We start from the raw sequence: 53378 nt of genomic DNA on the forward strand, positions 1-53378 counted from the left end.
GGCCTTGTCTCAGAATAAAAACAAATAAAAATAAATAAACAAAGGAGTGGGGGATGTGGCCCAGTTAGTGTCCCTGGGCGCAATCCTGAATAACAAAAAAAAATTTTTCCCTAACAGTTTTGTTTGCATCTTTTTCAAATCTGTCTGGACTTTCAAAGTTTTTCTTCCCTTTTTGATTCCGTCCTTTAAGCCCTTATTTTGTTGTGCCTCAGAAACTTTTTAAAAAAATCTTTTCTAGATGTTGATAGACCTTTATTTTATTCATTTATTTTTTAGTATGTGGTGCTGAGGATGGAACCCAGTGCCTCACTTGTGCTAGGCAAGCGCCCTGCCACTGAGCCACAACCCCAGCCCATCAGAAACTTTCGAAGATCTGAGGAGTCACAGGAGGTTTACATCACAAAATAGAGATGACATGCAAACATCTATGAGAACTGTTCTCTGATCTCCTGGGACTTCAAAGGCAACGCCAATCTGTTTGCAAAGTTCCTCCTGATGAAGGAGGCTGGGACAAGGCCAGTTGTCTTTCTGCCCTGCTCCCATTCTTGACTCCTTCCCAAGCGCAAATGGAGTCTCCGGGAGGCAAGAGAGCACAGCCAGGGAAAGGGGTCAGGCCCTGGAGGCCGCTTCCTTGATGCACACCCTGCTTCTGCCACTTCCCTGGTCGGGATTCAAGAGGAGCTACTTAACCCCTCTGTGTAGCGCTTCCCTCACATCTTCATGGGCAAAAGGGGGTAATGTTGGCACCAGCCTCCGGAGGTCACTGGGGAAGGAATGGCTGGGTCCTGGTGAAGTGCTTGGAACAGCCTGGCACGTAGCAAACGCTCACAAATGTCACCGACAATCGTGTTGTCGGTTGCTTTGAGGATCAAAACCTCCGCTGTGGACAGCTTGGGTCCTTGCTCTCTGGCCCAAGGGCTGACTCTTAGTGATGGTGTCTGGAGCTGTCAATGTGAGACTGTTGTTCCATCCTCAGCTTTACCCCTGAGGGTCCTGGGTGGGAATCCTGGGGTGGGGAGGGCACCTTTGCTCTGCCAGGGAACAGCTCTGCCCATGCAAGGGAGGTGATGTGCTCTCTCAGCCGGGGCTACCCGGGGACTTAACCCTTCTCCCCCTGCTCCTGAGAGCTCCCAGGGGCCTCCCCACCTGCTCACTTACACCCAAGCTGAGGGGGACCCACTTCTTGTGATCCCTGTGCCAAGAGGCAAGGCTGCCTGCTCCTCCCTTCCTTTGCAACCTTCCTGCCCTTTGACAGCCCAGGACAGAGGTGGGGATCTCAGTTCTGCTGAAGGTCCAAGGGTTCCTGTCCCAGAGGCCACCAGAACCCAAGTGATAGCCAAGCCCAGGATGCTGCTCCAGCCCCAGCTCCAACGTGCCCTTCCATTTTCACTTCTTGATTTCTTTCCTTCTTTCTTTTGTTGGGGGGGTTACTGGGGGTTGAACTCAGGGGCACCCGACCACTGAGCCACATCCCCAGCCGTACTTTGTATTTTATTTGGAGACGGGGTCTCACTGAGTTGCTCAGCGCCTCGCGGGTGCTGAGGCTGGCTTTGAACTCACAATCCTCCTGCCGAGGCTGGCTTTGAACTCGCTGTCCTCCTGCCTCAGCCTCCCGAGTCTCTTGGATTAGAGGTGAGCACCACCACGCCTGGCAACCCCTCTCTGCTTTCATGTGCCCTTGGTTCCACCCAGGAAAGCCCTCACCCGTGATCCAGGTGTGCAAGGAAATGATCCCACTCAAAGTCTCACTGTCTTCCTTACATTCTCCCACACCTGTTGCCCTCCCCCTATGCAGAAGGCAGGTGCCACCCTGGATCCTGACCTAGTCAGTGCTGGCTCACGTGACCAAGACCGTGGCCCTACTGACTGGGCTGGTGTGGCCACCTGCCAGCCTAGGTGAACCAGAAATTTGCAAAAGGCAGTCCAAAACTCAGTGTACAGGCCCCAGCACCACTGGCCCCTGGCCTCCTCATTAAGGCATCCTCCTGATGCCTTGCCTGGACCTGGACATCATCAGGGCCACCCTCGCCCACAGCAGTGTGTGTGTGTGGGGGGGGTGCTTGATGCTGCTGCTGCACCAAGAGAAAGACCCCGGAAATAAGCGGCTAGCTAATGGTGCTCTGTGCCCCCGGGCATGGCTCTAGGGAACAGCCTGCTGCCCCCGACAACCCCCCACCCCCGCTTGGCCAGCAGGAGAAAGTCCACTCTTCCAGCCCAGATGACATCCAAGTTCTTCCGGAGCAAGGAAACACCCAGGACTGGCATCTTCTCACCTCACTGCCTGAGTTCAGAGAAGCCAGGGATGCGGGCGTCTCCTGGCCCTACACAAGCCAATGGGAAAGGTCTCACGGAGAAGAAAATCCCCAAGAGTGACGGAAACCATCTGGGAGGTCATAATAAAGGAGCGGGCAGGTTCCACGGGTGTGAGGGATGCAGGGTGATTATCCCTGCAAATGTCCTGAGGTCAGGGCTCATCCACGGGTGGCTGGGCATTTGCTTTGAATGTGGCACCGATGCTCATTGGGGAAGGCCACTCGCACTGTGCCATAAACGGGACAGAGAAAGACTGGTGTCCTATGGGAGATAGGAAGTCAGATCCTGTATTGGCCAGTTGTCCTCAAAGCCAGCCGCTGGAAACCATGGACCTGCCATCTCATTGCTCTGGCCACAGTCAGAAGCCACCCGTGGCTTTCCTCCAAGCCCCTGCTCCAGGAGGTGACTCAGGATTCAGGCTACTTTGCAACTTGGCCACCTGGAACCCAAGGCACTGCCAAGGCCAGGGAAGAAAGAGCAGGGTGCCCCACGATGTGTCTGCAAAACCCCGAGGGTCTTCTCAAGACCTTCCTTCACGCCACAGAAAGATAGGTGAAGTCAAAATGGTGAAAGAGCAGAACGCAGAATCAGTCACGACTCTGAAAACAACGGAAGAGATTATCGAATACTGTTACAGTGTGGGGGACGCCGTGGACAGATGTGCCACTCAGAAGTCATCCAGTTTCATAAGTTTGTTCGCATAAAAACCTGAGACTTCTCAGCAGCCCCAAACGCAGAGCTGTTCTGGAGGGACAGAACGAGGGAAGAGAGCGCCAACGCCGAGTACCCGGATGAACAGCCACAGCGCACGACAAGCACCCTCAGGTCACAGGCAGTTCCCCGACTCAAGAAGCCCAGGTGAGCGATGAGTTTAGGAGGAGAGAGTCACGCTCAGCGTGGAGCAGAAGAAGGAAAGATCCAACACAGCAGGCTAGCACCTTCACCCGGCAGGATGGCAAGCATTACAGAGGTGTGCTTTGGAGAGAAGAGAATTCTCTGGTAGTGCTGGTGGGGATTGAGACCACCAGCCGGTCTTGAATGATGGGGGGGTGGCATCCTTTGAAAGAAAGGCATCCTTGCCCTTTGAACCACAGCTCGGACTATTACACAGCAGTAAAAAAGGAGAACGACTGGCACAAGCAATAACTCGGGAGGCTCTCCCGAGAATCAGGCCACGCGAACACAAGCCCACCCAGAAGCCGCTGCAGGCTGTGTGGCTAGGTTGACGAAACACTCTTGCAGTGACGAAACTGCGGACGTGGGGGACGAGATTACTGGTTGCCACGGACTGGGCGGGAAGAGGGAGGCTGAGTCTTTAACAGCCAGGGGCAGAGGCCCGTGTGGCTCAGGGGGGCTGTATCCTGGCTGGGGTGGTGGCGAGAGGAACTTAAGCGAGGGACGACTGGCCCGGCGCCGCGCACCCGCACACCAGCGACCCCTGGCGCGGCTCCCTCAGGCCTCGGAGGCTGCATCGCTGTCGGGCAAGATGCCAAGCCCGGGGAACCGCGGGGAGGAGTCACGGCCTCCTGGGTGTTCTCGGCAACTTCCGGTGGATCAAAGAATTCGGAAGCCCCGGTGCACACCCCAAAGACGACCCTGCAGCGTAAGGGGGGCCCGGGAGGGCAGCACAGTGCAGCGCTCGTCCGGCCCCAGGTGCGAAAGAGCCCCGAGCCAGGACAGCCGTGGCTGCGCGAGCGCGAACACGGCGGGGTGGACTCGATTGAGCAGAAGCAGCGTCCGTCATAGCTGGGGGCGGGACGTCCCTTTCAGACAAGCTTCCTCATTGGTGGAGCTAGCCGGAAAGGATGCGCAGGAGGGCGGGACGGGCCTTCCGGTGGGGGAGCCAAGGCGGCAGGAGGCGGCCTGAGACGGCTGGGGCGGGGGGGCCCGAGAGGGGCGGGGGGTGCGAGGGAGGAGCGGGGGAGCGGGGGGCGGGGGGCGGGGCGCGGCGACGCTCCCGCCCCGACTCGTGCGCCTGCGGCTGCCAGGCCCCGCCTTCCCCGACGACCCGGCGCCTAAGACCCTCCCAGCTCGGGGAGCCGCTGGGAAGTCTTGCCCGCTCGCGGGTCCGGGGCCCTGGAGACGCGTGGGCAGCGATGGGCCCACCCCCGCCCCCGCCCGGCCACCGGCCCCCGTTCCGAGGGTCAGTGCGGCCTTCGAGAAGGTCCGGGACGGGCTCGAAGCGCTCCCAGGGCGATTTGGAGACGGGGAAGGAGGGCGGCGACCCCACGGGGCTGACTGGCGGCGTAGCGCGTCCGCCGGGCCTCGGGCCGCGCCCACTCGGGCTCGAGCTCTCTGGCGCCGCCTGCGGTGAGCTTCGCGGTCCCGGAGCCCCGACGTGTGGCGCCGCCTCCTTGCCAGCGCCGCGGTCGCCAAAGCTCCGCAGAGGTCTCTGGGCGGGTTCGCTGCCGGCACCGACGCCCCCTCCTCGCGCACGCAGGGTGCTGTGCAGAGCAGGGCCGAGCGGGCGGCCGGCCGGGTGGCGGGAGGCCGCGGTGCCTGTCAGAGTTGTCAGCCCACGCTTCTGGAGACGGGGACGCAGGAAGGTGACAGTCTGCCCGTGTCACTTGACGGGGCGGCCCGCCACGGGGGATTCCTGTTGTGCTGCAGGACGGTCAGTGGTTGGGCACCGACTGGCGCCCGCTCACTTCCTGACTCAGCTGTCAGCTGGGGAGGTAGGTCAAGAGGAGCCCCGCAGAGAAAGCCCTGCCAACAGCAGCGAGCTGCCCTCCGTCCCTCCCTCCCGGTGCTTCTCACCCTGCAGCGTGAACACCTGCCCAACCGGTTCCAAGGAGGAGCCTGGGACCTCTGGTTGCCGCCTCCCTTCCCTGGCAGGTGGAGGAGTCTCCCAGCTGTCCGTGGCGTGGGGCACGGACACCCACCCCGAAGACGGCTGCGCTCGGCCACTCCGTGCCCTGGTTGGTCTTCCTGTAGGTCCAGGGGCGGCCCGTCGTCCAGTCCTCTAGCCGGGCGAGCGGCAGCCCTGGGAGCCCGTGGTCTGTCTCCAAAACACTCGCCTACCCGGTGGGGAAGTCCTTTGCTTTTTCCTTCCTCTCCTCTGTCCCCACTGCTGCTTGGTCATCGGGCTTTTGCTTGTTGGTTGGCTCCAGGTCTGCACCTGGCCACACGGGAGCCCTCGATCACATCTTGAAGCTCGATCACATCTTGAAGCTCGTTTTTCCCCAGTCTGTCTCTTGTCTTTCAAACGCTGTGCTTTGGGAAGGTGATGAGAATTTTTCGTTTTCATATCACCGCAATTTCCAGGCTCCTTGGCAATTTCCAGGCTCTTCCGATGGCTTCTGGAGTTTCTTTACCTTGGGCCAACTGGGCAGCCCCCCCCCCATTTAAACCCTGTGCTCTCCACATAATATGTCCCAGGTCAGGGGGCTCCCTGCGGTTCCAGCTCTGGCTCAGGTTGCTTGGGTGTGGGTCCTGGTAGTGGTGGAGGCAGGGAGGTGGTGTCAGCCGGGCTTAGCAGGAGGCCTCAGTGCCTCCCTGCAGGGCCTCTCCCTGGGACTGCCCAGGCCAGGGCTTCCCCAGAGCCAGGGATCAGAGAGAGGGGGAGGGAGCGGGCAGGAGGAAGCCCCCCAAGGCCAAGCCACAGTCTTCTTAAGACCTCATCCCCTGATGCCACTCACCCCTGCTGTAATTTTTTTTTTTTATTGGTCTCACAGGTCAAACCTGGAGAAGAGCCGGCCAGGAGATGCACACGAGGAAGTAGGCTGTCCCCACCCGGCACTGTAAGGCACAAGGCGGCTTCTGGGGCACCTTGGCTCGGGGACCTGTGTGTGCCACTCCAGGTCCTAAGCAGGTCCAACTCTGGAACATGTCCCAGGTGTGGGCCCAGGTTGGGCAGAGCCTGTGTCTGTATGGCTTTTCCCATCTTTGAGTGATTGCAAATCAGAGTACAGAAAACCCCAACGAGAAAAGAGAGTGTGCCCTGGACAGCCTATGTGACTCCCGGGCCTTCTGTGTGTGCTCTCTGGCCCATGCTCATGGAGCTTGTGCCGGCCAAGGCGGGTAGATCCCGGTCGTGCAGTCTGCCCTGGCAACGGCAACAGGGTCAGGAGGTCCGTCCTTGTCATGGCAGCCTGTTCAGCATCCCATGAATCCCCCGCAAGCCCCGAGCCCAGGGTTGGCGGGCGCCCCCCACCCGCAGCATCCCCACCCAGGGGCTGGCGATGCTGTGCGTGAGGTAGGGGTGACTGTCGCCGCTGCACACCCGGCCTTTCCTCTACCTCCACCCCAAATGGAGCCATGAAGGGCAGGTGCCCGTGAGTGGAGAGGTGTGTGCCTCGTTATCATGGCGGGGGCACAAGAGCCCCTTTCCTCAGGTGGCTGCCTCACACTTCCCAGGTCCTGGGCACCGGCATCTCACATGGGGCAGTTGGCAGCCTGGGAGGTGGGGAGGCCGAGGGTGAGGTGGGACGCATGGAAGAAGCTTCCCTCTGTCGGGAAGGAGGCCGTTGGTATCTCGTTTCCCTGGAGATGTGCCTCACCCTTCCTGGCCCGTACTTGGTGGAGACTTCCCCATGGTGCTCCTGGTGGCTGTGGGCTTTGTCAGAGAGCTCCTGTGGCAGTGAGTGCTTTGGCTGTTGGCTGTCACCGCGGGTCTGCACCTGGGTCCTGGCAACAGCTCCTGGCACTTTCCCCAGCCGCCTTGCACATCTGGACCTCATGGAGGGCCTTCCCTGCATGGATGTGTCCTTGGCACGTGGGGACTGCCCCTCAACCAGGTGTCAGGCTGAGGGTCCCAAGGCTCCTCAGGACGTGCTCGGCTCAGCGCACACTCACACTCTGGAGCCATCTGTCCGCTTGCTGTCGTCCTGTCTGCCCCTCTGGCCTCTGACAGAATGGAGCCAGCTTTCCGTCCCTTGAGGCTCTGGGGGGAGAAATGGGGAGGAGCCTTGCTTCCTCTGCCTGGGATGGTCTCAGGGGACTTGGTTGTAGCCACATCTGCCCACCCTCCAGCTGCCCCACGCCCTGGCAGGCCCGTCAGTGGCCTGCTCTGCAGAGGGGCAGAGCCAGACCCCGTCCTGACCCCCCCCACCCCCCAGCCTGACTTAGCAGCTGCCTCCTCCTCGCCCCACTGCCTCCCTTAAGGATCCCGGAGGAGCTGCCCCGCAGTATCATAGCCTGTGCTCCAGACCTGTGGGGTCATCCGCAGCTGCCCCCATGTGCCCCCATCTCCTGGTTGAACCCAGGCACCTCTTGGGAGCAGCATGCCTGCCCCTTGGCACCTGTTTCCAGGGCCTCTGGAGCCATCTCTCCCCAGGGAGACCTAGTACCCTGGTCACCACTGGAGAATGGGCCCTGGGACTTTCTCTGCTGGGCTGGCTTCTCCTGTGCTCCTGGCATCTGTTAGCCAGCAGGGCCCAGACGTGGGTTCTGGTGGGGCTGGGCCACCACCACCCCTCGGGCTCTGGGCCCACAGAGGCTCGGCCATCTGCCTCCTCCTAGACTGCAGGCCGGTCCTCCTGGATTTCCTCAGCGTGGCTGGCTCACAGTCGGGATGTGGGGCCTGCACATGGGTCCCCATCTACCTGCCCTGCCCTGCCCTGCCCTTTGAGGCCCCTGGCCAGGACGGGGCTCCAGTCTCTCTCCCTCCTGCCTCCCTGCCTGACTGGCCTGTAGCCTCTCACCAGGGGCGTGTCCGTCCCCCCTCCCCCGCCGCCACTGCCACCTAGTTTGGCATTTCCCCCTCTTCCTCGCCCTGTGTCTTTGCCCTCTGGACGTGATGTGGAGGGGAGATTGGGGACTTCTGGTTTAGCCCTGCTCTGCCTGGGTGGTTTCTTGGCCCAGCCCAGCAGGCTGGGGCTTGAGAGGAGGCAAGGCAGGGCTGTCTCCCCATCTTGGTGGGGCCAGTGCTGGTGCTGGGAGGAGGTAGTAGGTTTGGTGTGACCGGATGCAGGAGCTGGGTGCCCCGGGGTGGAGGGGGAAGACCATTCCTCAGGAGAACCTCCCATCCCCTGGGTGTCACTGGATCTGTCTGGACCTGGCTCTGCTGACCCTGGCCTCTCCATCTGGACAGCTTCTGGAGCCTTCTGGAGCGTAGGGGATTCCCTGCCCCCACCGTTGATCACAGTAAGAGTAGTAGTGGGGCAGGGCCTGGGGGTCTGGCTTTTATCCAGTAGTTGCTTGCCAGCCTCTTGGGTGGTGTCTTCTTGGGATTACTAATCAGGAGCCTAGTGAGCAGCCCACCCCAGTTGGTTATGTTAGGATCCCAGAGTTCTGCTGCCTTTTCCAGTGTTGTGCCTCTACCCATATCCTATGTAGGAAGGAGTTAGAGGTTCAGATCTCTCATGAGGGAGGACTGGGCTTAAGGGGTTTGGCATATGTATCAGCTGTCCAGTTTTTTTCCTGCCCTGTGTTCTTCCTAATTGGCATTAGTCCAGAGGCTCCAGGGTTGTGCCTGACAGTGGTTCTAATAGAGCTCATGGCCAGTATGCCAGTTGTTCAGGACTGAGGGAAAAGCTTTCAGGCATGGTGTGCCTTGACCCAGGAACTCTTGCTTCAAGGCTCTTGCTTGTGAGTGGAGTGGTGGTGCTGGCTTTGGCGGGAATTTGGGTGATGGCTAAAGCTACTTGATACCCTTGGCTTGGATATGCAGATGGGGTATTAAGGGGCCGAGACAGTTCTGTTGCACTGTAGCAAGAGGAAACCACAGCCAGGCCAGCTCAGGGAGGGATGGTAGATCATCAAAGGCACCATGCTTCCCTTAAGAATGGGCCTTGAATGCATCCTCCTATTACTGAGGGGCCGTGGGACTCAGCCTGCTAGAGCAGGGGATCTTAGAATAGTCTCCTGTTCAGGGTCCTGGATGATGGCTAGGACCTGCTGCAATTTCAACTTATCTGGTAATGTCCACCAGGATCTTCTTGATCCCACCCTAGCCAGCAGCAGACCTTCCTTGCTGGTATTTTGTCTCTCGCAGTATGGCCCTTTTTCCTAGACTCCATCCTAAGCTCCACAGGTCTCTCACCCTGCGTTGGTTAATATCCAGGGAGGCAGAGAGGAAGTGGGTACAGATGGAGCCTCTTAAAGAGTTAGGAGGTGGGTAAAGCAGGTGCCCCTAGGCACCAGGAGGACTACCTGGAGATCCAGCAGCCTGGACTGGACCCACATTTCTGCCCTGCTGGTGCCCTTGTCAATGTGGTTTGACATCAACCCCCATGAAAGCTAGAGTCACTCAGAATGGAAGCAAAACTTTATTCCTCCTGGCTGGGAAAGAGAACTAGCAGGTGGTTGTGCATGGGACCCCCACCTCATACCCCTCCCCAAACCAAAGAAGACAGGCAGTGCCACCAAGTGGCTCCCTCTGCCCAAGTGAAAGCCAAGAGGCTGAAGGCTGGCTGGGGAGGTAGGTGAGCACAGCATAGGGCAGGGGCGACTGCAGTGATGGGGTGGCCCAGGTAGGCCAGGGCCCAGGGCTCATGGCTCAAGGGAGGAGGGTAGGGCTGCTTGGGGAGTGGGGAAGGCATGGGAACACTTCTTGTCATGGGAGCTGCTGGCTGGCATGGGTACCAGGCTCAGGGCACCATGACACGGTAGGGGCTGCCTGGGATATGCTCATCGCCCCACTTGACCACCAGCGTGTACTCCCCTTTGTCCTTGAGCAGGTAGGAGACACTGTAGAGCCGGCTTCCCACATGCTTCACCAGGATCTCCTCACAGGGTGTTCTTGGGCCATGGACTCCCACCAGCAGCATGTTGTTGCCTGAGGTAGAAAGAGGTGCAGTCACAGGTCCCAGCCTCCTTCCTTCAGCTGTGACTGACCCCCTTAACCCCCATCCCACCTTTTGTCCACCCGTTTTGGGGCAGTAGCCCTTCCAAGAGAGCTGCCAGCACCCTCCCCTACCCAGGGAAGCAGAGAGGCCCACATGGGAAGTGGCTTTACAAACAGCCACAACCCTGAAAGTGGTTCCTATTCCATTATTATTTTTTTTTTATTGGCACCAGGGATTGAACCCAGGAGGTTTAACCACTGAGCCACATCTCCAGACCTTTTTATTTTGAGACGGGGGTCTCACTAAGTTGCTGAGGCTGGCTTTGAACTTGTGATTCTGCTGCCTCAGCCTCCCAAACTACTGGGATTATAGGCCTGTGTTACTACACCTGGCTTCATCCCATTATTTCTGGCCTTGTCTTTCTGGAAGACAGGGGCAGAGCTGCCTACCTGCTTTGCTGCAGTCCACTGTGAAGCTGCTCTTCTGGCCTGAGTAGGCCTTGCTCAGCCCCAGACCCTTGGCCACAACCTTGCTGGCATCGGCAGGACCTGGGCCTGGTGTTCCGTGCTGTGGGGCACCAGTAGCCTTGGTCAGGGAGTCCACAAACACTGATGATGTCTCATGGAGGCTGTGGTTGCTGACGAGACGGGGGCCTGCAGGGCAAGATAGGTGAGGCTAAGAGGTGGCTGGAGTGCCAATCACTGGGCAGGTGCCAACAGCCTGACCCTAGGCTCACCTGTGACCTTGGCCTTGAAGGGGCTGCCCCCAATGTGGTAGGGACCACCATACTTGATGGAGATGAGGTAGCTACCAGGTGCCATGGGGGTATAGGTGACGCGGTAGCCCTCAGGGCACTCCTGACAATCCATCTTCACCTTGGAGGGGCCATCGATGGTCACTGAAAGGGCGCCAGCTCCCGCATTGCTCGTGTTCACGATGAACTCAGCTGGGTTCCCTGGGAGAATGGGAGGTCAGGCAGAACCCACCTAGCACACTTTCCTGTCCTCAGCCACCCACCCAGCACAGGCTTGTCACCTCCACATGCTCCCTTTTATCACCAGTCTCAGAAGTAGGGCCCTAGCAGCTGCATCTGCAGTGAAAGTTGCACACAGACCTACCTGTGACACCACCTTCCAGGCCTGCTCCATAGGCGGACACTAAGCCTGGGTCCCCTCCATGCCCAGGTTCCCCAACTCGGATCTTGAAGGGGCTTCCAGGGATGTGGGTCCCATTGAACTTGACATCTATCAGGTAGATGCCATTCTCCCGTGGGATGAAGCGCACAGCATACTTATCTGAGGAGCAGAAGGGCATGCTATGGGCCTGGGGTCCCTTTCTATGAGCACCAAATATCATCTGAGAGGAAAAGCCTCAGTCCTGGCTCTATCCATTTTCTTTGATCACCACTGAGAACCCAGAAGCTCTGTGGGGCCCACTCTGCTGCTTACAGGGCTATTTTGGGCACCTGTACTCACACCCAGCAACACAGACCACCTGGAGGCTGAAGCTTTAGAGATTCCAAGTAGGCCATTGTCAAGGCTCATCCGGACCCTTTACAAGCAAAATGCCTGCCTTGCTGCCTCCTTAGGAATGCCACATCACTTGCACATTAAATGGGGCTCAGAGTCGGACGGAACTCACTTCAGGTTATGCAGCTGGAAAGGAACAGGACTAGGCTGTGAAACTAATGGAACTAAGTCTATTTTAAGGCCATGCAGTCCAGTCCTACAGCTTTTGCATCTTTCCATCTGGAGACTGGTACTGCCTTACAGAAGGCTTTCCTAGTGGCTGTGGCTAGTAACCCAGATCCCGAAGGATTTGGGTTATCACAGAAAGGTTTCTTGGCTGAGAGGGCTCAAGTATTGAAGCCCAGTTTTGGCAGTTTACAGAAGCTGTACCTTCCTTTTAACTCTCAGCCTGCTTCCAGCCAGCTGGTCAGATCTTAGGGAGGCCTGCTGACCCTGGTGGGGCCAGGGCAGATGGCTGGGCAGGGACAGGGCCTCACCTTGGTCAATCTCTGTGACATAGCATTCCTCCAGGGCTCCCGAGGGGCTGTGCACCTTGGCATCAATCGCCCCCTTGGCCCCATTCAGGCTGACTGCAAAAGAGGCTGGTTGGTTGACCTTTAGACCTGACTCCTGGAAGCACAGCACATGTGGTTAGATGGAGTAGTTGGGACCAGGGCAGGGGAGGAAAACAGCCCCAGAAGTAGAAGGCCCTCAGTGTTGCACTTACCCACGTGGCGTCCAACTTGGTTTAAAGAGGGAGAGCCACTGATTTGTTAGTCAACAAGCCACAAGCACACTTCACAGTCCCCTGCCCCCGCCCCAAGACTCATACTCTGCAATCACACACACAGGTGGCAGGAAGAGAGGGCAGCCCCACCCTGTGGGAAGCACCCAGCCCTGACAGGCTGTCCCTCTTTAAACCGCAGCCCTGGTGCTCAAGGGGCACAGGCTTCTGTTCAAAGCCTTTAGACCTGAGACACGAGAAAAACTCCACGCGGTGGGCAGGGCGCTGCCTGCCAACCCCAAGCGTGGGCTGCACCCGGCCAGAGCAGAGGCCTGGCACCCAGAGCTGTTCTGGGTAGGTCACTAGACATAGGGCCAAGGCCTGCTCTCTGCAGTTGCTCTGGTCTGGCCGGGCCCAGGAGCCCCAGGTGGGCAGTTTCTCTCAGTGCCTCACCTGAAGACTAGAAACAGTAAGGCGGCGGGCATCGCCAGACGGAGAAGCCACAGGCACCACGAAGGGACTGTCAGGGATGTGCTCCTCGTTGAACTTGACGGAGACCTCATAGTCACCTAAGGAGAAAGCATAAGGCTGAGGTACCACATGATGCTAAGGCCCAGCCCACACAAGGCACACTGAGATGCCCTGACTTATCAGCCTGCAGACCTTCTGCCTCCCACAGAGAGCTTGGGTGACCCTGGGACTTCAAGGTGGAGGGCGGGAGCCAGGCAGGGCTATCTGGGCAGCCCCCAGGGCCAACACTTGTACTTAGGCCCCACTTCCTCCAAATCCAACTAGTACTGTCCCCAGTACCTGGCTCCTGAACCACATAGGCCACGCCACAGGAACCATCCTTGCGGTCCTCGAAGGAGATCTCAGCCTTGCTTGGGCCCTCAACAGCAATGGCCAGGCCCCCAGCGCCAGCTTCTCTGGTCCAAATGCTGAATTCAGCTATGGAAGAGCAGTGTGTCCTCACAGAGGGCTGGTTCCCTGGCCTCAGCCCCTTCCAATCATGGCCAAAATCAACATGGCTGCTGATTACTTTCTCTAACCCCACCCTATCTTCCCACCCAGGAAAGCAAGCACTCTGTGGAAAGCATACCTACCTGGCACTCCAGCTTCAGCCCTCTCAAGGCCAGGGCCCCCAGCACGGACCTTGTGGGCTCCCCCTTCACCCAGGGGCCCCACAGTGAACTGGAAGGGGCTCCCAGGCACGTGTTGGCCCTTGTACTTGACGCTGACAGTATGCATGCCCATCTCAGCAGGCACAAATCGAATACAGTAGGTATGGTTTTCTCCTTCCACAATCTCTGCCTCGTGGGTCTTGCCAGATGGGCTGGTCACCTGAGCTGTCATGTCCTGGATGCTAATTTCTGAAAGTTGGATATGGGTTGGTGAGTAGGAACCCTGGGACACAACCCTTCTGCTTAGGGTTGCCCCAGGACCCTCTTGGGCTCCCTGAATCCCTACCAGGAATCTTCAGACTAAGGTCACAATGACTGCCAACATTGGCCACTGAAGGGGCCCGTCGCCTGCGTGTGATGCTTTCTTTTACCCGGCCTTCACCTGTCACCTTCACAGAAAAGGGGCTGCCTGCAGGAAGAAAGTACAACCTGTGTCTCATACAGGTTACATGCTGAAGGTAGGCTCTGGGGTGTGGTAAGAAGGGCCACCAAGTGGTGGGGGAGGCATGTGGCTGTTGCACTCACCAGGCACATGCTGGTCAGCAAACTTGATGTTTATGATGTAGTTGCCAGGCTCTGTGGGGCAGTAGGTGACCCTGCATGTGCCATCCTCCAGGTCCTCAGTGTTGATGTCCACTTTGCTGGGGCCCTCAATCGATAGGCTGAGCCCACCATATCCTGGTAGATGAACAACCATGAGCTAGGGTGCCAAGTACAACCACACCACCCTAACTGGCAGGCCATCACTGCCTACCTGCATCCCGCGTGTCTATGATAAACTCTGCAGGCTCAAAAGTATGGCCTTCATGGAGGCCCTGGCCTGAGACCCGCACACGGCTGGCATCCCCGATCTCTGACTGGCTGATCACCACTGGGATAGGGCTGCTTGCCACATGCTGGCCATTCTTCTTCACATGTACCAGGTGCTCCCCCGTCTCCTTGGGCACAAATGAAATCCCTGGACACAGGGCAGGGTGGTCAACCAGGGAAGGTATGGACCCTCCTTTCTAGAAACACTGGGCCCCTTCTCAGCTTCTTACCCACGTGGCCATTACGCAACCGCTTCAGCAGACAGGGCTCCTCTCTGCCGGAGGGTGGTACCACAGTGGCTGTCAACTGGCTGAGGTCTGTCTCTGAGATGTTGATGGGGATGTCGGCTGCAGAGCCCACCTTTAGGTGGGACATCCGCATGGAGTCATCGCCTGGTGGGAAGGCAGGACATTCATCACTGTGTGTCTAGCCACAGGACATGGTGCCAACCCCACTGTCTGCTTTTGTCACTGCTCCCAGTGTCACCTACCTGTGACCCTGGCAGTGAAGGGGCTGCCTGGGATGTGCTGCTCATTGTACTTGACTAGGATGCTGTAGTCGCCAGGCAGTACGGGTAGATAGGAAACACTACACGTCCCATCCTGGTTGTCAGTGCAGCTTATTTCTGCTTTGGATGGACCCTCGATCGCCAGTGACAAGCCCCCTAGAGAGAGTTAAAGGTTGAGGATGAGGACTGTCCCCGTGGACACACTGGTGGGCCTGGAGACCTAGCAGCCAAGCAGAGGCCAGGGATAATCTCACATCCCCCAACCAAGTGAGGACACCTCAGGCACAGAGCAGGTCAAGCCTAGAGCTGCTGCTCACCCTCTCCTGCATCCTTGGTGTTGACAGTGAAGGTGGCAGGCTTGTTGACTACTCCATGGGTGAGGCCAGGACCATAGGCAGTGACGTGGCCACAGTTGACATAATCCACATAGAACTGCAGGGGGCTTCCTGAGGCCAGAATTAGAGGCACCATGGAATATCAGCCTTGTGTCCCCTGCCACTCCCATCTCTGTGAGATGGTGGCAGCAGTGGCATGGGGTGAGGTGGGAGGGGTAGGGTGGACACACCTGGGATGTGCATGTTGTCATAGCGGATGTCCATCTCATGTAGGCCAGCTTCACTGGGTGCATAGCGCACAGTCACAGTGCCATCCTTATTGTCAGTGATGGAGGGCTGTGCCACCTTGCCTGAGGGCATCCGAACCTCCCCTGCAGGGCAGCGGGTCTGGGGTCAGAGCAGCCCGTTGGCACACCCTGGCCTCCTTGGCTTCCGAGCTCCTTCCCAGCCCCTGCTCACCAGTGATCTCGCCCTTCTTAATGGTGAAGGGGATGACAAGGTCAAAGGGCCTCAGGCTGGTCACATCTAGCCCATTGACACCCACCAGGGGCCTCTCCGGGGTCTGCAGTGGAGACAGGGCTTGGGTGAGGGGCCGTGGGCAGATCTAGGGTCCTTTCAGACCTGTGGTACAACAAGGCCTCATAGGAACACCCAGATAGCCAGTGCCAAGAAGAGGTAGGTTAGGCCTTACCCAGGTCTGCTGGCCACCTTGGGCATAGGTGTACTGTGGAGCCAGTTGCTGAGGCCGTAATGGGGGCTGTGTCGTGGGCTGGTCCCCAGCCAGAGCCTGCAGGGCAAAGCAAGAACTGAAGACTCATCACAAAGGGAGCCCCTGGATGGTCAGGATGTGCCCAGATCCCCCCGCCCACCCATCCTTGGCCTCTTCTCACTGTAACTTGGAAGGGGCTGTTGGGTACGTGCTCGCCGCCAAAGCGCACACAGATGACATATTTGCCCGGCTGCGGGGCTGTGTAGAAGATGTCGAAAGTGCCATCCTCGTTTTCTACCACATCCACGTCCACCTCCGAGCCATCAGGGGTGCACACGGTGCAGGTCACCTTGCCTTTGCCTGCTGCCTTCGTATCCACTGTGATCACTGTCTCCTCCCCAATCTGGATGGTGGGGCCGATGCCAGCACCTGGTAGGGCAGGGTAGGTCCCCAAAGGGGGGCCAGCGAGTGAGCCTGGTGCTCAAACTGCTCCCATCAGCCTGCTGCCTGTCCAGGCTTCTTACTGCCACCACCAAGCACAGCCAGGCCTCCTATCCCACCCTGTCTCCCAAGCTGGGATGGCGAGTGGTTTCTCAGAAGGCAGGAAGGAGTCTCCTAACCACCTCAAGCTCAAGTCCCATGTGGGAGAGGCCCAATGAGTGGCACCCAGGTGCCAGAAGAAAAAGAAAAGCCCATCCTGGCACAAGCACTTAATGCCACTCGCTCCTGCTAACAGCCTCAGCCAGTACCGTGGCCCACGCTGCCTAACACCAGCACTCTGACTGAGCCCATGGCTGCCCGTGCCCCTGTGGTTGCCCTGGGCCCCAGTGCAGTGTGTGGACGCGGTGAGGCAGAGTCCTGCTGCAGTGTGGGGGACGTGACACTTGCCTCCCTACCCCCCCAGGCCTGAAGGTGAAACTGGAGTTTCCTGACAACTGAGAACGCTCGCTCAACCAGAGGCTCGTGGTAAGAGGCAGCCCGGCACAGCGCAGCCCGGCGCAGGCGGGAGCAGGGAGCAGGGAGGCAGCAGGGTTAGCATCTGAGCAGCGTAAAACAGCAGGCTTGGCAGAGCAGTGGCAGCACCCAGGGGACAGGGGACAGGAGGTCCAAGCCACAGATATCATTGCTGGGTTGCAAGAGCAGAGCGGCTGAGCAGCCTCTAGGGCCCCATAGTGCCCGAGGAAAGGGGAGGGACAGTGACGTTATGATCTGGAGCTCAGCTTGTGGAGGCTCAAGAGGCTGTGGGCTGTGTGGCCTGGCAGCAAGAGCACCCCTGCAGCCCGGCCTCCTGCCAGGAAAGCAGCTGGGAGCACCAAACCTGCTTTAGTTCAAGGGGCCCCCTGGTCAGCCTGCCACAAGGTCCCCCTTCAGCCAAGGGCTCCCACTGCACTAGGCTCTGTGCTAGCCTTCCACAGCTCTCCTGGTTCTACACCTGGCCAGCTGCCACCCATGCTGCCCTGTGAGGCCTCACTTGCACCTTCCCTACACCATCTACCTATTGGCTTGGGTCCCACCCTGATCACTACCCCTGACTTCCCATTCCCCCCACCAGCCCCAGGCCATCAGCAGGTCTCACTCAGTCATGCCATCCTCAAAGGACACCTCCTAAATGGGCTCCCACCTGAAACCCCACGGCCACCAGCCTGGCCCAAGTCAACCCTCTGGCTTGTCGGAAAGCAACTTAAACCCTTTAACGGGGCCCCCTGCCTCGTTGCCAACACCGTGGCCAAGGAACTGAGGCCACTTTGAGTTTTGCCCTTTACCCTGGGCCAAGGCCTTGGGATCAGGTTTCTCCCAATCCCCAGCCTCTACTGCCCCTCCACCCCCCACACGCCTTCACTTCAGGTCCTGTGGCCTGTGCTACAAAGTTATCTAGCCCCGCCACAAAACCCTATCCACCCTCTAACTCTCCTTGGCCACCTGCCCAAGTGGCAGGCCTGCAGCTTTCAGAAGCTCTTTTGAGTAGCTGTGACCTCATATCAATACCCCTGGGTTGTCCCTGGCTAGGGCAGGCAAACCCTATGTCTAGTTGGGGACTGTTTGAATAACGTCACTGCTTGAGGGATAGAGAGGGAGGGAAGGAGGAAGATGGGCCAGAGTGCACTTTGGGGCTCTGAGGCTGGGCTGGGCCCTGCCATGCTGGCCGCCCAAGCAGTCGACACTGGCGCTACTGCACTACCAGCCAGCCCCACCCGCTCATGCACCTCCCCCAGCCCGGGACACAGAGGCCCCTGGGAGGTGGGGATGGAGGTCTGTGGATCTGATCAGGGCTAGACTCCCAGTGAGTGGGGGAGACCCCTGTCCCCTCAGCCCATGCAGGAGCCCCTGTGAGAAGGAAGCACCCGCTGCCCATCACCGGGTGCTTCCCCAGGGTGCCAAGATCCCCAGACCCCAAAGTCCCCAGTGGGGTGCCTCTCAGGATACACCTCACCCCAAAGCTCTCAGCTGCAACCCGAGTTCTCAGATGGAGAATCGGAGGCTCAGAGAGGGGAAGAGCGGGAGTGTTCATGCTCAGCTCCAGAAACCTCCCTGGGCCCTAACCCTCCAGCCCGTGGCCTTATCTTGTGCAGCCTCCCCACTCTGTCCCTGCCGAGAGCTGCAGCTGGAACTGTCCTAGAAATTAGCAATGAAGAGGAAAGGAAGCTGCCCCTCTGGGCAGGAGGGGCATTGGCCCCAGCAAGCAGCTTACCTAGCCCGTGACCTCCGATTGACACTGAGGTGAGAGGGCAGAGAGCAAGGAGAAAGGTCAGGTGAGTCACTCAAGGGGGCGGCCCCCACTCCCACACGCCGCCCAAGCAGCGAGCCCTTGCACACAGGCACACCCAAGCCCCGTGGCGAGCGCCGCAGCGGCCACTGGTAGGTTGGCTTACCTGTGACCGTGCACTTGCTGGCATCCCCAGTGGGTACAGCCCGGACACGGTATGGGGAGAAAGGGATCTCATCACCACCGTACTTGATGAGGATTGTGTAGCGTCCTGTCACATCTGGAACATAGGCCACTGTGTATGTGCCATCGTGGTTGTCTTGGATGTGTGTCTTCTTGGGCTTGCCTTCGGGGTCCTGTGCAGCAGAGCACAGGGGAGGAGGTTGGCTGAAGCCTAGCCAAGCCCAGCCCTGCCTCAGGGCCTCCTCAAGGAGCACCAAGCATGCCGCTACAGGGACAGACTCTCGGCTCCTCCACCACCCAAGTCCCAAAGGTCTGCCTGCATCTGACACTGTCCCTTCTCCAATGGGCAGAGTCCAGAATGGAACCACCAACACATCCAGCACTCCCTGACAATAGGCAGGGCCAGGAAGCTTGGTGCCCAAGTTTGGCCACAGAGCCTGCCCTAGCACTAGGAGGAGCTTGCGTGGATGATTTCAGGGTCATATTCTTAGACCTGCCCATGAGAATATTCCAGGATGGGAGCTGGAGCACTAAAGGCTCTGGTACTGTGCTCAGTCAGCAGTGAGAGAGTGTGTTCAGGCAAGCTCATTCCTGTCACCACGATCCTGAGCTAGTCACAACCTCAGTAAACCAGAAGCAGGGGGCTTGTCCTTCCCTGTTCTCCTGCTGCAGTTCCCTAGGGAAACTAGAGACCTGTCCTGGCCTGCCTGCCCCGCCTACGGCCCTGCAGTCCAGCCACCAGGCCTGGCCCCCTCATTTCTCCTGCCTGTGGCTGGAGCCGCAATGCAGCTTGGGAAGCTGGTGAACTCACCGTGATCTGGACAGCCAGTAGACCTTCCCCAGCATCCTTTGCATCAATGGTGAACTCCACAGGCAGGCTGGCGGGCACACCAGTAGTATTGAGTCCGGGGCCGCTGGCCTTCACCTTGCTGGCATCATGAGTAGGCAGTACTTTAACCTTGAAGGGGCTGTGGAACCAGGGTGTTGTGCGTGGTCAGACAGCTCTCAGATGCCAGACTGCCCCCAGCATAGGCAATGGGCCTTGTTCTTACCTCCGGGGCACCTCTTCTTCCCCATATAGCACTGAGATACTGTAGGGCCCTTCTCGGCTGGGCACATAGTTGACAGTTTGTGTACCATCAGCGTTGTCTACCACATCCACTGGCTCCACCAGGCCTGGCCCCAGTCCCAGAGACAAAGCCTCAGATGACTCCCTGAGCCTTGACCCTCTTCCCTGCCCCGCTGCATGGCCAGGACTAGATGTTGCCATGTCCTTCCCTGCCCGTCCCTGGAAATGGTCCTAAGCCTGCCCTCCCTCCTGCCACATCTATTCAGTGGACAAGTCTGGTCTGTTCCTCCTCCAGGTTTCTATCTAGCTCTGCTGTCACCTGAGGCTCTTCTACCAACTGCACACTGGGCCTCCAAGCTTCTTCCTCAGCCCTAAAGGAGGACACTGCCTCCCTGACCTGACCCCTGCTCCCAGGTGCATAAGCACTCACCTTTAGGCCCCTGGACTTTGACTTGCAGCGGTGCAACGCCGGCCTTGCTTGTGTCCACCTGGAAGGACTGAGGGAGGTTGGCACGGACCATGCCTGGGCTCAGACCAGGCCCAGAGCACTTGACCTTGGATGCATCTGTCACATCATGCACAGGAACCTTGAAGGGACTACCTGGGGTTGGAGCAGAGGGATGGCAGCTTCGTAAGTCAGAATGGGCATTATCAGGCCGTCCTAGCCCTGCCCCACTGTCACCTCCTCACCTGGCACTTGGTGGCCACCATAGGTGACATTGAGGCTGTAGGTGCCGGCCTCATAGGGAATGTACTCTACGGAACAACTGCCATCCTTGTTATCCATGCAGGACATCTTGGCCTCTGAGGGGCCCTCTACAGCCAGGCCCAGGCCACCCGTGCCAGCTCCCCTGTTCCAAGCAAACAGCCTATCATTCCCTGGGATTCCCAGGCCCACTGGCTACCCCTGCCTCCCTGGTAGAGTATTCACCTGGTCTCCACTGTGAACTTGTTGGGTTTGTTGGTGGTACCACTTTGGATGCCTGGCCCATGGACACGCACCCTGGAAGGGTCACAGCCCTCAGTCACAGGCACCTGGAAGGGACTGCTGGGCACAGGACTGCCATCATAGGTCACGTCAACAGAGTGGAGTCCTGGGGGGCAGGCCAGGTCAGGAGGAGCCCAGGCTGCCCCACCTGCCCCTGGCTGCCCCAGGAGCCCCAGCACGTACCCTCCTCGTACGGCGTGTATTCTACTTTGTATGTGCCATCACCGCAGTCCTGTACATAGGTCTCAGTCAGGTTGCCAGAGGGGTTGGCTACTCGGGCCTTGACATGTGGCCCTCCAGTCTGTGTCAGAGCCCGGGCATCCACACTGAACTCAGTGGTAGCCTCTCGGAAGACTCCTGGAGAGGGACACAATGAGGCTGGAGCTGTAGGAACCCCAGCTCCCCCAAACTCCCCCATGTACCCCAGAGCGGGCCTCCTCACCTTGGGCCTCAATCCCAGGCCCATAGCACTGGACGCCTGAGGTGTCCACAGCAGGCTCCACCTGAAGCTTGCTGGGGAAGTTGGGCACAGGCTGGCCACCATACTTGATGGTGACAGTGTAGGCCCCAGGGCAGAGAGGAATGTAGGTGATGGTGTGTGTGCCATCACCATGGTCCTGGATGTACACTTCAGCTGGCAGCCCCGCCTCGGAGCAGATCTCAATGGTCAACTCTGCACTGCCTGCACTTGAGCAGTCCACTTGGAATTGGCCCACCTCACCAGCAGTGGCCCGCTCCAGCCCAGGGCCCGAGCACTTGACCTTGGATGCATCAAAGCAGGGAACTACATGGGCCTTGAATGGGGAGCCAGGGATGTGGGTGTCAGCAAAAAGGATGTTGATGTTGTAGTCCCCGGGCTCCGTGGGCACATAGGACACAGAACATGTGCCATCCCCATTGTCCAGGCACTCCAGCTGCGCCTCACAGGGGCCTTCCACTGTCAGGCCCAGGCCACCTGTCCCAGCACCCTTGGTGTCGATGGTGAAACGGGCAGGGGAGCCTGCACTGCCCCCCTGCAGCCCTGGTCCAAAAGCCTTCACCTGGGGGAAGAGAGGGTTGGAGCCTGAGACTGTGCCACCACCAGCAAGCTTCCTTTTGCCCTGGCTTTCCTCCCCTACCAAACGGACACACAGGCCTACAGCTATACCAGCATTCTGTCACAAGGGCAAGTCTGGAGAAGAGGAGTGCTCCCTGGGGACCCACAGAAAGCACAGTGGTCTCCACCCTTAGAGCCTCCCAAGTCCAATTACCTTGCTAGGCTTGGTGGGGGCCATGGCTTCGAGAGGAAAGGGGCTGCCAGGCACAGGCACACCATCATAGGTCACCTCTACCTCATAGGGCCCCTCCTCGCGGGGCACGAAGCGCACCACACTATTGTCGGCCCCGAGGCCTGGCTCCACCTTGCAGGGCACCACTGCACCTGAGGGGCCCACGATCTTGGAGGCCACTTTGCCTTGACCACCTGCACCCTTTGACTTGACTGTGAACTCCTGGTCTTTGCCAACGTCCACTTCTGTTGGGATAATGAAAGGAGGGTAAAAGAACCATGGCACCTAGCTCAGGTAGGCCCTGCGGGGTCCTCAGTGACCATGGAAAGTGCCTAACTACTTACTCTCTCCTAGGCCAGACACCTTGATCTTGCTGAGGTCCAGGCTTGGAGACACTCCCACTGAGAAGGGACTCTTGGGGATGGGATCCCCTCCATAAGTGACATTGACACCTACTGGGCCCTGAGAGGGGTACAGAAGGGCAACAATCATCAGTCAGAACCCTGGTCTCCCTGGCCTGCAGGTGCCCTGCTTGGGAAGAGGGCTTCAGAGACACTGGCTTTGCTCCCCCGCTCCCTTCCCAGGTGACAAATGACACTTGATGGGAAGCCCCTTGGAGCAGCCACCCCATACAAGGAAGCCCACACACTACATGACTGTAGTGGAGGGTATGGCTGCAGGGGTTCGAGACGGCTACCTGCTGCACAGGAGTGTACTTGACTGTGTAGGTGTTGTCGTGATGATCAATGATGTCCAGGTCTCGCACCACATCCCCCTTAGCCAGACCTGAGAACTGGACGTCCAGCTTGCCTTTGCCAGCGGCTTTGGTGTTGACCGTGAAATGGGTGGGTTTGCCAAGCTCGATGCCTGAGGAGACACAGCAACCATATAATATAGAGGCACCTCACTCTGAGCACCCCACCCTCAATGTCTCCCAACTTCCCAGAGTCTTTACCAGTGCGACTGAGGCCAGGGCCCTCCGCCTTCACTTTGCTGGCATCATGGGAGGGCTCCACCTTGACCCGGATAGGGCTGGTAGGTGTGGCCTGTAGGTGGTGGGAGAAGCGTTGAGAAGAGCAGCACCTCAACACCCAGCAGTCTAGGGGCCAGAAACAGTGGACCAACCTGGTCAGCAAAAAGGACCATGATGGTATAACTTCCAGCCCCACGGGGTGTGTACTTGACGGTGAAAGTATCATTGTCATTGCGGATGATGTCGAAGTCGATGTCGGCCTCGGCAGGGCCCACCACTCCAGGCGCACACTTGATGCCGATGCTGACATCACCTGTGGTAGTGGGAATCAGCAGAAGCTGGGATTTTGTGGGGATATCCCACCCACCCATCTTCCCGCCCAGGGCTAGGTCTTACCCTGGCCAGCCTCTGTGCAGTCCACAGTGAAATAGGTGGGCTCATGAGCCTTGAGCCCTGTCTTGGCCACTCCTGGGCCATACACCTTGACCTTGTTTGGGTGGCTGCCAGCTCCCACGTTCACCTGTAGGGCACAGGGGCAAGTGCAGGGCATGACCAGCCTGGGGAGGCAAAGGCTCCTTCAGCTACTGGTAGACGACAGGCAAAACGGTGTGGCTGCCTTGGGGAAAGTCTGACAGTTCCTCAACAAACTAAACAGAGACCATATGACACCGCAACTCTACTCCTGCATAAGTCCCCAAGAGAGACCAAAACCTAAGTCCACAGAACACTTTTTACCTGAATGCTCCTAGCAGTTCAACATACAACAGCCCCAAAGTAAAAACATCCCAAAGGTCCACCATGTGAATGGACAAAAACAACGTGGTCCATCCATGTGATGATATTCGTCCACAAAAAGGAATGAGGCACTGACACACGCTGCATGCGGATGAACCTTAATGGGACATGCAGTGCAGAAGCCAGACATGAAAGATCACGTGGTATCTGATTCCCTCTATGTGACAGGCCCAGGAACAGCAAATCCATACAAATGGAGAGCAGGTTAGTGGTTGCCAGGGGCAGGGGGAGGGGAGAGGCCGAAGGGTGAGCTTCTTTGGGTATGATGAAGACTGTCCTAAACTTCGACTGTGGTAATGGTTACACAAGTCAGTGAATGTAGTGTAAGTACTGAGCAGTTCATTTTGAATGGACTCACCCGGAAGGGACTGTTGGGGATGCTAACACCTCCCCAGGACACCATGGCTGTGTGCTTCACTGGCTTCCTGGGCACATAGGAGCAGCTGTAAGTTCCATTGCCGTTGTCCTTGACTGATGCCTCTACGGGACAGCCCTCATTATCCTGCAAGATTGGTAAAAGCAGGCAGCCTGCTGGTCAGTGCCCAGGCCTAGGTGCCTGCCTACCCTGCACCCAACATGATGGGCATCACACCTGGACTTGGACCCGGAGAGGGGCCTTCCCGCCATGTTTAGCATCTACTGTGAACTCTGCTGGTTTGTTGACAGCTACACCAGTCTTCTCCAAGCCAGGCCCACGTGCCTTCACCTGGTAAAAGACCACCGGATTTCAGGGGATCAAGTCAAGGCCACAAAGACCACAAGGCAGGCAGGGCAGCTAGGGACAGAGTGCCAGGAGCATGGTGCTAGGAGTAGCAGCTTAGGGCCTGGGCTCAGGACCTCAGCCTGGTTGACAAGACAGGGATGTGCCCACCCCTACCTGGCTTCCTAGACAAAGGCAGAGGAGACTCAAACCAGTGCTGCATGCCCTTTACCCTGTCTGGGTGAAAGTCCTGGGGTGCATCACGGATGTCAGCCATGAAAGGACTGAGGCGGATGTCCTCGCTGTTACACAGCACATGAACAGCATACTCGCCAGCCTCCTGGGGCCAGTAGCGCACATCACAGGAGCCGTCGCCTTTGTCATCACATTCAATCTTGGCCTGTGACGGACCTTCCACTGAGAAGCCTGAAAACAACCATCAGTCCCATTGGTGCTCTGAAGACTTAGGGCGGGCTGCCCTTGCCACCCTCTCCCGACACGTTCCCACACTGAAGCCTCCGACTTACCCAGGGTGCCCACATCATCCCCAATGGCCTCTACCACGAAGTCTGCTGACTTGCCAACGACGCCGCCCTCCAGCCCGGGACCCCAGGCCCGCACCTTCTGATTGCCACACTCAGTGCCCACCTTCACCTCGAAGGGACTGCAAATGGGAGAGCCACGTAGGGGAGTACTGAGAGGCACTGCCCCACAATGTGGGCTAGGCAAGAAGAGCAGGTTGGTCCCCCATTGTCAGACAGTGAGACAGAAGACTTGGAAAGTGTTGGGGTGGGGAGTGCCTGGGAGCCTCACCTGCGCCCAATGTTCTGGCCACCCCACGTAATGGTGACAGTGTACGTGCCAGGGACTGTGGGGTAATACTCAAAGCCATAAACGCCATCCCCTAGGTCCTTCTGCTTCACACGTTCCTCGCCCTCTGCCAAGATAAGGAGGGCCTCAGGCCTGCTTAGCAGTGACCCTAAGGGCTACTGCCACCCGTCCCAGCCCCAACCAACTTACTGGGGCCCTTCACAGTGACCTTCAGCTCCCCGCTGCCAGCACCCTTCGTGTATACCTTGAAGTCAGCAGTCTCCTTCACTCGCACACCCTTAGGCTGGATGCCCCGGCCAACAGCCCGGCAGGCAGCTGGATTACAGGCTGTGGGCAGAGGAACTGGCTGAGCTGCTGGGAGCGAGAGCCAGGTGTGCCCCCACCCCAGCTTCCCACAGGAACAGCCTGTTGGGATTGCAGGGTCCCTAAGAGCTTGGCCCAATGGGCTAACGAGGCACATGCAAGGAAGAACTGGAATGGGTTGTGACCCCAGGACCTGTGCACCAAGCCAAGACATAACAGGCCTCCTCCCAGCTGCTGACCCCAGTCCAGACATCCAACCAACCCTCCCCTCCAAGAGGAAGATGGATCCAAGTACCGTTGACCCTGTGGGCAGAGCAGAGAGCAGCAGGTTTCTAGACAGCTGGAGCGAGCTCTTCCGAAGGTAAAAGCATGGAGAGGAGAGACGGAGAAGGGCAAGAAGAAGAGGAGGAAGGAGGGCCCCAGCAAGGGAGAAAAGACAGCTCATACCCAGACAGTGGAAGCTCAGAGACCAGGGGTGCCCAGGCAGGGGCTGGAGGGACAGGCCCAACGGGCTCCCCCTCCCACAGGAGGCCCAGACAGCAGCACCACAGTGGGGGCGGAGCGGGGCCAGGGCTGGGCCTACCTTGGCCAACAGTGACAGTGTAGGGGCTGCGAGGGATGGGTATGCCACCGAAGGTGATGTGCACAGTGTGGACGCCTTCCATGGTGGGCTGGTAGCTGCAGCGATACGTGCTATCTCCTCGGGCCTCCAGCTGAGGCTCCACTGTGCCTTTCTGTCCTGAAGGGTCCTGGATCACAACCTCCACCTCCCCCGTGCCGGCTCCTGTCACAAGGCACAAGTTCAGCTCCTAGGCTCCAGCACAGCTCTCCCCCAGGCTGGCTAGGCTTTGGTAGCCTCCCCTCACCTGCTGTAAAGATCTCAAAGTAGGTGGTCTTGTTGGCGATGTTGCCACTGGGCTCCAGGCCAGGGCCCTGGGCAGTCACTTTGCTGGCGTCACCTTGTGACTTGTCCACATACACCTCAAAGGGGCTCTTGGCAATATGCTGGCCAGCAAAGAGCACAGTCACCTATTCCCAGGAGGAGTGGACCATGAGGGCAGGGACAGGGACAGGGACCTCTAGTCACTGTTCATGGCCACCACTCTTCCCATCAGCTGAAGGCTCACCTTATGAGTCCCCGTCACTTTGGGGACATACCAGACAGAGAAGGTACGGTTCTTGTCATTATTGGCAGTCACCTTTGCCTGTAGTAGGAAGGAGCCCATGAGTGTTTGTTAAGAGCAGCCCCTGCAGAAGGGGCACAGCAGGGCCCTCCCCTCCCCTCCCAGCATGACCCTACCTCTTCCTGGTGTCCGGCAGGATCTTCCACATACACAAGCACCTCTCCCTGGCCAGCACTTCGGGTCTCAACAGTGAACTCTGCCCGCTTCTTCACCATATTGCCTGTGGGCTCAATGCCTGTCAGAGGAGGGCGAGCCAGTCATGGGTCAGTTATGAGAGCCACAGCCTTATGTCTTTACCCCCTGCCCCCCACCAACACTGAGGCAGGCAAGCTGAACCCCTAACCCTCAGGAGTATCAGGAACACAGCATTCAAGGATATTGCTCTGCAGGCTCAGCGCCCCTCCCTGCCAGCCCCCAAGTCAGGTACGTTCCAAACTGGGCAAGTTTGTTCAGCATAAACCCAGAACAATGAGCCTGGCCTCAGGACCCAGCTGTGCTCTTGCTGCAGGGACAGGCCCATGCCTGTTTTCTGGAATGCTCAGGTTGCTGCACCAGTGTGATTGCCCAACCCTTTTCCTGGACCCTGGTTCATCTCCCAATCATAGAGAAGGGGCCCACTGGGTCCTCCCTCCCTGGGGAGGCTTCTTCCCCCACAGCCTTGTGACTTGAGGAACTTCCTAGTACTCTCTTGTCCATTGACTAGTTCTAACCAACCCTGATTCATTCTTATCAGATTTATTTTTTGTACTGGGGATTGAACCCAGGGGTGCTTAACCACTGAGTCACACTCCCAGCCCTTTTTTTAATTTAGAGACAAGATCTTGCTGAATTGCTGAGGGCCTCACTAAGCTGCTGAGGCTGGCTTTGAACTTGTGATCCTCCTGCCTCAGCCTCCCGAGCTGCTGGGATTACAGGTGTGTGCCACCTCACCAGGCTAAGACATTTTTTAAAAAGAATGGAACATGTCATGAATGTGCATGTCACCCTTGTGCTGATCTCCATGTCATCCCAACATTACTCTCTCTGCTGCCAAAGCAAGCACTCCCATCTGACTTGTTTGAGTCGTACTTCATCACCTAGCTGCCACTTAACCCTGACTCCTTGCGTCCTCCGGGTTCTGGTAATACACTATGGGGAGGGTGTCAATGCACCAGAACAGCCCCCAGGAGCTCCCCTGGCCAGGCTCCCTCACCTGGTCCATAGGCTCGGGCTTTCTTTGGGTTCAGTTTTGGCCGCAGGGGAGCCCCTGGCTTCAGCTTGGCCTTGGGGAACTGGGACAGGTAAGTCATGACGGAGTGCTCATCAACATTGGGGTCCACGATCTCCTCAGGAGTGATCACCTGTCACAAGCAAAAGACAGGAGCCATTGGGGCCCTCTTCACTGCAAACAGACCCCCATAGCCTCCAACAGGGCCAGGCAGGGAGCATACCTGAGGGATGCCCAGCCAGTCATCAGCCTGCTGCATGGCCTCTCGTGCATTGTTGACAGGCTTGCTGGCATCCCAGGAGTCCCAGTCAGGACACAGCCCTGTGAGACAAGGAAGGCGTACTTTGAGCTGGGGGCACTACAGAACTACCTTCCAGGTCTCCCTCAGACACCCTGCACCCCCTCACCTGGAGCGCAGCTATCAACAAGGGCACCCAGGGCCCGACCACTCTGCCAGTCCCTACTGAAGTTGGTGATGGGCAGCTGTGGCAGCTTGTTCTGGATCCAGCCCAGGAGCCTCTGCTTGGGTGTCTGCTTTTTGGCCTCCTCATCCTCCTCCTCATCCCACATGGGCATGGAGATGGAATAGTGCAGAATCAGGGTCCAGATGAGGCCCAAGATCAGCTTCAGGTTCCCATCCACAATGGCCTTGCTGTCTATGGGGTAAAGAAGTGGCAGCACTGGGCAGCCTCCCCGTGGCCTTGGGGAAGAGTGCCCTAGACAGGGAGGCAGGTCATTCCCTGGTGGGGAGGCCAGGGTCTCACAGCATGGGGAGGCACAGGGAGGAGGCCCTGTCCCAGCTGGGGGTGGGGTGTGTATGAGACACACTTTGCCCAGAGGCTCTCTGTGCTATCAGAGGGAAGACACCCATAAACACAAGGAAAATAAGGGGCATTTCCAGAAGTCTCAGGGCCCAGAGGAAGAGCAGAAGACTAATCCAGCCTGAAGACAGGTCTGGGGAAAGCCTCTCCCAAGATAACTGGAGGATAATGGAGACAAATACTTCGTAGCTGCCAAGATGGAGACCTGCCCCTATCTCCAGGGATCTCTGGGAACTGGGAGGAGTAGCCCAGCCCTAGCTGGTCTAGAAACCAGGGCCCCTGACCTCAAACTGGGCTGGGGCTGAGGAAGAGGAAGGCCAGGTTGGCAAAGGGTGGTTGAGAAATACGACTGCTACTCCAGGGAGGATGGGTGGTGGGCATGAGGCAGGGGAAGCAGAGGCATTGGGCAAGGACCCTTGGTGAAAGCTGTGAGCCCCATCTGCTTCACATCCTTGTCCCCTCAGCCACACTAGAAGTCAAGAGGTGGCAGAAGGATGTAACTGCCTTGGGGGAGGTACCAGGGCTCACAGAAACCAGGGGTTGAGCCACATAGTCCTGACTCACTAGGACCAGAGAGATCTGCTGGGGTGACACAGCAGGAAACATTGTGGGGGGCCCCTTACCCAGCTGCAGAAGGAAGAAAAGGATGGGGCTGGGTGAGCCTGCCTCTGCTGCCCAGGGCCCTGCTTGGGAGCTTGGGTGGCAGAGGCCTTGGGTGGGGTCCCTGTGTCCTGCTGCCTCAGCAGAACCCGCTCAGCTGCCACCCACCACCCGCCCTACTTGCCACCTAACGGGCTCTATGCCTCAAGCAGGCACCATGTTGACCACAGGGGAAGTGGTTAGGGCAGGCACCCTACACCCCCTCATCGCCATGGCAACCCCTCTGGGCCCCACCCAAAGCCACCTCTGGGTCTCAGCCTCCTCAAGGGTGGGTGGCTCTGGGTGGAGCAGGCTTTCTGAGAGTTCATCTTTGGAAACCCTGCTGACCTCCCCTATAATCACAGAATACTTATCGAATGAGTCAACTAGAGGGGGAGCAGTAGAAGGGAATGGACACCATCAATGGCAGGTGGCCTCTTGGTCTGAATGGAAGCACCTGGAACATCAGCTGAGCTGCTCAAAGCAGAGTGCACCCCACCCCCACTATTCCCAGATGAGTGGGTCCTGGCCCCTCAGAGCTGCTTTTCACTGCCCCCAAACTGTGAGAGGAGGGTTCAGAGAAGACCAAGGATGCAAGACCCACAGTGTGGTGGCAGGGGGGCTTCCCACCAGGATCCCACCCGTGTCCTGGGTCCAGCACAAGAGCCCTCAGGAGGCTGGAGACCTTCAGTGGCCTCCAAGAGGAAGGGCAAGGCCAGGCCCACCAGCCCTGGTAGATAGGGCTGGCCCCTCCCATGGTCCATATCGCGTGGGCCAATGCCAGTCCCATCCCCCTCCCAAGAGGGAGGGAAGGACCAGGGCCCAGGGCTGGGAGACTGCCGGGTTACACGGCCCCGCCCCATCCCACCCCCTTTCCCCAGCCCCGGGGCCAGCCGGCCCCCTCCCTCCCCTAATCACTGCTGCTTTCCAACATTTTTTTGCCTTATATGGCAAAGCTCTGGGAACTAGGCCTGCTCCAGCCAGCTCACAAGAAGGAGGGGAGAAGGGAGGAGGGAGGAGACCCCCCCCCAAAGAGCTGGGGTGTGGCTTGCCTCCCCACATCCGGTTGCCCCCCCCCCAGGACTCAGAAATGACTCAGCTTGGCTAGACTGATGCTGGAACTGGGGGGTGGGCCTCCAGCGTCGAATGGCATTCCAAAGAAAGAAGTTCAGCTTTTGGGACCTGCCCCTGAGTGGTCAGGGGAACCAAGTTGTGGTACCTCACTTGCTTGGGCTCGGCATTTACCATTCTTGGGCCATAAGGATAACTGGAAGCCCTCTTTCATTTATGAAGAAAAGAAGGTTCATCCACATTCTACTCTCCCTGTTCCACATTCCCCCAAGTCACCACTTCTGTTGCCTATCCCTGAACAGCCCTTACTATGAGAAAGGTCTGGGATGCCAATGCCAGTCTCTGCAGTCCAGTGACACAGACACCAGGCTGGCAGTGAGCCCAGTGCACACTGGAACACCTTTCAACCAACTCCGTATTGTAGATGCAGAAAACCAAGGCTGACACAGAAGCAAGTTTAACCAATGACGAACACAAAAGTTAGTGATCAAGCAGACTACAAGCCAAATCTCTCAACCACACCCAACTCACTTTGGGTGCAGTCTTGCTAGCCATGCTTTTCGGGGGTCCCCAAGTTCCCTGGGGGAGTTATAACTGGGAGATTGAAAACATTTTCAATGGGGAGGGGCCGTCTTTCAGGGATAGAAGCCAAGAGAGCCCTAGACAATGGGACCAACAAAGTTCCAACCCCTACTTTAGAACCACAGAGGCACCCGAAAGCCAGAGGGCCCTCTCTAAACTGTTGTAGGGGGCGAGCCTGGATCTCCCCCTCCTCGGGGACTGGGCATGGCACCCAGAGCCAGGAGCCGGGTCAGTGACCGCCGCACCAGGCCCTGTACCAGCGCGGGTGCAACAGTGGGGGCGCGGCCTGTGGAGGATGTGAGCTCAGCCTGGGCGCCGGCCAGCGGGGGCGCGTAGCGGTTCGCACGCTCAGCGGGCCAGCCCGCACGCCTTTGTTCTTGAGGCCCGCGCATAGAGGGGTGGCCCAGAGGCCCCGGGGACTGTGCTGCGGCCGGGGAGGGGAACTAGGAGGGGTTGGCCCAGGGGGGATGGGAGGACTCTCTGAGCCCCCGCCCTCGCCCACGCGGCGCCCGGGGGGCAGCCTGCGTGCTCACCAATGGACACTAGTTTGATGCTTTCGCGATCCAGGAACTCGAGCGCCACCGACACGTTTTCAAGCTGCATCTGGCGGAAGGTAGGTCGCTGGTTGTGCTTGCGGTGCATCTTCTTCTGGCTGAGTACTTCGAGCAGCGCGATGAGTCGCAGTCCGTCGCTTAGGTCTGTTTGCAGGTTGGCGATGCGCTTGCTCACGCACTTGAGGTGCTCATTGCACCAGCGAGTGAACGTGTTCTGTTGGATCTTCTTCCATGGTGCGTCCTCCGCTAGGTCTTTCTCGGTGGCCGGCATCTCAGCGTCCCGCGTATCAGCACCGCTGCCCGGAGCCGCGCCCGATGCGCTCTGGCCGGACCGGGAGTGGGAGCTACTCATTTTGAGGCGCGAGGAGCTGGGGGGCGGTGCTGCAGCCTCTGCGAGGGGACGGCCCTTTAATTAAAGTTGCAGGCACTTAGGCGCGTGAGAGGCGAGGCAGAGAACAGAGGTTGCGCTGCGGAGAGAGCGAGCCCTTTAAATGCGGGTAGAGGGCGGAGCCTGAGGCGGGGCTTCGGTGGGGCGGGGACTCTGGGTGGAGCTTCCGAACCGCGCCCGCCCCGCCCGTCGGAATGCCCCTGTGAAGCCCCCCACTGCAGCCGTTATGACCCTAATCCCCTGCTCTTAGGGCCCAGAAGGGGTCCCGGAGGCTCCCAGGCCCCGCAACTTCTGCACTAGCGCTTCAGGAAGCACCCTGAAGGACAAAAGGCTTAGGAGTATCTAGCGCTGGACCGCTTGGCTCCAGCGACACGCCCTTACAAGGGACTTTCCTTCCTCAAGGCCCTTGCAGGGTTGGGGTGGGGCTGATGGGGTCCCTGAGTCATTTGGGTTCCACCCCTTCTCTGCGCCCCACCACTAGCCTTTACCCCCCTCCCCCATCTGCAGGGCTTAGGGTCGCCCGGCCGCACCCTGGTCAGCAGCAGTGGAAAGTGCCCAACCCTAAGAGTGAGCCCTTCGTGAGTGCCCGGCACGCCTGCGGGCGCTTTGTGTGCGCAAGGCCAAGAAAGTGGCTGACCAGCAGGGCCGCGACCCTGGGCGGCGCACCCCCCCAGCCCCCGCAGATCCCCGGCCCCTGGCGGGCCTTCTCAGTCTGCCAGGCTCTCGCCTGCGCACCTGATCCCGCCGGTTCCCACCACCTCCCTGCCTGCTCTGTCACTCCACCGCTCCACCCGCTCCACCCGGGAGGAAATGGGGCACTGGGCCAGGCGGCCGCCAGCACTCTAGGAGCAAGCAGCCTTCGAAGGGGCCCAGGCGTGCCAATGGGCACGGGTAAAGGGTGCCATGTGATGCGTGCAGACAGCGTGTGCCTGCCTAACACCACCATGATGTCCACCTGGGCCCTGGGGGAAGATCTGCGGGGGGGGGGGTTCCCTCCTGGCCTCATGGCTCCTGAACTGATGTTACCAGGGGTGGACAGGTCAGTGAGAGGTGTAAAGGGGGCTTGAGGAAAGAGGGCCAGGGAATTAAGGGAAGTGAATAGGGGTGCCAGTTCTTTCTTAGGAGCCTGGGTTGTGTCCCCAGAGTAGTGTGAAGCTATTCATTGAAAGTTAATTTTTTGGTAATATTCCAGAGATGGTACAGAGGCTGCTGTGCTGACACAGATCAGCAGAAGCACAGGGTAGAAATAAAGGTGTAGAAGATACTCACTGCAACCCTCTTCAGTCATGAGATATCAGCCTACCTATGGCTTCTTCCCCAGGGTAGACTCTGTCCATCCCAGTCCTATGTACCTCCCCTCTCCAGAATGTTTCCTTCTCTATGTCTTTTTTTCCCCAGAAAGGTAGATCTTTGTCCCTACTGCTCAATTATAGTAATAATTAGTTTATATTCTGAAGATCAGTGGGAGAAGGAGTGAGCCATCATGTCATGCCCAAATATGGTTGACTCTCCTTGGCTTTGGGTGTCTGCATTGCCTGTGGTGAGGCTGTGATCTCTGTGGGTATCTCCCCTGCCTCCAAGTATGGAGGCTGCCTCTAATCCCAATGGTTTTCCCACTAGTGGTGGTGGTCAGGGGCCAAATGGCATTTTTTAGTAGTGAGGCTCACCCCTGCACTCTCCCTTCTCTTGAACCCCCCTATCTTTCATACACACCTTCACAAAATGCACCAAAATGTCTAAGAGCTGAGGGAAGGTGATAGGGAGCACTATGAAGGGGGAACCCTTAGAAATGTCCTGGTCTTCCTGCCCCACTGGAAAGGAAATACCCAGAGATAGAATTACATCAAGAACTGATTCTCCACTAAGTTCCACCCAGCTGGGTCATCTGGGTTCATTCCTTAATCTTCATAGAGCAAGGAAACTGAGTCACAGTAACTGACCAGTTGTCAGCTCCAGCAGAGAGGTCAGAACTTGGGTGTCCTGACTTCCAACCCTAGGTTCTGGCTATTTAGGGCAAAGAAGGAATGGGAGTGTGGAGGACATAGTACCACCGCCAGATGTCGCCCCATCCCAAAGCCCCCAGAGGGGGCAGCCCCAGGAAGCAAAAATCCAGCGCTTTCATATTTTCCCTTATTTGGAGTAGATTCTTGGATGTTAGACACGCCCCGCCCACCTCCCCACTCCTGGCCCACAGACCCCAGTCTAGACCCTCCCACAGGGAACTATATCCCCAGTGCCAGGGACTGTTCAGCTGCAATCTCCAAGAAGCCTTTTCTAGGCCTATGTAGCCAGGGGGCGCCAGGAGGGAAGGAATCAGCAGATTGGTTAGGTGAGGAGACCCAGCTGGCAAGGCAAATCCAGGTGTGACAGGTGAGGGCACCCATTTCTTAAGCTCCCACCCTGACTGTGCAGCCTAGAGCACACACAAATGAGCCTGCCAGAGGGTTTCACCTACTTTCCCTGGCCCTGGGCAACATGGGGATCTGGCGCTGTTGCTGCTTACATTCTTGCTGGCAGTGAATATCCCACTCAGAGCCAACCTGGGACAGGGCCCAGCGCCCAGACAGGAAATCTAGCTTGGCCAAACCCCACCACAGTCCCCATGGAGTTCAGCAGCCCCTGCATCAGCTCCCCTGTGCCCAAAGAGGTTGGTACCCTGTGGACTTGCACTAGCAAGGGACTCACCATTCTCCTTCACAGTACTTTAGAGTGTCTTTACAGGTGATCACTCACCACCCTCGCACCCAAGGTCCCGATCTGGGTGCCCATCTTTCCAGACAGGGATGTAGTGACAGGTTCATGGGCACGCACACCTTCACCCATCTCTTGCCAAATGCTCAGAGACCCTCCCTCTCTCTCTCTCTCTCTCTCTCAGGAACCCCCATGTCCTTGGGCTCCCAGACTATGGGCACAGACATGGGTTCCTGGGTAAATTATGGAAGGCAGCCTCTGGATACCCATCCCAGATGCCTGGGACCCGAGCTCACCTACGCGAGCTGCACCTGCCCCGGATCTCGGCGTGCGCGGGCGCCTGCATTTTTCAGCCTCTCCGCGCGCTTTCACCACCCGGCCCCAGCCCGCGAGCAGCGCTGCGACAGTCCGACGTGGAGCCTTCCACAGAGGACTCACCTGCTGTCCCTGCCGGCGGCTGGCAACCGCAGGGTGGCGCCCGGCTCGCCTTCGCGCCCGCGCCCGGCGCCTCAGGGCTCCACTGGCGTCCACCGAGCGCCGCGCGCCTCCACGCGAATGGGCTGCCGCCGCCCGCCTTCTTGTTGGTCCCATCCCCGCCCTGCGCCCGCCCCGCGCCCGGCCCGGCCCGGCCCGGCAAGAAAGCCTTAATTGGTAAAATCGCCCAGGAGCCGGGGGCGGTGCGGGGGGCGCGCCATGAGCTCCATCGCCCCGTCGCCTGGCGACGCCGCCCCCCGGGATGAGCTCACCGCCCTGCTAGGTCCGCCAGGCCCCGGGGAGGGGGGAGGGGGCTCACCTTCAGCGTCCTCGGGGCCTGCAGACCCTTGTCGAGGCCCAACTTCAACGATGCTGGATGGTGAGTTTAGGGGAATCCAAGCACTCCCCTGCTGGAAAGGCCCAACTCCAAGGCCACTTCCTCCAGGGAACCAACGAGAGTCACGTCCTCTGTCTCTGCTCCAAACCTGGGCTGGCCACACGAGTCAGATCCTGCCCCCTGGGGTGAGGGGCACCACCAGGTGTTCACTGACCCCCTACCATGCTCCAGGTCCCAGTGTGGTGGACTGCGAGACTCTGAACCCTTGGATGACCAAGCCTCCAGGTCACCACCGGTTTGGTGCCTGCCAAATACAGGCCTGACCTAGGAGCATGCAGCACAAATGTACTGAACTCCTAGTGCAATACTGTGCAGTCCCAAAGCCTGGGAGTGTGCAGCGGGTGAAGCCAATGAGCCAAGTGTCTGTGAACCTGGTGGGCACAGCCACACCCTGGCATAGCCAGGCTTCCTCTTCCTCTTCTACATGCCCATTTCCTGGTAGCTTCAGATTCAGCTTAAATGTCACTTCCTAGAGGGAGGTCACATAAAACAATGTCGTTTTGATATTTTGCCTGCAACTATCAATAGGAGCTACATTTTACATCCTGAGCTAGTACACATCCGTCTACATGCATGTACACACACATATGATTGAAACAAACATTTCACAAAATGAGACTTTCCCTTAGTATGTGCGATGTACTCTATTTTCTATTCTCTTTTATTAAAAAAAAAAAAGGAAAATAAGGGGAAAAAAGGGAAAAAATAGGAGAGAAGAAAGGAAGGGAAAGAGTTTGGTTACACCTGCTGAGTGAATCTGACAATCCTGCTTCACACAAATAGCAAGGTGCTGGTCCCTCTCCAGGCTTTCCCCATCCACTGCTACCTTTACTAACTGTGCCGTCAATGACATTTCACACCTTGACTCATTATGGGAGCCTCCCAACAGTGCCAGGGTCTCTAGCTGCTCTCTCTAGTGGAAGTCCCCACTGGGAAGGTCAGTGGATGAGCTTCCCTTGCTAAAGGAGGCTGAGCTCAGGCCCATGAGGTAGAGTGATGGAGTTCATAGCCAAGGCTGTCCTTCCAGGAGGAAAACCCACCTACCCAGAAGCATCACAGTCAGAGCCAGGGGTAGAATATGGGGTGGGGGGCCACAAAAGAAGGGGTGGCTGTGTGGCTGAGTCTCAGGACTCCCATTACACTATCCTCTTTATACTACCCTCCCCACCCCGTGCAGCACACTCTAAATGCAAGCAGTCCTTTGCCTCAACTTCTTCCAGGTGTCAGGGTCACAAAGGTTTGTATAGCACCAGCTGTTTCCTGGCAAAATTCATAATAAACTGAAGACATTTTCTCCTTGTGTTGAAGAAATGTTTTCATGTAGGCTTTTTTCCTTATAACTTTGAATCTTGTTGGGATTACAAGTTATACTACATACTGATTAAAAGTTATTCCCATGCTTAAAAGAAAAACTCAGTCTTCTTATTCTTGACTTAGAATGAGCTGCACCCAATGTCTACCCTCCTTGCCCTCCCCAGGAAGAACTCCCCACAGGCGCTTAGAATGCCTGTACATATCCTTCCAGCCCCTCTGATAACTCCTGAGAGAACTCTGAGGCTAGGCCAGATCATTGGTCAGATGACCGCGAACTGGCTGGGGAACATGTTTCCATGAATGAATTGCTGCATTCGGGGCCCTTGGGCAAATCTCCCCTCACCCCAGGATTCATTTTCCAAATGATGGGTGATACAGTCTATTAGCTGTATTGATCAAGGGCTCGCCTGGTTTCCAGTGGTCCGGAATGGAGCTGCACTACCATGGGGCAAGACTTAGGCTCCAGGTACCTACAGGGTGGGTGCAGGGGGACCATCACAGTTCAGCTTCCTGGTGCCATCTGTGGTGGGACCTCATGCTGGGGCAATGGGGGGCATACGAAGCAGAGTGCTGAGGCAGGTGTGGGGGGGGTTCCTTGGGGAGAACGCAAACCTAGAATTCCTTGACCTCATAAGGAAACAGCTTGAATCTGTATGGGGAGGGGTGGCAGGGGGAGGACTGAGCAAGCACTCTGTATGCACAGACCTCTGGGAGAGGGGCCAGAACTGCAGAAGAAGGCTTGGAGAGGTGCTGGGGAATCTGATTTTGCCAAAACTAAAAAATCCACGAGGCAGCTGCTGAATGGTGCAGAGCTCACTCTGCCATCCCCCCCACCTCTGCTCTGAAAGAAAAGACACAGACTTACTGGGCACCGTGTACACGCCTGTAGCTTGTAATTCCAGCAGCTCTGGAGACTGAGGCAGGAGGATGGCAAGTTCAAAAAAGCCAGCTTTGGAGGGCTGGGGTTGTACCTCAGTAGTAGAGCCTTTGCTTAGCATGTGTGAGGTACTGGGTTCAAACCTCAGCACCACATAAAAATAAATAAAATAAAGGTATTGTGTTCATCTACAACTAAAAAAAAAGGGGGGGGGGCAAAAGTCAGCTTCAGCAACTTAGCAAGACCCTGTCTCAAATCAAAAAAATGAAAAGGGCTGGGGATGTGGCTCAGTAGTTAAGTGCCCTCTGGGTTCAATCCCTAGTACCAAAAAAGAAAAAGAAAAAGAAAAAGAAAAGGAACAGGCTCCTGTTTAAGGCTTTCCTGTTTCTTAATGCCAGCACAGTGTCTTTGAGGACTTGCTTACCTCCTCCCACAAGGTGGGGGCAGAGTAGGGCCCTGCCTTTGCTCTAAAATCAAGAGAAGAGCAAATCTTCATTAGTGTCCTTGTGTGTGGTCAAAACAGAGCTCTCTCTCTTCAATAGTACCTGATTGTCCACCTTACAAACCTCCAAGGAAAACTGTCCTTTGACCCCTCACTGGCTGGATCAACCAGCCTGGACAAGTACAGAGCTCTTTTCTTCCCCTGTCATCAGCCATCATCTAAGACACTAGACATCCTAAGCACCTCATCTCTTCAAGCTCCCCCTAGCTCTGGGCTTGCCCAATGAGGGCACCCTAGTTGGCCCCACACTCCATCAACACGCTTTGTTTAGAATATGACTGTCACCATCTTTCCATCTCCACCAGACAGTTCTTTTCTGATCAAGGCCCTTACCGACTATTAGTTTAGGATCCCCAGCAAGTCTTGGCAACCTTCCATGGTTTGCCACAGCCCTGTGCCCTGCCTGTCCACCTGCCTGGTAACATCAGTTCAGGAGCCATGAGGCCAGGAGGGAACCCCCCTCCCCCCCCCGCAGATCTTCCCCCAGGGCCCAGGTGGACATCATGGTGGTGTTAGGCAGGCACACGCTGTCTGCACGCATCACATGGCACCCTTTACCCGTGCCCATTGGCACGCCTGGGCCCCTTCGAAGGCTGCTTGCTCCTAGAGTGCTGGCGGCCGCCTGGCCCAGTGCCCCATTTCCTCCCGGGTGGAGCGGGTGGAGCGGTGGAGTGACAGAGCAGGCAGGGAGGTGGTGGGAACCGGCGGGATCAGGTGCGCAGGCGAGAGCCTGGCAGACTGAGAAGGCCCGCCAGGGGCCGGGGATCTGCGGGGGCTGGGGGGGTGCGCCGCCCAGGGTCGCGGCCCTGCTGGTCAGCCACTTTCTTGGCCTTGCGCACACAAAGCGCCCGCAGGCGTGCCGGGCACTCACGAAGGGCTCACTCTTAGGGTTGGGCACTTTCCACTGCTGCTGACCAGGGTGCGGCCGGGCGACCCTAAGCCCAGCAGCCAGTGGGGCAGGGGGGACCGGGTGAAGCCCAAGTGACAAGGACGCGAGCCACCAGAAATGCTTGACTCCGCCCACTCCCACCTCCCAGCCGGTTTCTGCTGGTTTGGGTCGCGCACGCCTGTCCCTTTTGAGCGTCTAACCCAAACGCGCCAACGCGCGACGTCTTGACTCTCTGCCAGTCCCACGTCCCTCCCCCGCGAGCAGCCCCACCCGCCCTCACAGCTAGGTAGGTGTGGCTCCCTTCATGCCACGCCCCTGAGCCTCTTTGGCTCGCCTTCGGCCCCTGCCCCTCTTCTTGCTCTAGCCAATCCTGCACGATTGTGACGTATGGGCTTCTCAGCCCCGCCCCCAGCGCACGGCCCAGCCGCGCCAGCTCCCTCAGCCAGACCGGTCTGCACCGGTTGCTTCTGTGGTATGGCTCCGCCCCGCGCAACGCGCACAGCCTGTGGGGCCCGCGGTCGTGACGCGAGCGTGACGCAGGCGTGAAGCAAGCGCGGCCGCTCCCGAGGTGCTGGCGCTGCCCCTGCCCCGCTTCTAGGCAGCGGTTGTTTGGCTTGTGTAGCCAGGCCTGGGCAACCCCTAGGCCTTCACTACTCGTCTTCCGGTGCAGGTCGCGCCCGCCATGGACGACTACGCGGTTCTGTCGGACACCGAGCTGGCCGCAGTGCTGCGCCAGTACAACATCCCGCATGGGCCCGTCGTGGGTACGCGGCGGCGGGTGGCGCGCGGGACCTCTCCCGGGACCCCCTCCTTCCCCTCGGGTTCCCTCCCCGCCTTCCTCCACCCCCCGCGCTCTCCGCATGGCGTTCCCTGGGCTCACGCTCTGAGCTCCGCACTCCTGACCGCCCCATGTCTGGCCAGGCTCCACTCGAAAGCTCTACGAAAAGAAAATCTTCGAGTATGAGACCCAGAGGCGGAGACTCTCGCCTCCCAACTCGTCGTCCTCATTCTCCTATCGGTTCTCGGGTGAGATCCTCTGCCCCAGAGCCCCACTGGCTACTTCTGGGGACGCGACTTGGGCAACTGGGAGGATGGGGTCGGGAGAGTGTGGCAGGGGCACTAGACCACAAGGAGAAGGAAATGGGGAGAAGGAAGGGAAGCCTGGGGACAAATGGTTCTGTCCCCCTCTCAATTCAGACTTGGATTCAGGATCCATGGACTCGGATATGTATGATCTGCCCAAGAAAGAGGACGCCTTACTTTACCAGAGCAAGGGTAAGACGGGCAGGTTCACCCCACCCTGTCAGGGACGCAGGCACAGGGAGAACCTGAGACCTCAGTCCCCTCGGACTTCTGAGTAACCCTAGAGGGAAGGAACTGGTGGAAGCCCCCAAATGGGATTCATATTAGGGCCATTCGGACAGGTGGAGGACATACTGCCTCCTCTATCACTGTTTCCCTTCCCAAGGCTATAATGATGACTACTACGAGGAGAGTTACTTGACCACTAGGACTTATGGAGAGCCTGAGTCTCTGGGCACATCCAAGGGCTTCCGCCAGCCAGTGACTTCACTCTCAGATGCTGACACCTTCCACCACCAGGTGAGCTAGCTGTCAGGCACACCTTGTGTGCAGCCTGAGGTGATCATAACTAGATTTGGATAAATCCAGGGAGCTGCTGGGTGCAAATGGTAGCTCCGAAGCCTCCAGAGGCGGTTAGGATTAGGGTTAGCATGTGACTGTTTGTGCAAAGTGCTGTTCTGCAGAATGTGCAAATGATTTGATTAGGGCCAGGATGTGTAGCTCAATGAAGAGTACTTGCTTAGGGTTCTATGCCAGTATCCAAATAAATAATAAAACATTTCATTAGAGCACATGGTTCATGACCTGCACCCTGGTTTGGGTCTAGGTTCAGGCTTTCTGAGAATCCTGTGGGACAAAGGAAGGCACTGGGGCACAGGCAGCTGGGATAGTCACCAAGTGGCAAGGCCTTGAAGAGAAAAGGCAAGGAACCCAGAATGGTTCTGGAGGAGGCAGGTATCTGTCCTTGAAGTAATGATCAGGAACATTTAGACTAATGGGTATGACAGGGTCATGCTCTCTCTCTCTCTGCCAGCCAGTCCCCTAACCTCAACTCTGTTCTGCAGGTGTGTGATGATAATCTTTTCTCTTCTTCCGAAGAGGAGGGCAAGAATAGGTGAGTACTGGGAAGGACTAGAGACAGCAACAACCTCTAGGCCCAGGCTCTCCTGGCCTACCATCTCCCTTCTTTTGTCACAGGGAACGCCCTGTATATGGCCGGGACAGCACCTACCAGAGCAACGCACACTACCGCCCTGTTTCCAACGTCTCCAGGAGCTCCCTGGGCCTGTCATACTATCCTACATCCTCCACCTCTTCTGCGTCCTCCTCCTCTTCTCCCACCCCTTCGTGGCTTGCTCGCCGTGCCATCCGACCAGAAAAGCAGGCCCCTGTGGCTGATGTAGGCCAGGAACGCCAGGTCCCACTCTGGGGCCAGCTGCTGCTTTTCCTCGTGTTTGCTGCCTTCCTGCTCTTTGTTTACTACTCCATGCAGGCCGAGGAAGGCAACCCCTTCTGGATGGATCCCTGAATCTTGATTTCAGAGCCAGCTCTTCTTGGAAGTCCTGGCTGACTGCCTTAGCAGTGTTTGCTGGGGGTGGGGGGGGGTGGGGGCTTTTCTGTGTGTTCTAGCTTGGGGATGTTGGGCTTAGCCCAGGGCAGTGCTTCCCCCCCACCCCCTGCCTCATCCTGCCAGGGAGGCAGCAGACTTGGGCCCTCCATAGCTGATTGGGCCTGGGTGTGCCTTCCTCTGGAGCCTTCTGGCCCTGCTTGCCTCTGATCCTTAGGGCCCAGGAGAGCAAGACCTCATTCTTTCAAAGGAGAACATGGTTGTTGTCATGCATGCCTCCTGTTCATTGTCACCTTGTTGGGGAGATTAACCAAAGGCCTCCCTGACTTTGTTTTCGTGGATACACAATAAAAAGACCGTTTATTTTTAACTTGTTGGCTTTTCCTGCTGGGGGAGAAGTTGGGCTCCCATGACATAGGGGCTCTGGATCTTGGGTGTGAAGGCTCACTATCTGGTTTTGCCTGTTTGGTTCTGTATTTTTGTTTGGTCCTGGGGAAGTGATAAAATACTACTCCTAGATATGTATGTTTGTGGGTTATATTCCCTCATTTCCCAAAGCAGTTGTAACTACTTATAAAAATGACTACCATCCAACAAACTGTGTGAGAACCCACTTGAAATGTGGGTAAAACTGCATGTACAATATTGTCCACAGGTGTTTTCACCACGAAAAGCCTACACCAGACAATCCCAGCATCTGAGGTCCCAGGGATGGAAAGGTTGGTGGTGGGTCATTCCTGTTTCTGGGATTGCTACTTCTTTAATGATAAGAAGCAGGGGAAGCTCTAAACACTGCAGTGTCCCTCATCTGTGGATAATCAAATTCTCTACCTGACTGTATTCCTGTCTAATTCTTAGGTTTTCTGCCATTGGTGTGAATTTTACAATCTCAAAGTTTACATGTATTTTCCTTTTTTTAGTACCAGGGATTGAACTCAGGGACATTTAACCACTGAGCCACATCCCCAGCCCTTTTTATTTATTTATTTATTTTTGCCATCCTGGGGGTTGAACCCAGGGGCCTTGTGCTTGAAAGTCAAGCACTCTATGAACTGAGCTATATCCCCAGCCCCCCTTTTTATTTTTTGAGACAGGGTCTGACTAAGTTGCTTAGGGCCTTGCTAAGTTGCTGAGGCTGGCTTTGAACTTGTGATCCTCCTGCCTCAGCCTCCTGAACTGCTGGAATTTCAGGTATGTGCAGCCACATCCAGCTTATGTATATTTAAAAAAATTTTTTTTTAGTTGGTGATGGACCTTTATTTTTTTAATCACTTCTTTATATGCGGTGCTGAGAATCAAACCCAGTGCCTCACACATGCGAGGCAACTGCTCTACCACTGAGCCACAACCCTAGCCCCCAGCTTATGTGTATTTTTAAAAGTAGGTGATAAGCTGGGTGTGGTGGCACATGCCTGTAATCCCAGCAGCTCTGGAGGCTGAGGTAGGATCATGAATTCAAAGCCGGCCTCAGCAACTCACTGAGACCCTGTCTGTCAGTAAAACACAAAAAAGGGTGGAGGATGTGGCTCAGTGATTTAATGCCCCCCAGGTGCAATCCCTGGTATAAAAAAAAGTGATTAAAAAGCCAGGATAGAATGCCATGCCATGCCATACCTTGCATGTCTGGCTCCATACTACTGGCAGAGGGCAGGAAAGCAGAGGTCCAACTAGGGGTGAGACCCGTTTCAGTGATCTGTTCCTTTGCTGCAGGTGGTGGGACTCAGCCTGGCTTCTCAACCTGGCATAGTAACCATACACAGTTTGCACATGTATGAGCTCCTGAGCCTTCAAGGGCTCTTGGCTATGGCCACATGGTGAGTTTGTGGCATGGCAGATACCCTCACAGTGGCTCCTGACCATTTCTCATTGCTGCATCCTAGACTCCCCCACAGTGTTGTGATCCTAAAAGTAATATGTGGTCTTGTACATTTAAAATATATAGGAAAGGGATCAGGAGTATAGCTCAGTACTGGGTTCAATTCCCAGAATCAAAAATAAACTACAGAAAAGAATAAATCACTTCTAATTTTTTTAACCAGTCAACCTCAATCTTCCTTATTTGTAGCAAGCTCTTCCCACTTGGTTCGTCTCACAGCACACCTACCACTGCTTCATGAACTCCTCTGGCCCCTGCCCCTCACTTTCCCAATGCAAGGGACTGGAGGCTGGCTCTGTAGCAGGGCTGACCTGGATGGTGGGCATGAATAGGGGGATGCTACTCCCTTGTAGGAGAGCAAAAAGAATCTAATGGTCCCATCAATGAGCCTGTAAATGGGACAGCAGAACAAGCTGGTCCCTACCAGGACTGAAGAAGGACAGTGACACAACCACCTGCTTCAGCAGTTCCTTGAAAATCAAGCCCATTAAGAGGTGGGACTGACTCACTGCTCAAGATTGTGTTGGACTGGAGCCTGGTGGAAATAGGGCATAGAGGCAGGTGAGACCCAATGGGAACCTATGTAGAACCTGGGGTAGTGGCAAGGTTGGCATCCCAAAGCTTTAAGTGTTAGCTGGTGAGGAGAGAAGGAACAGCACAAGAGAAAGGGGAGCTGGGCCTGGAGCATCCCAAGAATGGGGAAAGAGATGTTGACTTTGGGATAAAATGACCCCCTAGGTCTTAGGTACTGGATCTGTTGCAGGTGGGGAGGACAGAGTGGGAGGTTGGGTATACTTGACAACCACTATGGTGTCTGGCATGTCAGAAAAGAGGGAAGAAAGCAAACTATGACCACCCTCAAGTAAACAATGTTATTGTCTCCCCAACTTCATTCACTCATTCTACAAGGGCTGCCAGGTCCATCCATGGCCAAGGACCAGACAGAAGACTCTGGAGGGCTCCCTGTGGTTCTGGGCCTTCCACCAGGGCTCCACGGCAGTCATGGGCCTGAGCTCCTGTTGGACTTCTGAGGTCTCCCATTTGGGCTTCCATTCCCAAGGGCTCCTGTGGGATCAGGGGTCACAAACTATGTAGTTGGACCCAATCCCCAGGATAGTGGAACCCCAGAATGGTACCTGAGTGCTTTAGACATCACCCAAGTGCTTTGGGAACCTCAAATCCAATGCTTATGAAGGCTCCATGAACCAAGGGAACTAAACACCTAAACACCCGGGATGGTTCTGGGGTCCCTCCCACAAGATTTCTGAGGGGCTACTCTGGCCTGGTCCCAAAAGTTCCCAAAGATTTTGGAATTTCCCTGCAGGGTTCCTGAGAGTTTCAGTACCTCCACCCATTCCACTGCTCTCTTCCTCCACAGAGCTCCAGCTGTGTGGGAACAGAACAGGGGTTTGCATCTACCAATGGCCTCAGTGAGAAGCTGCTAGGTGCTCTCTAGTCTAAATTCTCACCCTCCACTAGCATGTGGGCACAACCCATGGCAGTGCTGCTTGCCCAGGGAGATACCTTACCACGTGCTGGGACCTGCTGGGCCAAGGAGGAGTCTCAACAGATGATGGGGAAGAGGGTGGCTAGAACAGGAAGGTGGGGAAGGGGAGCATGGGGAGCGGGTTGCAGGGCAACTCCAGAAACCATGCTCCTGAAGAGGACCCTCTACATCACACACAGACACGAACAAGGGAGGCAACAGGAAGTGCTAAGATACCCAGGGTTTGCCTTACTCCCAGCAAAAATGGAGCCAGAAACAAGTTAGGAAGGCACCTGCTGGACCATGTTGGCTCGTGTCCCTTGCATGAAGAGTACCAGGGGTCCAGAACCTGTGGCTCAATTAAAATGAGACACTTCCTAGTGCCAAGGGCACAAAGGGAAGAAAATAGCACTGCATTCTTTCATTGATTTTGACCCGGGGTGGGCTGCTCACTAGGCTCCTGATTAGTAATCCCAAGAAGACACCACCCAAGAGGCTGGCAAGCAACTACTGGATAAAAGCCAGACCCCCAGGCCCTGCCCCACTACTACTCTTACTGTGATCAACGGTGGGGGCAGGGAATCCCCTACGCTCCAGAAGGCTCCAGAAGCTGTCCAGATGGAGAGGCCAGGGTCAGCAGAGCCAGGTCCAGACAGATCCAGTGACACCCAGGGGATGGGAGGTTCTCCTGAGGAATGGTCTTCCCCCTCCACCCCGGGGCACCCAGCTCCTGCATCCGGTCACACCAAACCTACTACCTCCTCCCAGCACCAGCACTGGCCCCACCAAGATGGGGAGACAGCCCTGCCTTGCCTCCTCTCAAGCCCCAGCCTGCTGGGCTGGGCCAAGAAACCACCCAGGCAGAGCAGGGCTAAACCAGAAGTCCCCAATCTCCCCTCCACATCACGTCCAGAGGGCAAAGACACAGGGCGAGGAAGAGGGGGAAATGCCAAACTAGGTGGCAGTGGCGGCGGGGGAGGGGGGACGGACACGCCCCTGGTGAGAGGCTACAGGCCAGTCAGGCAGGGAGGCAGGAGGGAGAGAGACTGGAGCCCCGTCCTGGCCAGGGGCCTCAAAGGGCAGGGCAGGGCAGGGCAGGTAGATGGGGACCCATGTGCAGGCCCCACATCCCGACTGTGAGCCAGCCACGCTGAGGAAATCCAGGAGGACCGGCCTGCAGTCTAGGAGGAGGCAGATGGCCGAGCCTCTGTGGGCCCAGAGCCCGAGGGGTGGTGGTGGCCCAGCCCCACCAGAACCCACGTCTGGGCCCTGCTGGCTAACAGATGCCAGGAGCACAGGAGAAGCCAGCCCAGCAGAGAAAGTCCCAGGGCCCATTCTCCAGTGGTGACCAGGGTACTAGGTCTCCCTGGGGAGAGATGGCTCCAGAGGCCCTGGAAACAGGTGCCAAGGGGCAGGCATGCTGCTCCCAAGAGGTGCCTGGGTTCAACCAGGAGATGGGGGCACATGGGGGCAGCTGCGGATGACCCCACAGGTCTGGAGCACAGGCTATGATACTGCGGGGCAGCTCCTCCGGGATCCTTAAGGGAGGCAGTGGGGCGAGGAGGAGGCAGCTGCTAAGTCAGGCTGGGGGGTGGGGGGGGTCAGGACGGGGTCTGGCTCTGCCCCTCTGCAGAGCAGGCCACTGACGGGCCTGCCAGGGCGTGGGGCAGCTGGAGGGTGGGCAGATGTGGCTACAACCAAGTCCCCTGAGACCATCCCAGGCAGAGGAAGCAAGGCTCCTCCCCATTTCTCCCCCCAGAGCCTCAAGGGACGGAAAGCTGGCTCCATTCTGTCAGAGGCCAGAGGGGCAGACAGGACGACAGCAAGCGGACAGATGGCTCCAGAGTGTGAGTGTGCGCTGAGCCGAGCACGTCCTGAGGAGCCTTGGGACCCTCAGCCTGACACCTGGTTGAGGGGCAGTCCCCACGTGCCAAGGACACATCCATGCAGGGAAGGCCCTCCATGAGGTCCAGATGTGCAAGGCGGCTGGGGAAAGTGCCAGGAGCTGTTGCCAGGACCCAGGTGCAGACCCGCGGTGACAGCCAACAGCCAAAGCACTCACTGCCACAGGAGCTCTCTGACAAAGCCCACAGCCACCAGGAGCACCATGGGGAAGTCTCCACCAAGTACGGGCCAGGAAGGGTGAGGCACATCTCCAGGGAAACGAGATACCAACGGCCTCCTTCCCGACAGAGGGAAGCTTCTTCCATGCGTCCCACCTCACCCTCGGCCTCCCCACCTCCCAGGCTGCCAACTGCCCCATGTGAGATGCCGGTGCCCAGGACCTGGGAAGTGTGAGGCAGCCACCTGAGGAAAGGGGCTCTTGTGCCCCCGCCATGATAACGAGGCACACACCTCTCCACTCACGGGCACCTGCCCTTCATGGCTCCATTTGGGGTGGAGGTAGAGGAAAGGCCGGGTGTGCAGCGGCGACAGTCACCCCTACCTCACGCACAGCATCGCCAGCCCCTGGGTGGGGATGCTGCGGGTGGGGGGCGCCCGCCAACCCTGGGCTCGGGGCTTGCGGGGGATTCATGGGATGCTGAACAGGCTGCCATGACAAGGACGGACCTCCTGACCCTGTTGCCGTTGCCAGGGCAGACTGCACGACCGGGATCTACCCGCCTTGGCCGGCACAAGCTCCATGAGCATGGGCCAGAGAGCACACACAGAAGGCCCGGGAGTCACATAGGCTGTCCAGGGCACACTCTCTTTTCTCGTTGGGGTTTTCTGTACTCTGATTTGCAATCACTCAAAGATGGGAAAAGCCATACAGACACAGGCTCTGCCCAACCTGGGCCCACACCTGGGACATGTTCCAGAGTTGGACCTGCTTAGGACCTGGAGTGGCACACACAGGTCCCCGAGCCAAGGTGCCCCAGAAGCCGCCTTGTGCCTTACAGTGCCGGGTGGGGACAGCCTACTTCCTCGTGTGCATCTCCTGGCCGGCTCTTCTCCAGGTTTGACCTGTGAGACCAATAAAAAAAAAAATTACAGCAGGGGTGAGTGGCATCAGGGGATGAGGTCTTAAGAAGACTGTGGCTTGGCCTTGGGGGGCTTCCTCCTGCCCGCTCCCTCCCCCTCTCTCTGATCCCTGGCTCTGGGGAAGCCCTGGCCTGGGCAGTCCCAGGGAGAGGCCCTGCAGGGAGGCACTGAGGCCTCCTGCTAAGCCCGGCTGACACCACCTCCCTGCCTCCACCACTACCAGGACCCACACCCAAGCAACCTGAGCCAGAGCTGGAACCGCAGGGAGCCCCCTGACCTGGGACATATTATGTGGAGAGCACAGGGTTTAAATGGGGGGGGGGCTGCCCAGTTGGCCCAAGGTAAAGAAACTCCAGAAGCCATCGGAAGAGCCTGGAAATTGCCAAGGAGCCTGGAAATTGCGGTGATATGAAAACGAAAAATTCTCATCACCTTCCCAAAGCACAGCGTTTGAAAGACAAGAGACAGACTGGGGAAAAACGAGCTTCAAGATGTGATCGAGCTTCAAGATGTGATCGAGGGCTCCCGTGTGGCCAGGTGCAGACCTGGAGCCAACCAACAAGCAAAAGCCCGATGACCAAGCAGCAGTGGGGACAGAGGAGAGGAAGGAAAAAGCAAAGGACTTCCCCACCGGGTAGGCGAGTGTTTTGGAGACAGACCACGGGCTCCCAGGGCTGCCGCTCGCCCGGCTAGAGGACTGGACGACGGGCCGCCCCTGGACCTACAGGAAGACCAACCAGGGCACGGAGTGGCCGAGCGCAGCCGTCTTCGGGGTGGGTGTCCGTGCCCCACGCCACGGACAGCTGGGAGACTCCTCCACCTGCCAGGGAAGGGAGGCGGCAACCAGAGGTCCCAGGCTCCTCCTTGGAACCGGTTGGGCAGGTGTTCACGCTGCAGGGTGAGAAGCACCGGGAGGGAGGGACGGAGGGCAGCTCGCTGCTGTTGGCAGGGCTTTCTCTGCGGGGCTCCTCTTGACCTACCTCCCCAGCTGACAGCTGAGTCAGGAAGTGAGCGGGCGCCAGTCGGTGCCCAACCACTGACCGTCCTGCAGCACAACAGGAATCCCCCGTGGCGGGCCGCCCCGTCAAGTGACACGGGCAGACTGTCACCTTCCTGCGTCCCCGTCTCCAGAAGCGTGGGCTGACAACTCTGACAGGCACCGCGGCCTCCCGCCACCCGGCCGGCCGCCCGCTCGGCCCTGCTCTGCACAGCACCCTGCGTGCGCGAGGAGGGGGCGTCGGTGCCGGCAGCGAACCCGCCCAGAGACCTCTGCGGAGCTTTGGCGACCGCGGCGCTGGCAAGGAGGCGGCGCCACACGTCGGGGCTCCGGGACCGCGAAGCTCACCGCAGGCGGCGCCAGAGAGCTCGAGCCCGAGTGGGCGCGGCCCGAGGCCCGGCGGACGCGCTACGCCGCCAGTCAGCCCCGTGGGGTCGCCGCCCTCCTTCCCCGTCTCCAAATCGCCCTGGGAGCGCTTCGAGCCCGTCCCGGACCTTCTCGAAGGCCGCACTGACCCTCGGAACGGGGGCCGGTGGCCGGGCGGGGGCGGGGGTGGGCCCATCGCTGCCCACGCGTCTCCAGGGCCCCGGACCCGCGAGCGGGCAAGACTTCCCAGCGGCTCCCCGAGCTGGGAGGGTCTTAGGCGCCGGGTCGTCGGGGAAGGCGGGGCCTGGCAGCCGCAGGCGCACGAGTCGGGGCGGGAGCGTCGCCGCGCCCCGCCCCCCCGCCCCCCCGCTCCCCCGCTCCTCCCTCGCACCCCCCGCCCCTCTCGGGCCCCCCCGCCCCAGCCGTCTCAGGCCGCCTCCTGCCGCCTTGGCTCCCCCACCGGAAGGCCCGTCCCGCCCTCCTGCGCATCCTTTCCGGCTAGCTCCACCAATGAGGAAGCTTGTCTGAAAGGGACGTCCCGCCCCCAGCTATGACGGACGCTGCTTCTGCTCAATCGAGTCCACCCCGCCGTGTTCGCGCTCGCGCAGCCACGGCTGTCCTGGCTCGGGGCTCTTTCGCACCTGGGGCCGGACGAGCGCTGCACTGTGCTGCCCTCCCGGGCCCCCCTTACGCTGCAGGGTCGTCTTTGGGGTGTGCACCGGGGCTTCCGAATTCTTTGATCCACCGGAAGTTGCCGAGAACACCCAGGAGGCCGTGACTCCTCCCCGCGGTTCCCCGGGCTTGGCATCTTGCCCGACAGCGATGCAGCCTCCGAGGCCTGAGGGAGCCGCGCCAGGGGTCGCTGGTGTGCGGGTGCGCGGCGCCGGGCCAGTCGTCCCTCGCTTAAGTTCCTCTCGCCACCACCCCAGCCAGGATACAGCCCCCCTGAGCCACACGGGCCTCTGCCCCTGGCTGTTAAAGACTCAGCCTCCCTCTTCCCGCCCAGTCCGTGGCAACCAGTAATCTCGTCCCCCACGTCCGCAGTTTCGTCACTGCAAGAGTGTTTCGTCAACCTAGCCACACAGCCTGCAGCGGCTTCTGGGTGGGCTTGTGTTCGCGTGGCCTGATTCTCGGGAGAGCCTCCCGAGTTATTGCTTGTGCCAGTCGTTCTCCTTTTTTACTGCTGTGTAATAGTCCGAGCTGTGGTTCAAAGGGCAAGGATGCCTTTCTTTCAAAGGATGCCACCCCCCCATCATTCAAGACCGGCTGGTGGTCTCAATCCCCACCAGCACTACCAGAGAATTCTCTTCTCTCCAAAGCACACCTCTGTAATGCTTGCCATCCTGCCGGGTGAAGGTGCTAGCCTGCTGTGTTGGATCTTTCCTTCTTCTGCTCCACGCTGAGCGTGACTCTCTCCTCCTAAACTCATCGCTCACCTGGGCTTCTTGAGTCGGGGAACTGCCTGTGACCTGAGGGTGCTTGTCGTGCGCTGTGGCTGTTCATCCGGGTACTCGGCGTTGGCGCTCTCTTCCCTCGTTCTGTCCCTCCAGAACAGCTCTGCGTTTGGGGCTGCTGAGAAGTCTCAGGTTTTTATGCGAACAAACTTATGAAACTGGATGACTTCTGAGTGGCACATCTGTCCACGGCGTCCCCCACACTGTAACAGTATTCGATAATCTCTTCCGTTGTTTTCAGAGTCGTGACTGATTCTGCGTTCTGCTCTTTCACCATTTTGACTTCACCTATCTTTCTGTGGCGTGAAGGAAGGTCTTGAGAAGACCCTCGGGGTTTTGCAGACACATCGTGGGGCACCCTGCTCTTTCTTCCCTGGCCTTGGCAGTGCCTTGGGTTCCAGGTGGCCAAGTTGCAAAGTAGCCTGAATCCTGAGTCACCTCCTGGAGCAGGGGCTTGGAGGAAAGCCACGGGTGGCTTCTGACTGTGGCCAGAGCAATGAGATGGCAGGTCCATGGTTTCCAGCGGCTGGCTTTGAGGACAACTGGCCAATACAGGATCTGACTTCCTATCTCCCATAGGACACCAGTCTTTCTCTGTCCCGTTTATGGCACAGTGCGAGTGGCCTTCCCCAATGAGCATCGGTGCCACATTCAAAGCAAATGCCCAGCCACCCGTGGATGAGCCCTGACCTCAGGACATTTGCAGGGATAATCACCCTGCATCCCTCACACCCGTGGAACCTGCCCGCTCCTTTATTATGACCTCCCAGATGGTTTCCGTCACTCTTGGGGATTTTCTTCTCCGTGAGACCTTTCCCATTGGCTTGTGTAGGGCCAGGAGACGCCCGCATCCCTGGCTTCTCTGAACTCAGGCAGTGAGGTGAGAAGATGCCAGTCCTGGGTGTTTCCTTGCTCCGGAAGAACTTGGATGTCATCTGGGCTGGAAGAGTGGACTTTCTCCTGCTGGCCAAGCGGGGGTGGGGGGTTGTCGGGGGCAGCAGGCTGTTCCCTAGAGCCATGCCCGGGGGCACAGAGCACCATTAGCTAGCCGCTTATTTCCGGGGTCTTTCTCTTGGTGCAGCAGCAGCATCAAGCACCCCCCCACACACACACACTGCTGTGGGCGAGGGTGGCCCTGATGATGTCCAGGTCCAGGCAAGGCATCAGGAGGATGCCTTAATGAGGAGGCCAGGGGCCAGTGGTGCTGGGGCCTGTACACTGAGTTTTGGACTGCCTTTTGCAAATTTCTGGTTCACCTAGGCTGGCAGGTGGCCACACCAGCCCAGTCAGTAGGGCCACGGTCTTGGTCACGTGAGCCAGCACTGACTAGGTCAGGATCCAGGGTGGCACCTGCCTTCTGCATAGGGGGAGGGCAACAGGTGTGGGAGAATGTAAGGAAGACAGTGAGACTTTGAGTGGGATCATTTCCTTGCACACCTGGATCACGGGTGAGGGCTTTCCTGGGTGGAACCAAGGGCACATGAAAGCAGAGAGGGGTGCCAGGCGTGGTGGTGCTCACCTCTAATCCAAGAGACTCGGGAGGCTGAGGCAGGAGGACAGCGAGTTCAAAGCCAGCCTCGGCAGGAGGATTGTGAGTTCAAAGCCAGCCTCAGCACCCGCGAGGCGCTGAGCAACTCAGTGAGACCCCGTCTCCAAATAAAATACAAAGTACGGCTGGGGATGTGGCTCAGTGGTCGGGTGCCCCTGAGTTCAACCCCCAGTAACCCCCCCAACAAAAGAAAGAAGGAAAGAAATCAAGAAGTGAAAATGGAAGGGCACGTTGGAGCTGGGGCTGGAGCAGCATCCTGGGCTTGGCTATCACTTGGGTTCTGGTGGCCTCTGGGACAGGAACCCTTGGACCTTCAGCAGAACTGAGATCCCCACCTCTGTCCTGGGCTGTCAAAGGGCAGGAAGGTTGCAAAGGAAGGGAGGAGCAGGCAGCCTTGCCTCTTGGCACAGGGATCACAAGAAGTGGGTCCCCCTCAGCTTGGGTGTAAGTGAGCAGGTGGGGAGGCCCCTGGGAGCTCTCAGGAGCAGGGGGAGAAGGGTTAAGTCCCCGGGTAGCCCCGGCTGAGAGAGCACATCACCTCCCTTGCATGGGCAGAGCTGTTCCCTGGCAGAGCAAAGGTGCCCTCCCCACCCCAGGATTCCCACCCAGGACCCTCAGGGGTAAAGCTGAGGATGGAACAACAGTCTCACATTGACAGCTCCAGACACCATCACTAAGAGTCAGCCCTTGGGCCAGAGAGCAAGGACCCAAGCTGTCCACAGCGGAGGTTTTGATCCTCAAAGCAACCGACAACACGATTGTCGGTGACATTTGTGAGCGTTTGCTACGTGCCAGG

At 58.0% G+C, this 53378-nt stretch overlaps 5 protein-coding genes across 17 annotated transcripts; 3 read left to right on the top strand and 2 right to left on the bottom strand.

The window, feature by feature from the left end:
• The first annotated feature begins 3578 nt into the window (after positions 1-3578).
• LOC124972334 (protein SPT2 homolog) lies at positions 3579-6327 on the top strand. Of its 5 annotated transcripts, none has more exons than XM_047536641.1 (3): positions 4303-4988; positions 5149-5243; positions 5988-6327. In XM_047536641.1, the coding sequence occupies exons 1-3, from the start codon at positions 4410-4412 to the stop codon at positions 6055-6057; spliced, it is 744 nt and encodes a 247-aa protein (XP_047392597.1). In that variant the 5' UTR covers positions 4303-4409; the 3' UTR covers positions 6058-6327. The 5 variants fall into 5 exon arrangements, 4 of the variants coding, with proteins under 4 accessions (XP_047392597.1, XP_047392598.1, XP_047392596.1 ...); XM_047536642.1 differs by having other exon boundaries at positions 5149-5231; positions 5988-6326; XM_047536640.1 differs by having other exon boundaries at positions 5078-5231; positions 5988-6323.
• A 3175-nt stretch (positions 6328-9502) lies between these two features.
• Flna (filamin A) lies at positions 9503-35696 on the bottom strand. 3 transcript variants are annotated; one of them, XM_047536629.1, is made up of 48 exons: positions 35560-35696; positions 31667-32154; positions 28428-28676; positions 28244-28341; positions 28006-28153; positions 26930-27048; positions 26757-26834; positions 26496-26658; positions 26213-26413; positions 25516-25653; positions 25309-25432; positions 25023-25159; positions 24728-24921; positions 24388-24501; positions 24154-24297; positions 23397-23520; positions 23153-23313; positions 22983-23073; positions 22725-22894; positions 22372-22489; positions 22010-22272; positions 21202-21799; positions 20943-21116; positions 20703-20865; positions 20462-20622; positions 20202-20372; positions 19755-19878; positions 19514-19670; positions 18686-18875; positions 18505-18528; positions 15997-16244; positions 15798-15893; positions 15566-15668; positions 15337-15477; positions 15089-15217; positions 14754-14927; positions 14494-14655; positions 14208-14411; positions 13979-14131; positions 13740-13862; positions 13376-13642; positions 13083-13220; positions 12726-12841; positions 12046-12178; positions 11159-11335; positions 10777-10995; positions 10490-10693; positions 9503-10030 (listed from the first exon to the last, which is right to left on the bottom strand). In XM_047536629.1, the coding sequence occupies exons 2-48, from the start codon at positions 32037-32039 to the stop codon at positions 9843-9845; spliced, it is 7944 nt and encodes a 2647-aa protein (XP_047392585.1). In that variant the 5' UTR covers positions 32040-32154; positions 35560-35696; the 3' UTR covers positions 9503-9842. The 3 variants fall into 3 exon arrangements, with proteins under 3 accessions (XP_047392585.1, XP_047392584.1, XP_047392586.1); XM_047536628.1 differs by lacking the exon at positions 35560-35696 and adding an exon at positions 35205-35341; XM_047536630.1 differs by lacking the exons at positions 18505-18528; positions 35560-35696 and adding an exon at positions 35205-35341.
• Positions 25671-35560, top strand: LOC124972336 (uncharacterized). The gene is made up of 2 exons (XM_047536645.1): positions 25671-25990; positions 34951-35560. The coding sequence occupies exons 1-2, from the start codon at positions 25785-25787 to the stop codon at positions 35504-35506; spliced, it is 762 nt and encodes a 253-aa protein (XP_047392601.1). The 5' UTR covers positions 25671-25784; the 3' UTR covers positions 35507-35560.
• A 3952-nt stretch (positions 35697-39648) lies between the features above and the next one.
• On the top strand, positions 39649-42239 carry Emd (emerin). The gene is made up of 7 exons (XM_047536644.1): positions 39649-39787; positions 39890-39983; positions 40141-40245; positions 40417-40494; positions 40688-40821; positions 41367-41416; positions 41500-42239. The coding sequence occupies exons 2-7, from the start codon at positions 39902-39904 to the stop codon at positions 41828-41830; spliced, it is 780 nt and encodes a 259-aa protein (XP_047392600.1). The 5' UTR covers positions 39649-39787; positions 39890-39901; the 3' UTR covers positions 41831-42239.
• A 5619-nt stretch (positions 42240-47858) lies between these two features.
• Positions 47859-49882, bottom strand: LOC124972333 (protein SPT2 homolog). 7 transcript variants are annotated; one of them, XM_047536635.1, is made up of 3 exons: positions 49708-49882; positions 48942-49431; positions 47859-48198 (listed from the first exon to the last, which is right to left on the bottom strand). In XM_047536635.1, exons 1-3 carry the CDS (start codon positions 49773-49775, stop codon positions 47980-47982), a joined length of 777 nt encoding a protein of 258 aa, XP_047392591.1. In that variant the 5' UTR covers positions 49776-49882; the 3' UTR covers positions 47859-47979. The 7 variants fall into 7 exon arrangements, with proteins under 7 accessions (XP_047392591.1, XP_047392592.1, XP_047392587.1 ...); XM_047536636.1 differs by having other exon boundaries at positions 48942-49036; positions 49197-49882; XM_047536638.1 differs by having other exon boundaries at positions 47860-48198; positions 48954-49036; positions 49197-49882.
• Between the last annotated feature and the right edge of the window lie 3496 nt (positions 49883-53378).

Source organism: Sciurus carolinensis, chromosome X, assembly GCF_902686445.1.
Source record: "Sciurus carolinensis chromosome X, mSciCar1.2, whole genome shotgun sequence".
Lineage (NCBI taxonomy): Eukaryota > Metazoa > Chordata > Mammalia > Rodentia > Sciuridae > Sciurus > Sciurus carolinensis.

What these genes read in the sequence shown, in the direction of transcription:
- LOC124972334 (XM_047536639.1), top strand. Translation starts at nt 4,410, where the DNA reads ATGGGCCCACCCCCGCCCCCGCCCGGCCACCGGCCCCCGTTCCGAGGG. An exon ending in GTGCCCTGGTTGGTCTTCCT is followed by an intron (nt 5,244 to 5,987) that starts GTAGGTCCAGGG and finishes TTGGTCTCACAG; the next exon opens with GTCAAACCTGGAGAAGAGCC.
- LOC124972336 (XM_047536645.1), top strand. Translation starts at nt 25,785, where the DNA reads ATGCAAGGAAGAACTGGAATGGGTTGTGACCCCAGGACCTGTGCACCA. An exon ending in TGGAGCGAGCTCTTCCGAAG is followed by an intron (nt 25,991 to 34,950) that starts GTAAAAGCATGG and finishes TCTCTCTCTCAG; the next exon opens with GAACCCCCATGTCCTTGGGC.
- Flna (XM_047536629.1), bottom strand. Translation starts at nt 32,039, where the DNA reads ATGAGTAGCTCCCACTCCCGGTCCGGCCAGAGCGCATCGGGCGCGGCT. An exon ending in GAAGAAGAGGTGCCCCGGAG is followed by an intron (nt 19,671 to 19,754) that starts GTAAGAACAAGG and finishes CTGGTTCCACAG; the next exon opens with CCCCTTCAAGGTTAAAGTAC. An exon ending in TGCTGACCAGCATGTGCCTG is followed by an intron (nt 13,863 to 13,978) that starts GTGAGTGCAACA and finishes TTCTTCCTGCAG; the next exon opens with GCAGCCCCTTTTCTGTGAAG.
- Emd (XM_047536644.1), top strand. Translation starts at nt 39,902, where the DNA reads ATGGACGACTACGCGGTTCTGTCGGACACCGAGCTGGCCGCAGTGCTG. An exon ending in CTTACTTTACCAGAGCAAGG is followed by an intron (nt 40,495 to 40,687) that starts GTAAGACGGGCA and finishes TCCCTTCCCAAG; the next exon opens with GCTATAATGATGACTACTAC. An exon ending in CTGACACCTTCCACCACCAG is followed by an intron (nt 40,822 to 41,366) that starts GTGAGCTAGCTG and finishes TCTGTTCTGCAG; the next exon opens with GTGTGTGATGATAATCTTTT.
- LOC124972333 (XM_047536631.1), bottom strand. Translation starts at nt 49,775, where the DNA reads ATGGGCCCACCCCCGCCCCCGCCCGGCCACCGGCCCCCGTTCCGAGGG. An exon ending in GTGCCCTGGTTGGTCTTCCT is followed by an intron (nt 48,199 to 48,941) that starts GTAGGTCCAGGG and finishes TTGGTCTCACAG; the next exon opens with GTCAAACCTGGAGAAGAGCC.